A 72,089-nucleotide genomic window follows, 5' to 3' on the forward strand; every position below is an offset into this window, starting at 1 on the left:
AGTAAGTGAGGGGGGGGGGCTACATTACTGTAGTCATTAGTGAGGGAGTGAGTAAGTGAGGGGGGCTACATTACTGTAGTCATTAGTGAGGGAGTGAGTAAGTGAGGGGGGCTACATTACTGTAGTCATTAGTGAGGGAGTGAGTAAGTGAGGGGGGCTACATTACTGTAGTCATTAGTGAGGGAGTGAGTAAGTGAGGGGGGCTACATTACTGTAGTCATTAGTGAGGGAGGGAGTAAGTGAGGGGGGCTACATTACTGTTGTCATTAGTGAGTGAGTGAGTTAGTGAGGGGGGCTACATTACTGCAGTCATTAGTGAGGGAGTGAGTAAGTGAGGGGGGGGGGCTACATTACTGTAGTCATTAGTGAGTGAGTGAGTAAGTGAGGGGGGCTACATTACTGTTGTCATTAGTGAGGGAGTGAGTTAGTGAGGGGGGCTACATTACTGTTGTCATTAGTGAGGGAGTGAGTAAGTGAGGGGGGCTACATTACTGTTGTCATTAGTGAGGGAGGGAGTAAGTGAGGGGGGCTACATTACTGTAGTCATTAGTGAGTGAGTGAGTAAGTGAGGGGGGCTACATTACTGTTGTCATTAGTGAGGGAGTGAGTTAGTGAGGGGCGCTACATTACTGTTGTCATTAGTGAGGGAGGGAGTAAGTGAGGGGGGCTACATTACTGTAGTCATTAGTGAGGGAGGGAGTAAGTGAGGGGGGCTACATTACTGTAGTCATTAGTGAGGGAGTGAGTAAGTGAGGGGGGCTACATTACTGTAGTCATTAGTGAGGGAGGGAGTAAGTGAGGGGGGCTACATTACTGTAGTCATTAGTGAGGGAGTGAGTAAGTGAGGGGGGCTACATTACTGTAGTCATTAGTGAGAGAGGGAGTAAGTGAGGGGGGCTACATTACTGTTGTCATTAGTGAGTGAGTGAGTAAGTGAGGGGGGCTACATTACTGTTGTCATTAGTGAGTGAGTGAGTAAGTGAGGGGGGCTACATTACTGTAGTCATTAGTGAGTGAGTGAGTAAGTGAGGGAGGCTACATTACTGTTGTCATTAGTGAGGGAGTGAGTAAGTGAGGGAGTGAGTGAGGGGGCCTACATTACTGTTGTCATTAGTGAGGGAGTGAGTAAGTGAGGGAGTGAGTGAGGGGGGCTACATTACTGTAGTCATTAGTGAGGGAGTGAGTGAGGGGGGCTACATTACTGTAGTCATTAGTGAGGGAGTGAGTGAGTGAGGGGGGCTACATTACTGTAGTCATTAGTCAGTAAGTAAGTGAGGGGGCCTACATTACTTCAGCCATTAGTGAGTGAGTGAGTGAGTGAGTGAGTAAGGGGGCCTACATTACTGTAGTCATTAGTGAGGGAGTGAGTAAGTGAGGGGAGCTGCATTACTGTAGTCATTAGTGAGTGAGTGAGTGAGTGGGCTACGTTACTGTAGTCATTAGTGAGTGAGTGTTAGTGTTACCATTGTCGGCTCCTTCTTGTTACGTCCAGGCCAATCACTAGACCTTCACTGTAATTGGCTTCACTCCTGTAAACATCATTGGCGTCGTCATTATGTTGTTATTTGTGTACATTTATCCCACCTTGTGTGAATGTATCGTCATGTATATATATTAACTCCATGTAGTTACTCAGCATTCACCTGATGAAGGGACAAGACGTAGCTCTGAAACGTCGTCACAAAGAATAATGTTATCCATAAAAGGTCTCCTGTGTTCGTATTCTTTCAACTTCAAACAACTTCAAAACTTCCCCGATGTCCTGGACTCCTTTAGTGCTGCACTTATTGAAGTAGCCACATGGCAGATTGGATATGTACATAGGCCTCAAGTATGTAATGCCACTTTGACCAACGCCTGCACTGTTTCTTGTACAGTAAACTACGGTTATAACGAACTCAAAGGGACCACACATTTTAGTTCGTTATAACCGTAGTTCGTTATAAGCATATATACAGCAAATGTACGGGACCCAAAAAACAGTTCGTTATATCCGCCGGTTCGTTATAAGCGTGTTCGTTATAAATGTAGTTAACTGTATGTAGATTTTGTACCAACTAACACCGGCAGTATCATGGGTCAACCAATCTTCTGTACCAAGTTGAGAAATGCAAAAAATCTAACCAAAGTTAGATTTAAACACCAGCCCACACATGGCTAATGCATATGAATATCTGACCAATAACCAGAAAGCCGTTTCCCTTTGGTTTCAACTAAGCCCCTATGTATATATTTCTGTATACGACCCCCAGTGTATTATTCAAGTCTCAATGTGTCATGTGACCGGATGTGGACAGAGTGACTCGTGCAACATACATCTGTCATTCACAGACAAACATTCTGTACATCATTGTTTACACCCAAGGAAACTCTCGTCAAGTCACTTGTAAAACATTGCTTCAGAAACACTGAATTATCCTAGCTGCTTTGAAGAACAAAGCAGTGCAATATCTTCAGCTTCTGAATCCTGCATTGTCTCTACACACCTACCTCAGCACTAAGTGGCTACGTACACGTGACATCACAGACATGTAAAAAACATTTCAGGAGAAAATGTATACCCGTTATCGTACTTGGTCCGAATTAATAACAGTTATATTTTCCCTATGTGAACTAAGTGGGGTACATGGAATGTTTTAGTCTGACTTGGGTGTTGGTATATTGTGGCACAAATAGGGTGTTGCCCTTTCTTTAGCTGTAATACGGAAAACACAACACAGACATGCTCATATGCAAAATGACTTGATGGCATTATCAATTGTACAACTACAATTTTGTTGAGGATGATGATTTGATGATATAACAAAACATCCAACAAATAAAGTGTGTTTGGACTTTCTGGTCTGTTTAACGCCGACTCAGAATATTCCAGCTATATGAGGGTGGTTTGTAAATAATCGAGTCTGGACCAGACAGTCCAGTGATTGACATCATGAACATCTCTCTACTCAACTGGGATAAGATGTCCTGCGGACCTTGTGACTGTAACATGAACACGTGCAGCTATTAATACAACTAGTGTGTGATAAGCAACATAACGCCTTTTCTTATGACATTGTTATTGCTGTTGTAAATCATACTTTACAGGAAAGGGGCATGAGTGACGTATTGACAGGTCATAATTTCAGAAAGGGAGGAGCTAGTGTGGTGTTTGAAATAGGGTTTAGCGGGCGGCAGATCCAAGATGTTAGATTCAGGAGGAGTAATGTATATCGTCGTTATATTCAAAGGTGTAGCAAACGCAAGCTATTGGCAATGGAAGCATGTGGAGCTTCTCTGCCAAAGGATTAGATTCCTGTTAATATTCGGTGTATGGTACCTTTTATAGATGGGCTTCTTTCCTATGGTATGTTATCATATTACTATAGGTATGTTATCCTATTCCAATGGGTATGAAAGAGGCGACTAAGGGGATCGGGTGGTCAGGCTCGCTGACTTGATTCGTTGTTGTTGAATAAGCCCTGGGATGTTGAGAGATTTCAATATTTGTTTGTGAAACTTCTTCCCGCAGTACATTAAGACGGGCTTTGGTCTTACACAAGGTGTGATACAGCTGTATGTGTATTAAACCGATGATCTCTTCAACGGGTGATCTGGCAAGTAATAAAGATTAGTACGCACTCATGAGGTCAATCTTTGCGAGGAAAATGCCTGGGGTGATCAACTTTTAGTGTCCCTCAAGTTGGCAAGACATCATCTGCAACACAGAAATCAACTTAGCCAGAGCTCCTGCACATTCTTCGACTGAACTGTACACAATCAGTCTCTATGTGGGCTATAAACCCTCATGTTATGACGCACTTTCGTCAGGCAACACACTGCCGAACTGAAGGTTTGAAATATCTTAGGGCTCTTTGCTGCAGCCAAAGGTAGCTTTTTATGCTACAAGTATAGGTAGTACAGCACAACACTGATCATGGTTACTTGGGTGCAGTCGTATTGATCTGAACCGCCCTTCAGGTCAACCTTTGCGAGGAAACTACCTGGGTGATCCACTTTTTACCGTCCTTTAAGTCCAAGTATGAGCACTCACACTTTACCATGTAATAATTCATATCTTTTCCCATATCTCCCCATACGTATTTTTATGCAAGGTGACTGACATCTAGCATGTATTTCAGACAGTCAAGTATCCCAGATATATCCCCTCCTTTGTCAGTAATCATCTTTCAAGACGCCTACACTGGCGTATGTCCACATCTCTGACGTGAAGTTATCACCGTACCCTTTTGAACTACCAAGGTCAAGTTTGTACCATCCCCGGAATCGAGAAACTTTGCCTCCAGGTCTTGTGCTAACGATTCTATCCACTCATAATTTTCAGCTTTCTAACGTTTGCCTCACCTTGGACAGCACAAGTCTTTTCTTTGATAGGCAATTTGGGAAGCGATTTCCCCGGGAGCCTTCTGGCTACAAATCATCATCAATCGCACTCTTCCTCAACGCATATATGATTTCAGGCATCTTTGTCCCTGCCGCCTTCTCTCTGATTTTGTTTCAGCTCCCCTGACATCTTAGAGTCCTTTTCATATTCCGCGGCCATATTACTTGTTAAATGTAAATTGTTTGTTTGTTGTTTAACGCCGCACTCGGCAATAATCCAGCTATATGACGGCGGTCTGTAAATAAGCGTCACACATTATACCCATGTTGGGAATCTTTGACGTGACGAGCGAACGCTTTTATCTCTTATATCTCTTTTATCCAGTGATTGACATTATGAGCACCGATCTACGCAATTGGGATACGATGACATGCATCAACCAAGTCACCGAGCCAGACCACCCGATCCCGTTAGTCGCAAGCATGGGTTTCTGAACACCTATTCTAACAAAACCCGGATATTGAGTGAGTATGGTTTTACACTGCTTTTGTAATATTCCATCAATATCACGGCGGGGGACACCAGAAATGATTTGTGTTTGTTTGTTGTATATCGCTGCACTCAGCAATATTCCATTATATGACGGCGGTCTGTAAATAAGCGTCACACATTATACCCATGTTGGGAATCTTTGACGTGACGAGCGAACGCTTTTACCACCAGACTACCCCACCGCCCTAAAACGGAAAAACCTCCGAAGGGTCATGAGCGGCAACCAAGTTCAATTTGCAATATTATGGTCTAAGGGGGACAACTCCTACCTGTGTTACAATACATTATCTCGAAAACTACACCTAGTATCAGTTCACGTTTGATTGAAATAACAAAAGAGATTGCACACATTATTTCAGATAAATGACTAATGGTCAAACTGAGAAAGAATCTCTTGCATCCTGGAGTGTTGGCTTGATGGTACAGATCTGAAGAGAGTCGTACAAAGTTGCTTCTAATGAGATACAAGTACATACCTGCACACATCAGATCACGTGATCCACTAACACGACAGGCGATGAGCGGGTTGTAGTTATTCTAGGAACCAGGAAGAGAGACGACTTCAGAGAAGAGAGCTCCACGTTGTAAAAGAGGTAAGTCACATATTTAGACGCCATTGCACATACACACGTATAGATTTTATATTATGTGACAGTTCATGATTGTGTTACCCATGTTTTACTCTATACACGCGAGGGCAAAGGTTTGACTTTAACACAGCACGTATCCACCATGATTACATTCATATATGGTCTGGAAGGTAATTTAAGGTACGGACGTTTACTACAATGTCTGAAAAACTATCGGACCTACTGCAGTCAAAGTTGGTAAGAGATTATTAAACAGTCATACATAACTGGATATTACATTTTTAAGAAAATCGGTGCATGAATAAAAAATCTGTCTATTTAGCTATCACTATATTTTATCAACAATTAGACCTGTTCGTCACGGGTGGAACGAGCATTCATTGAAACAGCTATCTGCATAATGCTACCCCTGCGTCACAGGGCCATATGACACAGTTGAACCAATCAGCTCAACTCGAAAGGGTGCACGGGAACCACGCACGTTGAGACGCCCAACGCTAACACCGTGTGGAACAGGTCTGGTTGTTGATGAAATATTGTAGCAGGTGTATATATTTGTATTTTAGCTTTGTTTGTAAATAAAACTATTTCAAGTTTTATTTCTGTTGAACTATATTCAACAGAGGTGTGTTTGTTTTTATCCCATCATTCTAAGTCCAGCCCTCAGTGATCAATCACAACCCAAGCTCTACTACATTCTTTGTCCAGCCTCTACTGATCAATGACATCCCAAGCGACCCTGTGATTGGCCAAATTCAAACTTTACCTTCTTTCTCTGACTAACTCCATATTGCCACCTTCACTATGCACTGCACTGGGAGTATTCATAGATCACAACAAAAGGGTGTCTATCCTGATTATAAATAAACATAATCCTCACACCCCGTAGCCGTCTTGGTGTCATCTGTTTAAAATAATGGATAAAGCCAAGGAAACCCGGTTACAATATTGATGATAGCTAAATAAGACAGATTTTTTATTCATGCACCGATTGTCTTTAAATGTAATATCCAGTTATGGCGATGTACACGATTTGACCAGAGTTATGACCCATGACAGTATATGCCTGTACGATTTTGTCTGTTGTGTGTGTGATGTGTGTGTATTTTTTTAGTGTGCGTGCGTGCGTGCGTGCGTGCGTGCGTGCGTGCGTGCGTGCGTGCGTGCGTGCGTGCGTGCGTGCGTGCGTGCGTGCGTGTGTGTTGACAATCCGTATCCGGTCATGAAGACAGTCACTCCACTTCATGAAATGTATACAGAATATAAAACAGCTCCCGTGTAATACCAATTTTATGAAACTCGTGAATAGTTGTGGTATCTGACGAGGGAAAGCGAGTCAGACACCACAACTATTCACTCGTGTCATAAAATTGGTTTTACACGGGGCGAATTTAGTATTTTATTTATTACTTGCCATTTATAACGTTTTTAGAATTATACTGTCGAGTGTGAATGGGATGACACTTACACGATCCACGGCATAATACAATTGAGTTTAACAGAATAATACTTCAAACACGTCAAAAGTTGAAACGTATGAATTTAAAACCATACAACGGTCCATCTTTAGAATTCAGGCGTGCGTTCCACAAAATTATCGTAGCGTTAAGGTTATCGCAACTCAAATACTTAACTTAGACCAACGACTGTCGTTGCGCTACAGTACGATCGCCTTGTGGAACGGGGCCTTGCACCTAAAAGTTTACAATCACGTCACAATAACCGATGACGTAATTTCATCGAGTGTGCATAAGCTCCTCTCAGTGATGTTTCATCTCCACACGCAATGTCGTTGAATAAGCCAAGGGATGTTGAGAGCTTTCAATATTTTTAGTGAAACGTGTTCCGAGAGTACATAAGCACGCGTTTTGGTATTACACAATGTGCAATACAACAGTATGTTTCTTAAACCGATGATCTCTTCACGGGCAAGTAATAAACATATTGATTACTTAGGGGGCGAACGTGAAATGGTATCATGATACTGCGTGGTATTTGAGGTTTAGGGCGACTTCCGTAAAACATAATTAACAAGAGTCGTGATGTTCCACAGATATACATGCAATGGGGCGCCGTGTTGTAACCTAAACTCCTGTCTCGCTGTCTTGTAATGATGTCACGTCCTGGGACGTTGGGGATGATGCATTCATGTACATGTTGTATGATTCTGTCTATAACATGTGCCTATATACTTCACTAAACTATCGGTTTGGCTTCAGTTTGGCTAAGAAGCCGACAGAGAACGACCTCACTTGTGTCATCTGTACAGAGGTGTTCACAGACCCAGCCACACTTCAGTATCATCATACATTCTGTAAGTCCTGTCTGCTGAAATACACATACACACAGCCGGAAGCAGTACAAGCCAAGTCCATCCCATGTCCCTCCTGTAGACAACAGACGAATGTGACCAACCCTGACAGTCCAGTAGAGGAGTGGGTCAGTCAGCTGAAACCAAGCCACGTCATACAGGGGCTGATGGACGACTTTGGACCCGGCACAAAGGGTAATCACCTTATTATTGTACTGCCTGACTAATATACCTTTTTAAAGGGTTTTTTAACAGCCACACATGTGTGCATTGACGAGCATTCACTAATAGAATTGCTTATTTTGACTTCATGTTAATCGATTTTGATGCAGGATAAATATATATTTCCTGCAAAGGGAAATATATTACATTCTGTTTGCGTCAAAGAGCTTCCGGTGAACTCAAATACCTATTACCATAATTTTATGAAATCGACATGAATTTTATGTCCTACCCCTACCAAGTCGTCATTCCTTTTTGTTATATTATTGTCAGTTATTAATACAATCTGTATGACATGCTAGCATATAAATGTCACAATTTGTGTCTGCTTATCCTGATTGGGGGCTGCAATATATGCCACAGCTAGGACGGGATGTGTTGACAGAACTGTGGGGTTGATCTTAGTCGCCCTCCACTGTGACATGCCACAGCTAGCACAGAGATGTGTTGACAGAACTGTGGGGTTGATCTTAGTCGCCCTCCACTGTGACATGCCACAGCTAGCACAGAGATGTGTTGACAGAACTGTGGGGTTGATCTTAGTCGCCCTCCACTGTGACATGCCACAGCTAGCACAGGGATGTGTTGACAGAACTGTGGGGTTGATCTTTGTCTCCCTCCACTGTGACATGACACAGCTAGGACGGGTTGTGTTGACAGAACTGTGGGGTTGATCTTAGTCGCCCCCCACTGTGACATGCCACAGCTAGCACAGGGATGTGTTGACAGAACTGTGGGGTTGATCTTTGTCTCCCCCCACTGTGACCTTCGACAGCTAGGACGGGTTGTGTTGACAGAACTGTGGGGTTGATCTTAGTCGCCCCCCACTGTGACATGCCACAGCTAACACAGGGATGCGTTGACAGAACTGTGGGGTTGATCTTTGTCTCCCCCCACTGTGACCTTCGACAGCTAGGACGGGTTGTGTTGACAGAACTGTGGGGTTGATCTTAGTCGCCCCCCACTGTGACATGCCACAGCTAGGACGGGTTGTGTTGACAGAACTGTGGGGTTGATCTTAGTCGCCCTCCACTGTGACATGCCACAGTTAGGACGGGATGTGTTGACAGAACTGTGGGGTTGATCTTAGTCGCCCTTCATTGTGACCTTCCACAGCTAGCACAGGGATGTGTTGACAGAACTGTGGGGTTGATCTAAGTCGCCCTCCACTGTGACATGCCACAGCTAGCACAGGGATGTGTTGACAGAACTGTGGGGTTGATCTTAGTCGCCCTCCACTGTGACATGCCACAGTTAGGACGGGATGTGTTGACAGAACTGTGGGGTTGATCTTAGTCGCCTTCCACTGTGACATGACACAGCTAGGACGGGTTTAGTTGACAGAACTGTGGGGTTGATCTTAGTCGCCTTCCACTGTGACATGACACAGCTAGGACGGGTTGTGTTGACAGAACTGTGGGGTTGATCTTAGTCGCCTTCCACTGTGACATGCCACAGCTAGCACAGGGGTGTGTTGACAGAACTGTGAGGTTGATCTTTAGTTGCAGGTACATCTTACAGGTTATGCCATGGCCCAACATTGTAACAAAGCATGTTAAATGAAAACGTGTATGTTAAGTTCTCTGTCAGTTCAGTCTCCCATCTAAAAAGACGCTAACCCTGACGCTGTAACCCCCGAGGGGTTTTAATATCCATCTGTTATTGTATATCTAGTCAGCAAATAATAATCTTGTGATTATGATTACCTGTAGGTCATGATTGACTAGGGAGTCCTACATTGTGAGACAGCATCATTGTTTCATTACAACCTGTGTCATATGATATGTTCATCTCCAGAAAGGGCGTGGCCGTTTATGACATACTAATGTGTTATATGTTATTATTTCTTTAGATGGTGTGCGATTCTTATCATGTTTTTGACAAATGAAAAAAAAAACACTTGTCTTTTTAGCTGTGGAGGAACATGTGTGCAGTGTTTGTACGAAACAAGGAAAGACAACTCCCGCCACTTCTTGGTGCTCTGTCTGCGATGTTGTGTACTGTGAAGCATGTCTCCAGTTGCACAACATGATGCCAGTGTTGTGTGACCATGAAGTGGTTCACTTGTCTGATCACACCAAGACAAAGGTCAAGCGTCGCTTCATGTGTCAAGTCCACAGAGACAAACAGATAGAGTTGTTCTGTAAAGACTGCAAGCAGGCAATATGCACGATATGCTGCAGTATAAAACACAGGACATGTAAGGATGTTGATACAATAGAGAGTATGACCCCTCTTGTGAAGGAACAACTGACAAACAAAAAAGAGACACTCGGAATCAACATTGCAGCTGCGAATAATATCCTAACCCGGAGAAAATCTAAAATTCAAGATGTGAAGAGTAATTCACAAACCTTCAAAGATCAAGTCATGAAGACACGGGGTACAGTGATGCGTGCTATTTTAAGAAAAGAGAAGCAACTCCTTGGTGTCATCGATAAAGCTACTGATGAACAATTACATGAGTTACAAGCAGATCTACAATCCCAGGAGATCGATCTACAGATGTACCAGCAGCAGTATGATTTCACAGCCAATGCTGTGACGTCCAACTGTGAGATGGACATGTATGCCATCTATGAGTCGATGGGTGAGACTTTTACAGACAACAGAGACACGGACAACAGACCAGAACAAGGAATGGTTGTGTTCACACACGACCTGGACAAGCTGAGTAAAGCAGTTGATGAGCTACAGCTGGGAGAGGTTCAAGTCGTCCATGGAGTGAGTGATCCCGAGTCTTCTCCCGTTCTACATCACACCCTTGACTGCAAGGAAGATGGGGACGGGGAGGATCCTTACTTGTATGACGTCACAGTGTTGACTGGTGATAGTTCAGTGAAAATGATGGTAGTTGCAGATTATGATAACAAGAGACTCCAAACATATTACACACAAAACTTCAATTCATTCCAATATCAGCTCCTGTGTTCTAATGGTCCTTGGCAAATAGCCAAGTTAAGTGAGAGTCAGATTGCTGTCAGTGTTCCAGACAGTAAGGAAATAGTTACAATGAATGTTACCCCAGATCCTGAATTACTGTCAATTATCAAAACAAGCAAGCAGTACTACGCCCTGGCCTGTCTGAGTCCTTCACAGCTGGCGGCAGGTACATGGAGACAGTCTCACTCTGTGGACATACTGGACCTGACAGGGAGGATACTGAGGTCTATCAACACGGGAGTGATAGGGAATCCAGACTTCATCCACGTCACCAGAAACAACAACTTGATAGTCAGTGAAAGAGACGCAAAATCCCTTGTATGTGTGACCAGTGAAGGGGACGCTGTTTTCACCTACACACCCACAGGAGACAGAGCTCTGTCATATCCTCTAGGTATCACAACAACCAGCACAGGAGATATCCTGCTTGTAGACTATCACTCCCACAAGGTGATTCAGCTGACAGAGTCGGGACAGTTTGTCAGAGATGTCCTCACACAACAGGATGGTCTTATATGTCCTCGTGGTGTCTGTCTTGATGCTGACGGCCTGCTGTATGTTACGTCTGGGAGATATGTAAACGTATTCAAATTCTGCCCACGCTGAATATGGCAACAGAGATAATTTTGATCTCCATACACAGTTGAATATTTCAAAAGTTGACTCCTGCTTTAGGATCGGATCCAGTTCTTCACTTACACACGTAGTCCATCATGTCATTGGTTAACTACAGGGCGACCTAACAGTAGTAGAAGTCTGACCTGATAGAAGTACTTCTAAAGTAGACCTAGCACCAGTAGAAGTCTGACCTGATAGAAGTACTTCTCAAGTAGACCTAACACCAGTAGTAGTCTGACCTGATAGAAGTACTTCTCAAGTAGACCTAGCACCAGTAGAAGTCTGACCAGACAGAAGTACTTCTCAACTAGACCTAGCACCAGTAGTACTCTGACCTGATAGAAGTACTTCTCAAGTAGACCTAGCACCAGTAGTAGTCTGACCTGATAGAAGTACTTCTCAAGTAGGCCTAGCACCAGTAGAAGTCTGACCTGATAGAAGTACTTCTCAAGTAGACCTAGCACCAGTAGAAGTCTGACCTGATAGAAATACTTCTCAAGTAGACCTAACACCATTAGTAGTCTGACCTGATAGAAGTATTTCTCAAGTAGACCTAGCACCAGTATAACTCTGACCTGATAGAAGTACTTCTCAAGTAGACCTGGCACCAGTAGTAGTCTGACCTGATAGAAGTACTTCTCAAGTAGACCTTGCACCAGTAGTAGTCTGACCTGAGAGAAGTAATTCTCAAGAAGTCCTAGCACCAGTAGAAGTCTGACCTGACAGAAGTACTTCTCAAGTAGACCTAGCACCAGTAGTAGTCTGACCTGATAGAAGTACTTCTCAAGTAGACCTAGCACCAGTGGTAGTCTGACCTGATAGAAGTACTCCTCAAGTAGATCTAGCACCAGTAGTAGTACTTCTCAAAGTATACTTAGCACCAGTAGTAGTCTGACCTGTTAGAAGTACTTCTCAAGTAGACCTAGCACCAGTAGTGAGGTGAGGTGAAATTGGGTTTAACGTCGCGTCCAAGATTATTGCACTTATATAGCGACGTAGCACCAGTAGTAGTCTGACCTGATCTAAGTACTTCTCAAGTAGACCTAGCACCAGTAGTAGTCTGACCTGATAGAAGTACTTCTCAAGTAGACCTAGCACCAGTAGAAGTCTGACCTGATAGAAGTACTTCTCAAGTAGACCTAGCACCAGTATAAGTCTGAACTGATAGAAGTACTTCTCAAGTAGACCTAGCACCAGTAGTAGTCTGACCTGATAGAAGTACTTCTAAAGTAGATCTAGCACCAGTAGTAGTACTTCTCAAAGTAGATCTAGCACCAGTAGTAGTCTGACCTGATAGAAGTACTTCTCAAGGAGATCTAGCACCAGTAGTAGTACTTCTCAAAGTATACCTAGCACCAGTAGTAGTCTGACCTGATAGAAGTACTTCTCAAGTAGACCTAGCACCAGTAGTAGTCTGACCTGATATAAGTACTTCTCAAGTAGACCTAGCACCAGTAGTAGTCTGACCTGATCTAAGTACTTCTCAAGTAGACCTAGTACCAGTAGAAGTCTGACCTGATAGAAGTACTTCTCAAGTAGACCTAGCACCAGTAGTAGTCTGACCTGATAGAAGTACTTCTCAAGTAGATCTAGCACCAGTAGTAGTACTTCTCAAAGTAGACCTAGCACCAGTAGTAGTCTGACCTGATAGAAGTACTTCTCAAGGAGATCTAGCACCAGTAGTAGTCTGACCTGATAGAAGTACTTCTCAAGTAGACCTAGCACCAGTAGTAGTCTAACCTGATAGAAGTACTTCTCAAGTAGACCTAGCACCAGTAGAAGTCTGATCTGATAGAAGTACTTCTCAAGTAGACCTAGCACCAGTAGAAATCTGACCTGATAGAAGTACTTCTCAAGTAGACCTAGCACCAGTAGAAGTCTGACCTGATAGAAATACTTCTCAAGTAGACCTGGCACCAGTAGAAGTCTGACCTGATAGAAGTACTTCTCAAGTAGACCTAGCTCCAGTAGTAGTCTGACCTGATAGAAGTACTCCTCAAGTAGACCTAACACCAGTAGAAATCTGACCTGATAGAAGTACTTCTCAAGTAGACCTTGCACTAGTAGAAGTACTTCTCAATGTAGACCTAGCACCAGTAGTAGTCTGACCTGATAGAAGTACTTCTCAAGTAGACCTAGCACCAGTAGTAGTCTGACCTGATAGAAGTACTTCTCAAGTAGACCTAGCACCAGTAGTAGTCTGACCTGATAGAAGTACTTCTCAAGTAGACCTAGCACCAGTAGAAGTGTAACCTGATAGAAGTACTTCTCAAGTAGACCTAGCACCAGTAGTAGTCTGACCTGATAGAAGTACTTCTCAAGTAGACCTAACACCAGTAGTAGTCTGACCTGATAGAAGTACTTCTCAAGTAGACCTTGCACTAGTAGAAGTACTTCTCAAAGTAGACCTAGCACCAGTAGTAGTCTGACCTGATAGAAGTACTTCTCAAGTAGACCTTGCACCAGTAGTAGTCTGACCTGATAGAAGTACTCCTCAAGTAGACCTAACACCAGTAGAAATCTGACCTGATAGAAGTACTTCTCAAGTAGACCTTGCACTAGTAGAAGTACTTCTCAAAGTAGACCTAGCACCAGTAGTAGTCTGACCTGATAGAAGTACTTCTCAAGTAGACCTAGCACCAGTAGTAGTCTGACCTGATAGAAGTACTTCTCAAGTAGACCTAGCACCAGTAGTAGTCTTACCTGATAGAAGTACTTCTCAAGTAGATCTAGCACCAGTAGAAGTCTGACCTGATAGAAGTACTTCTCAAGTAGACCTAGCACCAGTAGTAGTCTGACCTGATAGAAGTACTTCTCAAGTAGACCTAGCACCAGTAGAAATCTGACCTGATAGAAGTACTTCTCAAGTAGACCTAACACCAGTAGTAGTCTGACCTGATAGAAGTACTTCTCAAGTAGACCTTTTACCAGTAGAAATCTGACCTGATAGAAGTACTTCTCAAGTAGACCTAGCACCAGTAGTAGTCTGACCTGATAGAAGTACTTCTCAAGTAGACCTAGCACCAGTAGTAGTCTGACCTGATAGAAGTACTTCTCAAGTAGATCTAGCACCAGTAGTAGTCTGACCCGATAGAAGTACTTCTCAAGTAGACCTAGCACCAGTAGTAGTCTGACCTGATTGAAGTACTTCTCAAGTAGATCTAGCACCAGTAGAAGTCTGACCTGATAGAAGTACTTCTCAAGTAGACCTAACACCAGTAGTAGTCTGACCTGATAGAAGTACTTCTCAAGTAGATCTAGCACCAGTAGAAGTCTGACCTGATAGAAGTACTTCTCAAGTAGACCTAGCACCAGTAGTAGTCTGACCTGATTGAAGTACTTCTCAAGTTGACCTAGCACCAATAGAAGTCTGACCTGATAGAAGTACTTCTCAAATAGACCTAGCACATGTAGTAGCCTGACCTGATAGAAGTACTTTTCAAGTAGATCTAGCACCAGTAGTAGTCTGACCTGATAGAAATACTTCTCAAGTAGACCTAGCACCAGAACATTTGTGAAAGGAACGCACAATGACAGCACTGAATGAAGACAACACAACACGAGAGATCACGTGACACAACCAGATGATATTGGAGAGTACTGTTGTTATATGTTGTTCATAGAACAGTAATGTTGTGTTGTGTTGTGTAATATATATCTGACGTGTGTTGTCATGGAGTAACATGTTCACATAATTGCGCATGCTATCTGTCTTCAGATTATCAATTTCGACAACCCATCTCCTAATGTTTTAAAGGGGCGTTTAACTCTTATAAAATACCACCAGCGTTCGGTGATCTACAGCGGATATAATAATGTGTGGATGCTGTGAGAACTGGTTCAATTCTGTAAATGTACTAATCTGTATCTGTTATTTCCACAATCTGTGGTATTGAGTAGAGTATAATAGTAACAAGATTCCACTCAATTCGGACAATACGCTCTCTCAGTCATATCCCAGACACATAGGAGATAAGGAAATCTTTGCCGTAGCGATGTTCAAGGAAAACAATGCTGTACACCCATGCAGGTGAATTTGTATTCATAGTTTACAAGGGACAGGGTGTGGTTTGACAGGTGATCAAAGGGACGCAACTCTGTGCAGAAATATGTATCTCTTTATGCTCTTAATATCCTCTTCCGGAGCCTGGGAATATTCATTAGTCTACAATTTGTCCTGAGGTTTTACAAAAGCAATTATTTGCTCACTGGACATGTTTGATCTTCTGAATAAAATGCGTCATAAAAAGTTATTATTTTTGACTGCTACTTTCATACAAACAAGTTTGGTGTTCTATAGCAATGACTGAAAACATATCCTGTCTGGAACAGAAATCCCATGTGTAAAGTGTAAACGTTGTTTATTCTGGCAAACAGTTTCTGCTTGAACTCTCTCACCTAAGTTAATCACGTTAATACGTGGCATCACAACTACTAAATGATTATGCATACATGTTTATATAGTCTTTACATATACTAGTATATAATCAATTTGCCTTTATTGCATATGCAGGAAACTAGGATATCAGCTAAGTAAGGATGGATGAACAACTTCTATATTACTTCGTACTCCAACTTCTAAATGCCTCGCAAAGACGTCATGATATCAGCTGACGATTTTGCATTTTGTCAGAAACAAGTGTGAGCAAGTAGTCACAAGAGCGGAGTTAACAGCACACACAACAAAATGCAAGCAAGAGTATGTCATCAACTTATATTTTTTTCATTTAATCTTTATATTTCTAATAACATGACATGTTATAGGTATGGAGATAGTAATGTTTTTCACACTATGAATGAGTGACATATTTCATCCATCATTGTGTATTCCAATAGTTCGTGATACATTTTAATTGATAAACGTGTTGAGATCTGTATATAATAGTCTAATGCAAAGTAAAACATTTTCAAGGGTAGAAGTTGGAAATTATTTGTCATTTCACACTTTTTTGACTTGTTGTCAATCATGTTGTTAGATTGACAGGTGGCGATAGGTTAATTGATAGAGATACTTTTATCACTTCTGTGGCTAATTCAATTGATTGGATAATTTGCCTTGATCTATATCCGTATATCATTTTTATTAATGAAACTACTTTACTTTTCTGGAGACAAGAATAGTTCAGTGTTTGAAACAGAATGTATCAATAAAAACACAGATGCTTTTATCAAAGCTCTAAGGTATATTCATGTTTTACTCATTCAGTGTACAGACAAATAGCTCTCATACCATGCCACTTGCCAGTCTACGACACCGGCATCGATATGACAAAGTCAGAAGTCACCAAGATTGCCTTATCATGCATGGCACTTTGTCCTTCCCGGGTAATGAGTTGTATGATATTAACAAGCAACTGTATGGATCTTTACCCCACTGTGACAGCATCTGTATCCACCATTTTGCTTACATCTTCATCAAAGTATACTTTAAGAGGTCGCCATCTATTTAGCTGCTTGTTTGATTTCATCAATAGTCAACCCTGTCCATCCAAAAACCATCCTATGATGTGTCCGAAGAAAAGTAGAGATGCATGATTCAGGAGTGGTCGTTGTTTGTGTGAGTGAGTTGTTTACATTACTGTAGTCATTAGTGAGCGAGTGAGTGAGTGAGCCTTTAGTGAGTGAGTGAAGGGCCTACATTACATTACCCATTAGTGAGTGAGTGAGTGAGGGGGGGCTACATTACTTTACCCATTAGTGAGTGAGTGAGTGAGTGAGGGGGCCTATATTACTGTTGCCATTAGTGAGTGAGTGAGGGGGCTACATTACTGAAGCCCTTAGTGAGTGAGTGAGTGAGGGAGGGGCCTACGTTACTGTAGCCATTAGTGAGTGAGTGAGTGGGTGAGTGGGTGAGGGGCCTATATTACTGTAGCCATTAGTGAGTAAGTGAGTGAGGGGGGCTACATTATTGTAGCCATTAGTGAGTGAACGAGTGAGTGAGGGGCCTATATTACTGTAGCTATTAGTGAGTGAGTGTGTGAGTGAGGGGCCAATATTACTGTAGCCATTAGTGAGTGAGTGAGGCTACATTTCTGTAGTCATTAGTGAGTGATTGAGTGAGGGGGGGCTACATTACTGTAGCCATTAGTGCGTGAGTGAGGGGTGAGGGGCCTATATTACTGTATCCATTAGTGAGTGAGTGGTTGAGTGGTTGAGGGGTCAACATTACTGTAGCCATAGTGAGTGAACGAGTGAGTGAGTGAGTGAGTGAGTGAGTGTGGATGCCTACATTACTGAAGCCCTTACTGAGTGAGTGAGTGGCCTATATTACTGAAGACATTAGTGAGTGAGTGAGGGGGGCTACATTACTGTAGCCCTTAGTGAGTGAGTTGGTCAGTGAGGGGCCTACATTACTGTAGCCATTAGTGAGTAATTGAGGGGACTACATTACTGTAGCCATTAAACAGGTTCAGACTCCCGACCTTGTCTGGACCACCTGAGGTATTGTGCTACCCCGTTTCGTACCTACTACGCCACGAGGAAACTCAAACTGAAACAAGGTGGGTCTTGTTCCATGCAGTTCCAAGTTGATTCGCCTGCTCTTGTGAAAATGGATATTTTAACCACACTGACAAGAAAATGCCAACTTGCAACATGAATATTTAGATGTTGTCCTAAAACGAATTCAATTCTATGAAACAGACAAATGATGAATCAGCTCTTCAGTAAAACACAAACTTAAATTATCCTTGATAATGGTACCTGTGAAAGGTACGAGTCAAGAAGTCCATTTGTGACATCATCAACTACAAATGTACATCTTGATTGCCACACTGTTAGTGTTACCATTGTGGGCTCCTTCTTGTTACGTCCAGGCCAATCACTAGACCTTCACTGTAATTGGCTTCTCTCCTGTATTAGTGAGTGAGTGTTAGTGTTACCATTGTCGGCTCCTTCTTGTTACGTCCAGGCCAATCACTAGACCTTCACTGTAATTGGCTTCTCTCCTGTATTAGTGAGTGAGTGTTAGTGTTACCATTGTCGGCTCCTTCTTGTTACGTCCAGGCCAATCACTAGACCTTCACTGTAATTGGCTTCTCTCCTGTATTAGTGAGTGAGTGTTAGTGTTACCATTGTCGGCTCCTTCTTGTTACGTCCAGGCCAATCACTAGACCTTCACTGTAATTGGGTTTTCTCCTGTATTAGTGAGTGAGTGTTAGTGTTACCATTGTGGGCTCCTTCTTGTTACGTCCAGGCCAATCACTAGACCTTCACTGTAATTGGCTTCTCTCCTGTATTAGTGAGTGAGTGTTAGTGTTACCATTGTCGGCTCCGTCTTGTTACGTCCAGGCCAATCACTAGACCTTCACTGTAATTGGCTTCTCTCCTGTATTAGTGAGTGAGTGTTAGTGTTACCATTGTGGGATCCTTCTTGTTACGTCCAGGCCAATCACTAGACCTTCACTGTAATTGGCTTCTCTCCTGTAAACATCATTGGCGTCGTCATTATGTTGTTATTTGTGTACATTTATCCCACCTTGTGTAAACGTATTGTCATATATATATATATATATTAACTCCATGTAGTTACTCAGCATTCACCTGATGAAGGGACAAGAAGCTCTGAAACGTCGTCACAAAGAATAATGTTATCCATAAAAAGTCTCCTGTGTTCGTATTCTTTCAACTTCAAACAACTTCAAAACTTCCCCGATGTCCTGGACTCCTTTAGTGCTGCACTTATTGAAGTAGCCACATGGCAGATTGGATATGTACATAGGCCTCAAGTATGTAATGCCACTTTGACCAACGCCTGCATTGTTTCTTGTACAGTAAACTATGGTTATAACTCAAAGCGACCACCAGTTTTAGTTCGTTATAACCATAGTTTGTTATAAGCATATATAAAGCATATATACAGCAACTGTACGGGACCCAAAAAAACAGTTCGTTATATCCGCCGGTTCGCTATAAGCGTGTTCGTTATAAACGTAGTTAACTGTATGTAGATTTTGTACCAACTTACACTGGCAGTATCATGGGTCAATCAATCTTCTGTACCAAGTTTAAAAATGCAAAATGTCTAACCAAAGTAAGATTTAAACACCAGCCCACACATGGCTAATACATATAAATATCTAACCAATGACCAGAAAGCCGTTTCCCTTTGGTTTCAACTAAGCCCCTATGTATATATTTCTGTATACGACCCCCAGTGTATTGTTCAAGTCTCAATGTGTCATGTGACCGGGTGTGGACAGAGTGAGTCGTGTAACATACATCTGTCATTCACAGACAAACATTCTGTACATCATTGTTTACACCCAAGGAAACTCTCGTCAAGTCACTTGTAAAACATTGCTTCAGAAACACTGAATTATCCTAGCTGGTTTGAAGAACAAAGCAGTGCAATATCTTCAGCTTCTGAATCCTGCTTTCTCTCTACACACCTACCTCAGCACTAAGAGGCTACGTACACGTGACATCACAGACATGTAAAAACATTTATCGTACTTGGTCCGAATTAATAACAGTTATATTTTCACTCTGTGAACTAAGTGGGGTACATGGATTGTTTTAGTCTGACTTGGGTGTTGGCATATTGTGGCACAAATAGGGTGTTGCCCTTTCTTTAGCTGTAATACGGAAAACACAACACGGACATGCTCATATGCAAAATGACTTGATGGCATTATCCATTGTACAACTACAATTTTGCTGAGGATGAAGATTTGATGATATAACAAAACATCCAACAAATAAAGTGTGTTTTGAGTTTGCTGTTTAACGCCGCACTGATAATTTCCAGCTATATGAGGGTGGTTTGTAATTAATCGAGTCTGGACCAGACAGTCCAGTGATTGACATCATGAACATCTATCTACTCAACTGGGATAAGGCGTCATGCGGACCTTGTTACTGTAACACGTGTGTGTAACTAGTGTGTGATAAGCAACATAGCGCCTTGTCTTATGACATTTGTATTGGAGTTGTAAATCATATTTTACAGGAAAGGGACGTGAGTGACGTATTGACGGGTCATACTTTCAGAAAGGGGGGAGTTAGTTGGGTGTTTGAAATAGGGTTTACCGGGCGGCAGATACAAGATGTTAGATTCAGGAGAAGTAATGTATATCGTTGTTATATTCAAATGTGTAGCAAACGCAAGCTATTGGCAATGGAAGCATGTGGAGCTTCTCTGCCGAAGGATTAGATTCCTGTTAATATTAGGTGTATGGTACCTTTTATAGATGGACTTCTTTCCTATGGTATGTTATAATATCACTATGGGTATGTTATCATATTCCAATGGGTATGAAAGAGACGACTAATGGGATCGGGTGGTCAGGCTCGCTGACTTGATTCGTTATCGTTGAATAAGCCCTGGGATGTTGAGAGATTTCAATATTTGTTTGTGAAACTTATTCCCCAGTACATTAACACAGTACTTTGGTCTTACACAATGTGTGATACAGCTGTATGTTTATTAAACCAGCGATCTCTTCAACGGGTGATCTGGCAAGTAATAAAGATCAGTACGCACTCATGAGGTCAACCTTTGCGAGGAAACTGCCTTGGGTGATCAACTTTTAGTGTCCCTCAAGTCCGCAAGACATCATCTGCAACACAGATATCAACTTAGCCAGAGCTCCTGCACATTCTTCCGCTGAACTGTACACAATCAGTCTCTATGTGGGCTATAAACCCTCACGTTATACCGCACTTTCGTTAGGCAACACACTGCCGAACTGAAGGTTTGAAATATCTCAGGGCTTTTTGCTGCAGCAAAAGGTAGCTTTTTATGCTACAAGTATAGGTAGTACAGCACAACTCTGATCATGGTTACTTGGGTGCAGTCGTATTGATCTGAACCACCCTTGAGGTCAACCTTTGCGAGGAAACTACCTTGGTGATCCACTTTTTACCGTCCCTTAAGTCCAAGTATGAGCACTCACACTTTACCATGTAATAATTCATATCTTTTCCCATATCTCCCCATACGTATTTTTATGCAAGGTGACTGACATCTAGCATGTATTTCAGACAGTCAAGTATCCCAGATATATCCCCTCCTTTGTCAGTAATCATCTTTCAAGACGCCTACACTGGCGTATGTCCACATCTTTTCCCGCGGAAACACTTATCGTGGATAAGTCTTATCTTGCTGTCAGTCTTCGGGATAGCAACAAACACACTAGCAACTCTAGGTTTAGGTGTGGCAATCCCATAATTCCCTAACATTAATTCTTCCTTTATCTGCAGTTCTGTTTGCTTCCGGTTTAAACATGCCGACCTATGATTCTTAGTTTCTCTGTACTCCTGTCATAGGCCAGTATATCTCCCCATACGTATTTCTATGCAAGGTGACTGACATCTAGCATGTATTTCAGACAGTCAAGTATCCCAGATATATCCCCTCCTTTGTCAGTAATCATCTTTCAAGACGCCTCTACTGGCGTATGTCCACATCTCTGATGTGAAGTTATCACCGTCCCCTTTTGAACTACCAAGGTCAAGTTTATACCATCCCCGGAATCGAGAAACTTCGCCTCCAGGTCTTGTGCTAACGATTCTATCCACTCATAATTTTCAGCTTTCTAACGTTTGCCTTACCTTGGACAGCACAAGTCAACACACACGGAGATGGTGAGCCAATTTGGGCGGCGTTTTTCATCATCAATCGCACTCTTCCTCAACGCATCCATGATTTCAGGCATCTTTGTCCCTGCCGCCTTCTCTCTGATTTTGTTTCAGCTCCCCTGACACCTTAGAGTCCTTCTCATATTCCGCGGCCATACTACTTGTAAAATGGATATTGTTTGTTTGTTTTTTGTTTAACGCCGCACTCGGCATTATTCCAGCTATATGACGGCGGTCTGTAAATAATGGAGTCTGGAACAGACAATCCAGTGATTGACATTATGAGCATCGATCCACGCAATGTGGATACGATGACATGCATCAACAAAGTCAGCGAGCCTGACCACCCGATCCCGTTAGTCGCCTACGGCAAGCATGGGTTTCTGAACACCTATTCTAAAAAAACAACGGATATTGAGTGAGTATGGTTTTACACTGCTTTTTGTAATATTCCATCAATATCACGGAGGGGGACACCAGAAATTGTTTTTGTTTGTTTGTTGTTTAATGCCGCACTCGGCAATATTCCAGTTATATGACGGCGGTCTGTAAATAAGCGTCACACATTATACCCATGTTGGGAATCTTGACTTGACGAGCGAACGCTTTTATCTCTAGACTACCCCACCGCCCTAAAACGGAAAAAAACTCCTAAGGGTCATGAGCGGCAACCAAGCTCAATATGCAATATTATGGTCTAAGGGGGACAACTCCTCCCTGTGTTACAATACATTCTCTCGAAAACTACACCTTGTATCAGTTCACGTTTGATTGAAATAACAAAAGAGATTGCACACATTATTTCAGATAAATGCCTAATGGTCAAACTGAGAAAGAATCTCTTGCATCCTGGAGTGTTGGCTTGATTGTACAGATCTGAAGAGAGTCGTACAAAGTTGTATCCCGGGCTGTTACGTTTGGGATATCTGTCCTGCAAACACAGAAGTCCATCCGTGGGTCCACAGCACTTTATTTGTGATATGATAGTTACAGCATCTGTATGATTACGATTGTGGTGAAGGGACAGACATGGCCAGGCATATCAGAGGCGTCAGAGCCGCTGTCCGAGGGTCAAGTCCCACTCACAGAAAGCGTACTACCTTTAACCCTCACTGTCAGACTGTCATGTATCGTGTTACGTTACATACATGGTCAGCCTGCAGTATTCCGCACCTCATCCACAATGTCAAGCTTCAGTGGCCAACCGGCCATTCTCTGGCACTAATTAGGAACCACTGACCGGTAACCTCCCAAAACCCCTACATCCCATTTCCCCTACAGCTTAAGACAACAAAGTTCACGGTCCATGGTACTGCTAATCCCTAGTCTGTTACCTATTTCATACAATGGAACAACCCAAGAAACACGAATAGATTGAGATAAATATTTAATTACGATTACGAAATTATTCATAATTCATAATACATTATAATAAAATGTTCATTTTTCATAATTCATAATACATTATAATAAAATGTTCATTTTTCAAAATTATGATAAATTTCATCTCAAATGTTCAGTGCACTCTTTATCCCAGCCTGAGTAGATGGCCAACCGCATCTAAAAACTGCATTGGGGATTTCACCTCTCTATTCAACTCGTCCTTCGGGCGGCAGAGACGCTTCTCCACCTCTCTATACACTCTCTTCCTGCCTCTTGGAGCTGCTCCAAAGTCGAGCTGTAGAATCTTAGCTCGTTCTGCCTGTTCCACCTTCCCGACTACCTACACAAATCGGTAGATGTTGGGATGTCGGTGAGGGAGACCTCGGTTGAGTCGGTTATGAAAGCCTTCCAGGTTGTATTTCGTCCTGGGACCTGTTGTACCGTGATGGTTCCACAGTGGTAGGGGGAATCGTGCTCCGTGGTCGACCAAGGTAGTGACGATGTAGTCGTTGAAGGCGATAGCTCTTGGTACATCTGGTGTGTTGTCCATTGCGTCAACCCACGTGTCCTGCATCTTGTTCTGGGGGAGTAGGGGTAGGCCAGCTGCTCTTCTTATCCACTTGCAGACTTCAGGATCTTCTCGATACGCGACAGCTAGTCCCAGATCCTGGACCTTCCTCCATATCGCCTGGCTGTAATGGAAGAAACAAGTGTAATAATTGTTTCTTCCTATTGTTATTTTTGTAATTTCTAAAAATTGTCTTCTCGTCATACAGACATCTTTCATTACACTACCATTAATTCTTTTCTTTTTTAAACTTTCCTTTAAGTCCCCTTATCCCCTAAAGCTCTACCCCTTTCATATTACTACCTCTACTTCAGACCTTAATCTCTCCTTCAGGTGAGTTCATAATACCAGACAGGTAAATGCCGTGTGTTGTTTTAACTTATTGTAGGGGAACTGGGTTGTAGGGGATATGGGATGTAGGGGTTTGGGGAGATAACCCACTGACCTGCACATGACTCCGTGCTGTTTGCCATAGTAATAATAGCCCAGCTGGTGTTATACTTAGGGCAACGATGTGAATATTTATCTATATATATATTTAACTAATTCAACTCAAGGAATATATAAGACATATATATATTCCCTGTTAAAACCTATACTCTGCCAAACTGCCTCCGATAGTTGCTTCTAATGTGATACAAGTACATACCTGTAGGCATTGCCTAAAAGTCGGGCCGGTCCGACTTGGCCCGTGCTGTCAAAATCAACTTTAACCTCACAGTGTATTATCAAATGGATTCATATGTTTAGATTTGTATCATATCTACCTAACTACCACTTTATTATGTCACAGTCCATCGTTTTTAAAGAAAACAAGGTGCTCAAAGTGAAACATTTTTACAATATTTTCTTAAGAAAATCTATGTCAGAAGTGTTCAGTCCGACTTGGCCTGGGCAGTCAAAATCACTTTAAACTTCACAGATGTATCATCAAATGGATTCACATCTTTAGATTAGTATTATATCTACCTAAATACCACTTTATAGTGTCTCAGATCGCTATACTTAAAGTAAACAAGGGGCTCAAAGTGAAGCCCTTTTCCCGCTACATTCTCAACATAGTCTCTATCAGAAGTGTTCTGCTTGTGTTGGGTCCGACTTGCCCCGGGCAGTCAAAATCAACTGAAACCTCACAGATGTATCATCAAATGGATTCACATCTTTAGATTAGTATTATATCTACCTAAATACCACTTTATAGTGTCTCAGATTGCTGTACTTAAAGAAAACAAGGGGCTCAAAGTGAAGCCCTTTTCCCTCTACATTCTCAACATTGTCTCTATCAGAAGTGTTTGGCTTGTGTTGGGTCCGACTTGGCCAGGGCAGTCAATATCAACTTTAAACACACAGAAGTATCTTCAAATGTGTTTACATCTTTAGATTATTGTTATATCTACCTATATACTACTTCATAATGTCACGGTACATCGTATTTAAAGAAAACAAGGGGCTAAAAGTGAAGCCTTTTTCCCTCTACATTCTCAACATAGTCTCTATCAGAAGTGTTTGGCTTGTGTTGGGTCCGACTTGGCCCGGGCAGTCAATATCAACTTTAAACACACAGAAGTATCTTCAAATGTGTTTACATCTTTAGATTATTGTTATATCTACCTATATACCACTTTATAATGTCACGGTACATCGTATTTAAAGAAAACAAGGTGCTCAAAGTGAAGCATTTTTACAATATTTTCTTAAGAAAATCTATGTCAGAAGTGTTCGGTCCGACTTGGCCCGGGCTGTCAAAATCAACTGAAACTTCACAGATGTATCATCAAATGGATTCACATCTATAGATTAGTATTATATCTACCTAAATACCACTTTATAGTGTCACAGAACGCTATACTTAAAGTAAACAAGGGGCTCAAAGTGAAGCCCTTTTCCCTCTACATTCTCAACATAGTCTCTATCAGAAGTGTTCTGCTTGTCTTGAGTCCGACTTGGCCAGGGCAGTCAATATCAACTTAAAACACACAAATGTATCTTCAAATGTGTTTACATCTATAAATTAGTGTTATATCTACCTATATACCACTTTATAATGTCACGGTACATCGTATTTAAAGATAAGAAGGTGCTCAAAGTCAAGCATTTTTACAATATTTTCTTAAGAAATTCTATGTCAGAAGTGTTCGCGTATTTGTGCTTTAAGTCACTTTGACATTGTTTAGCTTCATAAACTGTTCATAAGAAACATGTCAGACAACTTTGACATCATTGATGACTTAGGGGAAATGAGTTCAAGTAAATACAGAAAGAGAGGGTCTAAAATTGCCACAGTGTTAGGCCCGAAAGTCTATTTAGGATTTAAATTGTGATTAAGGAAGTAGAGGATAGAGAGAGAACAAGATAACAAATCTTAACAAAACCTACCTGCCAAACAAGTGCTAGTTCGTTCGTATCCGTAATCCGTCACAAACTCTGAAGAACGCATAGTGTGTTCGATGAAGGAAATACAGCCCTTCAGATCTTTGTTTACTGAATACACCTTGACCTATAATTTATAAGATATTGAAGGTACATGGCCGCCCATAGTTTCGAGGAAATGTCCTGGCTACACTTCAAGGTTTCGTGCTCAACAAATATATATGAATGTATATGATGTCTCATCTTGATGTACTTTAATAATGCAATTCGACAAAGAAGATGTACAGATGCCTCGACAGCATTTTTGGCAGTCAACTACAAGTACAGGTAAACATGGCTATTAATGTTCGTGTGTGTCAGGTTGCCCTTACCTCGCCGTCACATCTGTACACAAAGCAAGTGCATAGTCTAAACTAGGCTACATTTGCATTTCTTTAGCCGTTAACAGATGCCCCGACAACATTTTTCACACATGAATGACTTCAACCTTGGCTCTCAACTATTACAGGTTAACACGGCTATTAATGCTCATGTGAGTCAGGTTGCCCCAACCTCACCGTCGTATCTGTACACAAAACAAGTGCATAGTCTAAACTAGGCTACATTTGCATTTCTTCAGCCGTTTCAATAATGCAGTGCGCTGTCACAGGTCTGTACAGCACAATGTATTTTATTAGTAATTGGTCGATCCTTTATAAATCATATTTTTCCATTCATTTCACATATGCCTCGGTAGAATTGAGGTAGGGGAAGGACTTCCGGACATCCTTTTAGAAAAAGCAATTGTCCGGATAAGCGAGGTTCGACTGTATAGCGCGTGATACATGACAAAACAGATGTGTTAGGACCTGATTCGCACTTGCTGAAGGGATACCAATGGACCCTGATCATAATACATTGGTTGCTTATTATTATTATTAAACATATCGTATTGTCCAAAAAGACAAAGGGATTGGGCACAAGTGCAGCACTTATTACCACCTTCTCCCTATATACAGTTATACATAATATTGCATAATGAAAATTAAAAATTGACAGTTGAAGCATCACATTGTGGAAACATAGTGCACAATATAAATTTATATACAGTGCTCATATGAAGGATATGTACAATGTGCTGGAAAGTGAAGACAGTGTGCATCTCATACATATGCTAATATTATACATTTTAGTGTTGTATATATATTTAACAATATTAATGATTAACAGTTTGGAAACAATAATATGCTAGCTACTTAATCTCTTAGTCGTTTCTATAAATTTGTGTACAGACAAGAATATTTTTGTATTCAGGAAAACATCTAAGTTTGGATCACAAAAAAGAATACTATTTAGAGTTTTTTGTCCTCCAAGATTATCGATAGCTGTCAGTAATGTCTCCCTAATATCATCATATAAGGTACATTGGAAGAAGAAATAGAATGAATTTTCACAAGGAGCTCCGCATTTACAGGAAATAGTATCAGATAATTAACACGAAACAGGTTGGAATTTAGTGTGCTACAATTGTGTCTCAATCTAATGTGCAATATGTTTGTAGAACCGCAATTATAGTGCATAGGTGGTGACGTAGGCTGCTTAGATGCGACAGCTTTAAAATAAGATATTGACGGACTATCCCTGATTCCTGATGATAGATTATTCCATTGGCCTAATGTATCTATAATATAAGACCTTTTAAACGTAGTTGTCCGTGCACATGGAACTACAAAATCATGGCGGTTTCTGAGATTATAACTGACCTTCTGTGACACAGCTGGTGGTATAAGATCAGTTACATATGAAGGACATGGCTTATTTATTATTTTATACATAGTTACAAGTTTGTTGACGTTTCTTCTATACGCTTATATATATATATATGTATCCACGTTACCCACACCTAGAACAAGTACACTTATTTGAATATTACTAATATTACATGAATGTTACTGAGCAGTCAGTTAGAGTTTATAATTATTTTTTTTAAATTTGCGCTTAATCAGCAACATTAAGCCTTTCACGTATATTACAACTTTGTAAGTTAACTTTCCTTTCCAGAAATACCATAGCATGGTGACAGAGATGAACTTCTACACCAAGAGATGTGTCATTATTTTAAAATCTGCTTTGTTAATTTGATTTCAAGAGATAGCCTTCACCTGGAAGGAATTTATATTTGTATTATTTCAATTTTTCTTTTCATATATATCCCTCTGAGTTTTGGGTTTTGAAATAGCATGTCGCAGAAATAGCTCCTGTTGGACCCTTAGACTTGCAAGAATACTCTTGTGCTTCTTGCTTTGTCAGACCAAACCCATACTGTTGAATTTCTCAAAAGCTTTAAAAGGGTTAAAGCTATTTTTGGAAGTATAAATGGGTTGATTGGTGACTACCACAGAAGTAGCGAATGGAGTTATGTCCGATGAAATTCTCTGTTTTGACTTGTGCTAATCGTTTCCGTGTTTTTCAGGTTTAACAACTAACTTGCCTTTGTGTGTGTTTGTTCCACCGGTGGTGCAGGATACGCTCACCTCTATGCAAACACCTGTTATCCTCACTGTTTGATAGTAGTTTATACACGTAAGTATGTATAAGTTGTATGTCATCTTAATACATCACTTGTGTTATCCCTCTTCTTGGGGTGTACTGGCCTAAAATGCGTCACGAAAGTAATGCGATTAACTTTGCTTTTGACCTGTAAAAGCTAACCAGCAAACGAAAACACGGCGTTGTTTACAATGAACACATGTCTAAACAAACATCCTTTTTTATATACTTAAGTAGAAGTATCACGATGGACAGTGCATACAACTGTTTGGCAAACAATATCAAGCAATATTTTAGATTCAGAATCAACATACCATGACATAACAGAAACATATATATTAAATTGTATATATTCATATTTGCCGCTATTCAAGATAAATTTATTTTACCGTCACTGTTTAAAACTACTCTGAACTACTTGTATGTATAGATCATCTTATTTGTAAACAGTAGGCGGACGTATTATATATCTAACAGTTACAAAAGTCTGCTGAAATCTTCTATTTCTTTATTATGTAAAATGCTGTCAACATGAATAAATGCCAATTATTTTATAACACTCAAAATATAGTTGTCATAATGAACAAAGTTTTAAAGTATATTTGTCACATGCAATAATACTGTCCGGTATTATTAGTAATATGTTCAATATCAACCACATATTGTGAGAATCCAGTAAAAAGGAACTGAGTAAAGCAGTGGTAAAATCTATCCATATATACAAAATTGTATATTTTTGGATATACCATATATACAAAATTGTATATTTTTGGATATACCATATATACAAATTGTATATTTTGTATATATTGGAATTTTCCCTTGTGATACTTTCACTGGCCACTGACAAAGATTAGCAGTATTAGAATAAGAAACTAAATTAAATCCAGTATGACGTGATGATGTGTAAGCATACAGAAAACTAAGAGAGCCCAACTTACTTCAGTTTCTGTACCGTACTTGCGCTTACCTCCTTTTGCATCCTGCGTATCATTCAACCTGTCGGATCGATGTCTTAAACATCACGACTGTAAAACAAAGTTGCTTACTTACTTACTTACTTTGGAAATTTAACGTGCGCTTTCCGGCTGATGCGTATTTCGCACACGGCCTGGCCAGGCCAAGCAAGGGATTTTCCGACCAGTCACATACCATGAAAAAAGGGCTTCACTTTAAAGAGTATACTTCACTCCAACACTCCCTTAGTTCCCTCCTCCACCCACCTCGGCATTTATTCCAAATTTAAAAATTTCAAAAATTAAATATAAGCAACCCCTAAAATCCCCCTCTTGGGTTGCACACACCACTTTCATCCTTTTCGGAATACACTAAATGGTCCGGACAGGCCCGTGTGCGAAATACGCTACAGTCGGAAAGCGCACATTAAATCTCCTATATCAGTCAGTCAGTCAGTCCAACACATTTGGTGAATTTTTCTTGAGAAGATACAGTGAAAGTGCTCGACTTTAACAGACCACTTTTCTTTGAGTTATCGTGCGACATTATTAAGTATTATGTAGGTAGATATAATACTAGTCATGTTGAGAATGGAGAGGAAAAAGGGCTACACTTTGAACTCATGGTTTTCTTTAAATGCGATAAACTGTGACATTATCTGTGAGGTTTAAGATGATTTTGACAGCCCGGGCTAAATCGGACCGAACACTTCTGACATAGATTTTCTTAAGAAAATATTGTAAAAATACTTCCCTTTGAGCACCTTGTTTTCTTTAAATACGATGTACCGTGACATTATAAAGTGGTATATAGGAAGATATAACACTAATCTATAGATGTTAACACATTTGAAGATACATATGTGTGCTAAAGTTGATTTTGTAGAACCGCAATTATAGTGCATAGGTGGTGACGTAGGCTGCTTAGATGCGACAGCTTTAAAATAAGATATTGACGGACTATCCCTGATTCCTGATGATAGATTATTCCATTGGCCTAATGTATCTATAATATAAGACCTTTTAAACGTAGTTGTCCGTGCACATGGAACTACAAAATCATGGCGGTTTCTGAGATTATAACTGACCTTCTGTGACACAGCTGGTGGTATAAGATCAGTTACATATGAAGGACATGGCTTATTTATTATTTTATACATAGTTACAAGTTTGTTGACGTTTCTTCTATACGCTTATATATATATATATGTATCCACGTTACCCACACCTAGAACAAGTACACTTATTTGAATATTACTAATATTACATGAATGTTACTGAGCAGTCAGTTAGAGTTTATAATTATTTTTTTTAAATTTGCGCTTAATCAGCAACATTAAGCCTTTCACGTATATTACAACTTTGTAAGTTAACTTTCCTTTCCAGAAATACCATAGCATGGTGACAGAGATGAACTTCTACACCAAGAGATGTGTCATTATTTTAAAATCTGCTTTGTTAATTTGATTTCAAGAGATAGCCTTCACCTGGAAGGAATTTATATTTGTATTATTTCAATTTTTCTTTTCATATATATCCCTCTGAGTTTTGGGTTTTGAAATAGCATGTCGCAGAAATAGCTCCTGTTGGACCCTTAGACTTGCAAGAATACTCTTGTGCTTCTTGCTTTGTCAGACCAAACCCATACTGTTGAATTTCTCAAAAGCTTTAAAAGGGTTAAAGCTATTTTTGGAAGTATAAATGGGTTGATTGGTGACTACCACAGAAGTAGCGAATGGAGTTATGTCCGATGAAATTCTCTGTTTTGACTTGTGCTAATCGTTTCCGTGTTTTTCAGGTTTAACAACTAACTTGCCTTTGTGTGTGTTTGTTCCACCGGTGGTGCAGGATACGCTCACCTCTATGCAAACACCTGTTATCCTCACTGTTTGATAGTAGTTTATACACGTAAGTATGTATAAGTTGTATGTCATCTTAATACATCACTTGTGTTATCCCTCTTCTTGGGGTGTACTGGCCTAAAATGCGTCACGAAAGTAATGCGATTAACTTTGCTTTTGACCTGTAAAAGCTAACCAGCAAACGAAAACACGGCGTTGTTTACAATGAACACATGTCTAAACAAACATCCTTTTTTATATACTTAAGTAGAAGTATCACGATGGACAGTGCATACAACTGTTTGGCAAACAATATCAAGCAATATTTTAGATTCAGAATCAACATACCATGACATAACAGAAACATATATATTAAATTGTATATATTCATATTTGCCGCTTGAACACTTCTGACATAGATTTTCTTAAGAAAATATTGTAAAAATACTTCCCTTTGAGCACCTTGTTTTCTTTAAATACGATGTACCGTTACATTATAAAGTGGTATATAGGAAGATATAACACTAATCTATAGATGTTAACACATTTGAAGATACATATGTGTGCTAAAGTTGATTTTGACCGCCCGGGCCAAGTCGGACCCAACACAAGCCAAACACTTCTGATAGAGGGAATGTAGAGGGAAAAGGGCTTCACTTTTGAGCATTGTGTTTGCTACTGCAATATGAGACACTAAAGTGTTATATGGGTAGATATGATATAATTAGTCTATAGATGTAAAGTATGTGTTATTAACACGTGTCGTGTCAGTCCTATGACATTCGCGAATATCCACTTGCAGAAAACATCCTGTGTTGGTTTAACATGAATTAGTAAAGGTTAATTAGGTATGCCAAACACTAATTAATGAAAGAAGAGTAGTCAAAACACTGTCATTTCGAATTCCTGCCCAGGACATCACACCCCTGCACGCTAAGGTCGGTGAGAAACCTTCTCATCAAAGTAAAGACGCAGTCAAGAAACTGACTTTTCGGTATGAACTCTAGTACGTAGCTATAATTATCAGTTTATTACATCGCTGAAGATACATTTTGATTCAAACTCAATTAAATGAGCAAAACTATCCGTTTCTGGACATTTGAGATCTGCCTAGATATGCACGTTTCGTTTTATTATTCTGCAATCCGTTTTTAGTATTACCCGCTGGCCCGGCCCGGCCCGACTTTTCTTGGCCCGACTTTTAGGCAATCCAATACCTGCACATACTAGATCACGTAATGTACTTAACACGACAGGCGACGAGCGGGTTGTAATTATTCTAGGAACCAGGAAGAGAGGCGACTTCAGAGAAGAGAGCTCCACGTTGTAAAAGAGGTATGTCACATATTTAGACGACATTTCACATACACACGTATAGATTTTACATTATGTGACAGTTCATGATTGTGTTACCTATGTTTTACTATATACACGCAAGGGCAGAGGCTTGACTTTAACACAGAAAGTAGACTTGACATTGACATATCCAGCAGGTGTCCACCATGATTACATCCATATATGGTCTTGAAGGTAATTTAAGGTACGGACGTTTACTACAATGTCTGAAAAACTATCGGACCTACTGCAGTCAAAGTTGGTAAGAGATTATTGAACAGTCATACATAACTGGACATTACATTTAAAGACATGAATAAACAATCTGTCTGTTTAGCTGTCACTATATTTCATCAACAACCAGACCTGTTCGTCATGGGTGGAACGAGCATTCATTGTAACAGCCATCTGCATTATGCTACCCCTGCGTCACAGGGCCATATGACACAGTTAAACCAATCAACTCAACTCGAAAGGGTGGACGGGGATCACGCAAGTTGAGAAGCCCAACGCTAACACCGTATTTGTCCGTGTGTGATTCCCGGGCACCCTTTCGAGTTGAGTTGATTGGTTCAACTGTGGAACACGGAGCTAGGGAGACAGATTATGGTCTGCCTTTATAACACAAGCTGTTACAAGTTATAACGAAAGTAGAAATGAGCTTAAACGTCCATCCATATAGTTCTGTAGGATGTCAGTTAGCAGCTGAATCGTCATCGCTGATGACAGGCTACACACTCAAGATTACTGTTTTCAAAATCAATTAACATGGAGCTAACACGGACGTTTCCAGTTATCTATTCACGTAATTTTCGCAAGAAACAACACCAAAGAAAACGAATACACACCCGAGGAGGACATAATCGAAATAACCCACTCTGCCCTTAAAAAAAACAGGAACTTTAAACGTAAACCCCAAACACCTAACAACAACAAATTAATGCACAACATTACTGTCCTTCTAGCATACATGCTTAAAGAAATAAACCCAAACGCCAGCACTAAAGCCCTATACTCCGTAGCGCACAAACTCAAACTAACGACCCAAACATACGAAATCTTCATCATTACCCTACAATCAGTAACCTCAAAGTAAAACCAAACCCTAAAAACTTAATCTCCAACCAATAAAAAAATAAATAATGACAGGACTAAACATATTCCAGTGGAACGCCAACGGTCTTAACTCCAACGGCCATGAACTTAAAGATAAATTTAAACTAAACAAAGGAACGCACATTGCTTGCATCCAGGAAACCAAATTCTCCAAAAAATCTAAACTTACCCTGGCAAACTACAACTCAGTAAGAACAGACCGAACCAAAACCAAAACCACTAGAGCAGCAGGAGGGTTAATCATACTAATCAGAGAAGATATAAGCTATGAAGAAATTAAAATTAACACACCAAACCTAGAAGCAAACGGCATTCAAATCACAATAAACAACCAAAAAATAAACATCATTAATATCTATCACTGGTCAGAACAAAAAGTCCAACCCGAGGACCTAAACAAACTAATACAAATAGGCACAAAATCCACAATAATTCTAGGAGATTTTAATGCCCACCACCTATCGTGGGGAATAAATGACAAACTAGACAGTCAAGGCAAATTAATCGCTGAATGGATAGAAACAAACAATCTCGTACTGCTAAATAATAACCATCCCACTAGATATGACAAGGGAAATAAAACAATGTCGGCTATCGACCTAACCATCAGTACTGCAGATCTTGCACAAAGTACCAAATGGGAAATTCACGACGCCCCACTAGGTAGTGACCACTTCCCAATAAACATAACCATAGGCAATACCAACGTCCCTACCCAAACAGAAAACTCATAACCTAAATTTAGCTATAACCAGGCTTACTGGGACAAAATTCAAGAGATCTGCAACCAAGCTAACCTAAAGGAACTAGAAAATAGCGATCCAGAAATCTACTGTCAAAACCTTACAGAATACATAATTAACGCAGCTAAAAACTCAATTCACTATAAAACAAATAGAATAGGCAAACCCTCTTTACCATGGTGGAACGAGGAGATAGAAGAAGCTAGACGCAAACGCAAAACAGCCTTTAATAAAGCCAAACGAGACTATAACCACATTAAAAGAGCCCACGAATTAAACCACAAAGTACAAAGCTTAGTTAAAATAGCTAAAACTAGAGATTGGAAAAAATTCTGTGAGGGAGTGAACAACCGAACGGATGCCAGAACAGTCTGGCGTAAAATACACGCCATTAGAGGCATTAAACGTCACTCCAAAACCCCAAATATACATAATTCAACAAATTCCACACAAAAGGCAAATAATCCTGCAAACCACTTCTCGGCCATAAGCAGTAATAAAAACTTCAGCCCAAAATTCCAAGATTTAAACGGAAGAGCAACCTAGCAGAGAACCAAACAACAATAACCTTGAAATTAACCAACCCTACTCAATGGAAGAACTAACTCACGTACTTCAAAATAGGAAAAAGGGCACAGCCCAAGGACTAGACCTAACATCATACCAAATAATCAAAAAGCTCCCCCCTAAACTACTCCAGGCACTACTTAATCTCTATAACATTATCTATCAAAACGGACAGGCACCTACTCCCTGGAAACAGGCACTAGTCATCCCGATACCTAAACCCGGTAAACCAACTAATCAGGCTAACTCGTACAGACCAATTTCCTTAACCTCAAACTTATGTAAAGTAATGGAATCTATGGCCAAAAACAGATTACAACACTACCTTACTCAAAATAACATCATAAATCAAGACCAAAGTGGTTTCACTCCTGGCCGCTCAACCTTAGATAACCTCGCCCGACTAGAGCAGGTTATTAAAACAGGTCAGCTAAACAAACAATATACAACAGGCATCTTTCTAGACTTCTTAAAAGCATTCGACATGGTTTGGCACAACGGGCTAATACAAAAACTCAAGAAAAAAGGATTAAAAGGACAAATACTAAACTATATCCAGGACTTTCTAAACGATCGTAAAATAACAGTAGGAATAGACCAAACACTATCGGACCAGTGTCCCTTAGAAAATGGCACCCCCCAAGGCAGTATCCTAAGCCCCATTCTCTTCAACATAATGATAAACGACTTATTCGCGGGCCTATCCCCTAAAATAAACACATCCAAATTCGCGGATAACGGAGCCATCTGGATCCGCACTAAAAGTATCAATATGTCCCAAACTCTACTCTAAAAGTCCTTTTACCAAATACAACACTGGGCTGATAAATGGGGCTTCTCCCTAAACTCGGAAAAAACAACAGGAATAGTTTTCAAACATAAAAATATGAAACCTGCTACTCCAACCCTCCAGCTAAAGAACAAACCAATAAAATTCCAAAAACAAACTAAATTCCTAGGGCTAATCTTCGATGAACACCTCACATTGGGGGCTCATGTTAATCACCTAACCACTAAATGCAACAAAGACTTAAACACATTAAAATGCCTCATGAGCTCCAACTTGGGGGCCTGTAAAGAAACTCTCCTCTCACTCTATATCTCACTAATTAGATCTAAACTAGGCTACGGCTGTGCAATCTACAACACCTTAAACCAAACTCTCTCCCAAAAACTAGACTCAATACAATGTCAAGCCCTTAGACTGGTCACTCGTACCCAATATGGCACTTCCCTCACTTCACTTCAGGCCCTTACAGGAGAAATGCCACTAAATCTCCGAAGGGAACACCTCACCTTAAACTTCTGGGCCGCGTCCCAATCCAACCCCCTAATCAATAACTTAATAAACCAAAACATCCGACCCCCAAATCAAGCTCTAACTAGGAAACACCCACTACTCTCACCAATATCTCAACGAATAAATAACTATCTAAAAGAACACAAAATTACCAACCTAAAGTTAAACTGCAAACCATCAAAAATCTTCACACCAACGCTCCAAACTCCCAAAATAGATATATCACTAGCCAATACAATCAACAAACAAACCGACCCAAACATAGCTAAAACTACCTCCCTAGCATACATAAACGAAAATTGGCCGAATTGGTGCAACATCTACACAGACGGATCCTCTGATCCGATATCCAACCACACAGGTTTCGGAATCCACATCGCACAACCTACTAAAAGCACACAATCCTTTCGACTCCCAAACAATCAATCTATCTTCACAGCAGAGCTAATGGGCATGGCCTCAGCTCTCCATAACCAACAAACTAAAAAACACCAAAATATCCTAATCCTCACAGATTCCCTCAGCGGTTTACAGGCCCTCCAAAACAAAAACACTAAAAACCGCCAAAAACTTATAAACCAAATATTAAAAAGCTCTAACGAACTAGCCAAAGCAGGTAAACAAATAGTATTCATTTGGATCCCTGCACACTTAGGAATCTACGGCAACGAACACGACGATAAAGCTGCTAAACAATCACTCAAAATACCAGAAATAAGCCTAAACCTACCAATCTCAAAATCAGAAATCAAAAGTATCAACAAACGCAACCTCACCAAAAAATGGCATTCCCAATATCAAAATTCAAGTAGTCAAATTAAAAAAATCCTAAAATAACCACTTACCAAACCTAAAACCCTCCATCCTTCCAAAAGAATCGACAGAGTAATCACAAAACTCCAAACCGGACACACTAACCTAAACACCCACTTAAATAAAATTTAAAAAACACGCAACAGGAAACTGCCCACACCGCAAACAACTAGAAACTCCAGAACACGCACTCATACACCGCACCCACTACCAGACACATAGAGTTACTCTACAAACCAAACTAAATAAGGCTCTTACGTTACCAACTATCCTTAACCCTAAAAATAAGTCAGAAGAATTCAAAGCCTTAGGCGTATTCCTAATTAAAACCGACCTAATCAAGCGCATCTAAACCCAACCTCCTAAACACACCAACCACATAAACCACTAACCACACCATAACCTGCTCCCTTAGTACGCCCACCATTCCCTCTTAGCATTTATTCCAAATCTAAAAATTTAAAAAATCCTTTTCTAAGCAACCACTTAACTCCTCCTCCGGGTTGCATAATCCTTCAACCCTTTCGGAAACTCACTAAATGGTCTGGCCGGGCCCGTGTGCGAAATACGCTAGAGTCGGAAAGCGCACGTACAATCTCCAATGTAAGTAAGTACACACGTATAGATTTTACATTATGTGACAGTTCATGATTGTGTTACCTATGTTTTTTATTGATACACGTGAGGGCAGAGGTTTGACTTTAACACAGAAAGTAGACTAGACATTGACATATCCAGCAGGTGTCCACCATGATTACATCCATATATAGTCTGGAAGGTTATTTAAGGTACGGACGTTTACTACAATGTCTGAAAAACTATCGGACCTACTGCAGTCAAAGTTGGTAAGAGATTATTAAACAGTCATACATAACTGGACATTACATTTAACGACAATCGGTGCATGAATAAAAAATCTGTCTGTTTAGCTGTCACTATATTTCATCAACAACCAGACCTGTTCGTCACGGGTGGAACGAGCATTCATTGTAACAGCCATCTGCATTATGCTACCCCTGCGTCACAGGGCCATATGACACAGTTGAACCAATCAACTCAACTCGAAAGGGTGGACGGGAATCACGCAAGTTGAGAAGCCCAACGCTAACACCGTATTTGTCCGTGTGTGATTCCCGGGCACCCTTTCGAGTTGAGTTGATTGGTTCAACTGTGGAACACGGAGCTAGGGAGACAGATTATGGTCTGCCTTTATAACACAAGCAGTTACAAGTTATAACGAAAGTAGAAATGAGCTTAAACGTCCATCCATATAGTTCTGTAGGATGTCAGTTAGCAGCTGAATCGTCATCGCTGATGACAGGCTACACACTCAAGATTACTGTTATCAAAATCAATTAACATGGAGCTGGAAAGACAGATTATCGTCTGCTTTTATCTGCGGTCGTGGTACCAGTAGTTACGGGTTATAACGAAAGTAGAAATTAGCTGAAACGTCTGCTGGTGTCCACCCACCTACCCCGCACATTAGCATACTCGGGTCATTTGATTTGCTGCCTAAGTGAAGATTCCGTTTTATGTACATTAACATGCGTGCTGGAAACACCACATGAACGATAGGTAAGTTCTTCGGGTCGGGGGAGGTGTTGTGGCGATAACAAGATTGGATCAGAGTTATGTCCCTTTAAGCATCATCGGCTTGCATGTATGTTTAATATCAGTCATATGACAGTATATGCCTGTATGATTTTGTCTGTCGTGTGTGTGTGTGATGTGTGTGTATTTGAGTGTGCGTGCGCGCATGCGTGTGCATGTGTGTGGACAATCTGTATCCGGTCATGAAAACAATGAAGACTTTAAGTTTTTACTCATCCATACACCCGGTGTCGTCACTGATTCCCAGTTATCTATTCATAACATTTTCACCACTGTTTTGCCTTAGATGACGCCCAATGGAATGCTTTTCGGCAGATGCTGGTTATTCTTTGGCGTTGTCGATTTTTATAAAATCTTAACGTAGTACTTCATAGAGGAGAGTGCGTATCCCAAACACGCCAATATTTGACGACGGTTTAATACACGTGTCTACTCGCCGTCTTGACCTGGTAAGGTCACGTGAGAAAGTTGTGGGGTGACAGGCAACCAGGAAATAAAGTATTGAAGTACGTGCAGTACTCGGGGGAGGTGTGGTGTGTGTTTCAAACCTGATTTACCTTTCACTACAAGAAGCTGAAACATCAACCTGTGTTTATGGAAATGGGTCCATGGCTTAAACGACTGTTGTTCTTGTTTCGGTTTGAAATTAGTCTACTGTTAGATTGTTGAATTAAGATCGTTTTATGGAACTAATTTTAATATCCATGTGCATTAATTCTGTGTCATGTGTTTGAAAAACATGGCATACATTCCACCCAGTCTCTCCACTTCATGGAATGTACATATTCATTACTTAGGGGAAAAGGTGAAATAGTATCATGATACTGCGGGGTATTTGAGGTTTAGGGCGACTTACGTAAAACATATTTAACAAGAGTCATAATGTTCCACAGATATACATGGAATGGGCGCCGTGTTGTCATGTAAACTCCTGTCTCAGTGTCTTGTAATGATGTCACGTCTTGGGACGTTGGGGATGATGCATTCATGTACATGTTGTATGATTCTGTCTATAACATGTGCATATATATTTCACTAAACTATCGGTTTGGCTTCAGATGGCGACCGCGAAGAACCTGACAGAGAACCACCTCACCTGTGTCATCTGTTCTGAGGTGTTCACAGACCCAGCCACACTTCAGTGTCATCATACATTCTGTAAGTCCTGTCTGCTGAAATACACCTACACACAACCGGAAGCAGTACAAGCCAAGTCCATCCGATGTCCCTCCTGTAGACAACAGATGAAGGTGACTAACCCTGGCAGTCCAGTAGAGGAGTGGGTCAGTCAGCTGAAACCACGCCACATCATACAGGGGCTAATGGACGACTTTGGACCCAGCACAAAGGGTAATCAGCTCATTATTGTACTGCCTGACTAATATACCCTTTTAAAAGATATGTAAACAACCACAAACGTGTACATATACAAGCATTCACTCATTTGAGTTCTTATTGTGACTTCATGTTAATAGATTTTGATGCAGGATACTCATTTCTTTCTTGCAAAAGCAAATAAATTAGATTCCGTTTGCGATTAAGAGTTTCCGATAATTTTATGAAATCAACATGAATTTCATGTCCTACCCCTACCACGTCGTAATTCCTTTTTGTTATATTATTGTCAGTTAATATTAGAATTTGTATGACAAGCTAGCATATAAATGTCACAATTTGTGTCTGCTTATCCTGATTAGGGACTACAATACATGTCACAGCTAGGACGGGTTGTGTTGACAGAACTATGGGGTTTATCTTAGTCGCCCTCCACTGTGACATGCCACAGCTAGAACGGGTTGTGTTGACAGAACTGTGGGGTTGATTTTAGTTGCCCTCCACTGTGACATGACACAGCTAGCACAGGGATGTGTTGACAGAACTGTGGGGTTGATCTTTAGTTGCAGGTACATCTTACTGTCTGTGCCATGGCCCTACATTGTAACAAAGCATGTTAAATGAAAACGTGTATGTTAAGTTCCCTGTCAGTTCAGTCTCCCATCTATAAAGACGCTATAACGCCCGCAGGTTTTAATATGCATCTGTTATTGCATATCTAGTCAGCAGATAATGATCTTGTGGTTATGATTACCTGTAGGTCATGATTGACTAGGAAGTGCTACATTGTGAGACAGCATCATTGTTTCGTTACAACCTGTGTCATATGATATGTTCATCTCAAAAAAGGGCGTGGCCGTTTATAACAAAACTAATGTGTTACCTGTTATTATTTCTTTAGATGGTGAGCGATTCTTATCATGTTTTTGACAAATGAGTAAAACACACTTGTCTTTTTAGCTGTGGAGGAACATGTGTGCAGTGTTTGTACAAAACAAGGAAAGACAACTGGTGCTCTGTCAGCGATGTTGTGTACTGTGAAGGATGTCTCCAGTTGCACAACATGATGCCAGGGTTGTGTGACCATGAAGTAGCTCACTTGTCTGATCACACCAAAACAAAGGTCAAGCGTTGCTTCATGTGTCAAGTCCACAGAGACAAACCGATAGAGTTGTTCTGTAAAGACTGCAAGCAGGCAATATGCACGATATGTTGCAGTATAAAACGCAGGGCATGTAAGGATGTTGATACAATAGAGAGTACCACCCCTCTTGTGAAGGAACAACTGACAAGCAAAATAGAGCGGCTCAGAATCAACATTGCAGCTGCGAATAATATCATAACCCAGATAAAATCTACAATTCAAGATGTGAAGAGTAATTCACAAACCCTCAAAGATCAAGTCACAAAGACACGGGAAACAGTGATGTGTGCTATTTTAAGAAAAGAGAAGCAACTCCTTGGTGACATCGACAAAGCTACTGATGACCAATTACGTGAGTTACAAGCAGATATAAAAATCCAGGAGATCGAGCTACAGATGTACCAGCAGCAGTATGAGTTCACAGCCAATGCTGTGACGTCCAACTGTGAGATGGACATGTATGCCGTCTATGAGTCGGTGGATGAGACGTCTACAGACAACAGAGACACGGGCAACAGACCAGCACCAAGATGGGTTGTATTGACACACGACCTGGACAAGCTGAGTAAAGCAGTTGATGAGCTACAGCTGGGGGAGGTTGAAGTTGTCCATGATGTGAGTGACCCCGGGTCTTCTCCTGTTCTACATCACAACATTAACTGCAAGGAAGCTGGGGACGGGAGGGATCCTTCGTTCGTTGACGTCACAGTGTTGACTGTTGATGGCATCAAAGTGGTGGTAGTTGCAGATTATAATGACAAGAGCCTCAAAACATATTACACCTCAAACCTCAAATCCTTTCATAATAAGCTTCTGCTTTCTAATTTTCCTTGGCAAATAGCCAAGTTAAGTGAGAGTCAGATAGCTGTCAGTGTTTGAGGCAGTAAGGAAATAGTTACAGTGAATGTTACCCCAGGTCCTGTATTATTGTCAACTATCACAACAAGCAAGCAGTACCGGTCTCTAGCCTCTCTGAGTCCTTCACAGCTGGCGGCAGGTACATGGAGACAGCCTCACTCTGTGGACATACTGGACATGGCAGGGAGGATACTGAGGTCTATCAACACGGGGGTAATAGAGAGTCCAGACTACATCCACGTCACCAGGAACTACAACTTAATAGTCAGTGCAGGAGACGTAAAATCCCTTGTATGTGTGACCAGTGAAGGGGACGCTGTTTTCACCTACGATTCAACAGGAGACAGAGCTCTGACATGTCCTCTAGGTATCACAACAACCAGCACAGGAGATATCCTGCTTGTAGACTATGACTCCCACAAGGTTATTCAGCTGACACAATCGGGGCAGTTTGTCAGAGATGTCCTCACACAACAGGATGGTCTGGAATATCCTCGTGGTGTCCGTCTTGATGCTGACGGCCTGCTGTATGTTACGTCTGACAGATATGTGAAAGTATTCAAATTCTGCCGGCGCTGAATGTGGAATTAGAGATAACTTTGATACATACACAGTTGAATCTTTCAAAAGTTGAATGCTGCTTTAGGTCCAGATCGGATCCAGTTCTTCCCTTACACACGTAGTCCATCATGTCATTGATTAAATAAAGGGCGACCTAACACCAGTAGTAGTCTGACCTGATAGAAGTACTTCTCAAGTACCTTGCGAAAGGAACGCACAATGACAGCACTGAATGAGGGCAACACTGTACGAGAGATCACGTGACCTAGACAGATGGTATTGGACAGTATTGTTGTTTTATATTGTTCATAGAACAGTAATGTTGTGTTGTGTAGTGTACTATACATCTGACGTGTGTTGTCATGGAGTAACATGTTCACACAATTGCGCATGCTATCGGTCTTTAGATTATCAGTTCGACAACCCATCACCTAATGTTTTAAAGGGGCGTTTAACTCTTATAAAACACCACAAGCGTTCTGTGATCTACAGCGGATATAATGTGTTGATGCTGTGAGAACTGGTTGAGTTCTGTAAATGTACTAATTTGTATCAGTTATTTCCACAATCTGTCGTATTGAGTAGAGTATAATAGTAACAACATTCCACTCAATTCGTACAATACACTCTCAATCAGTCAAGGAAATCTTTGCCGTAGCGATGTTCAAGGAAAACAATGCTATACACCCATGCAGGTGAATTTGTATTCATTGTTTACAAGGGACAGGGTGTGGTTTGACAGGTGATCAAAGGGACACAACTCTGTGCAGAAATATGTATCTCTTTATGCTCTTAATATGCTCTTCCGGAGCCTCGGAATATTCATAAATCTATAATTTGTCCTGAGGTTTTACAAAAGCAATTTATTGCTCACTGGACATGTTTGATCTTCTGAACAAAATGCGTCATAAAAAGATATTGATCGGCTGCTACTTTCATAAAACAAGTTTGGTGTTCTATAGCAATGACTGAAAACATATCCTGTCTGGAACAGAAATCCCATGTGTAAAGTGTAAACGTTGTTTATTCTGGCGAACAGTTATTGCTTGACCGCTCACCCAAGTTAATCACGTTAATACGTGGCATCACAACTACTAAATGATTATACATATATGTTTAAATAGTCCGTACATATACTAGTATATAATCAATTAGCCTTTATTGCATATGCAGGAAACTAGGATATCAGCTAAGTAAGGATGGATGAACAACTTCTATATTACTTCGTACTTCAACTTCTAAATGCCTCTCAAAGTAGTCATGATATCAGCTGACGATTTTGCATTTTGTCAGAAACAAGTGTGAGCAAGTAGCATTGAACCTGTCACAAGAGCGGAGTTAACAGCACACACAACAAAATGCAAGCAAGAGTATGTCATCAACTTATATTTTGTCATTTAATCTTTATATTTCTAATAACCTGACATGTTATAGGTAAGGAGATAGTAATGTTTTTCACACTATGAATGAGTGACATATTTCATCCATCATTGTGTATTCCAATGGTTCGTGATACATTTTAATTGCTTAACGTGTTGGATCTGTATATAATAGTCTAATGTACAGTCAAACATTTTTAAGGGTAGAAGTTGGAAATTATTTGTCATTTCACACTTTTTTGATTGGTTGTCAATCATGTTGTTAGATTGACAGGTGGCGATAGGTTAATTGATAGATATACTAATATCACTTCTGTGGCTAATTTAATTGATTGGCTAATTTGCCTTGATCTATATCCGTATATCATTCTTATTAATAAAACTACTTAACTTTAATTTTCTGGAGACAAGAATAGTTCAGTGTTTGAAACAGAATGTATCAATAAAAACACAGATGCTTTTATCAAAGCTCTAAGGTATATTCATGTTTTACTCATTCAGTGTACCAACGAATAGCCCTCATACCATGCCACTTGCCAGTCTACGACACCGGCATCGATATGACAAAGTCAGAAGTTGCCAAAAACCATCCTATGATGTGTCCGAAGAAAAGTAGATATGCATGATTCAGGAGTGGTCGTTGTTTGTGTGAGTGAGGGGCCTACATAACTGTAGTCATTAGTGAGTGAGTGAGTGCGTGAGTGAGTGAGTGAGGGGGACTACATTACTGTAGCCATTAGTGAGTGAATGAGCGAGGGGGACTGCATTACTGTAGCCATTAGTGAGTGAATGAGTGAGTGAGGGGGTCTACATTACTGTAGTCATAAGTGAGTGCGTGAGTGAGTGAGTGAAGGGGACTACATTACTGTAGCCATCAGTGAGTGAATGAGTGAGGGGGACTACATTACTGTAGCCATTAGTGAGTGAATGAGTGAGGGGGACCACATTACTGTAGCCATTAGTGAGTGAATGAGTGAGGGGGACTACATTACTTTAGACATTAGTGAGTGAATGAGTGAGTGAGGGGCGTACATTACTGTAGTCATTATTGAGTGAATGAGTGAGGGGGACTACATTACTGTATCCATTAGTGAGTGATTGAGTGAGTGAGGGGCGTACATTACTGTAGCCATTAGTGAGTGAATGAGTGAGGGGGACTACATTACTGTAGCCATAAGTGAGTGCGTGAGTGAGTGAGTGAGGGGGACTACATTACTGTAGCCATTAGTGAGTGAATGAGTGAGTGAGTGAGTGAGGGGGTCTACATTACTGTAGTCATTAGTGAGTGAGTGGGTCTACATTACTGTAGCCATTAGTGAGTGAGAGTGAGTGAGTGAAGGGGACTACGTTACTGTAGCCATTAGTGAGTGAATGAGTAAGTGAATGAGTGAGGGGGTCCACATTACTGTAGCCATTAGTGAGTGAATGAGTGAGTGAGTGAGTGAGGGGGTCTACATTACTGTAGTCATTAGTGAGTGAGTGAGTGAGTGAGTGAGGGGGTCTACATTACTGTAGCCATTAGTGAGTGTGTGAGTGAGTGAGGGAGTCTACATTACTGTAGTCATTAGTTAGTGAGTGAGAGGTCTACATTACTGAAATGATTTGTGAGTGAATGAGAGGGCCTACATTACTGTAGCCATTAGTAAGTGAGTGACCTACATTACTGTAGCCATTAGTGAGTGTGTGCGGGGTCTACATTACTGAAATCATTTGTGAGTGAGTGAGGGGCCTACAACAATATAGCAATTAGTTAGTGTGTGAGGGGTCTACATTACTTAAATCATTTGTGAGTGAGTGAGGGGCCTACATTACTATAGCTATGAGTAAGTGAGTGAGGGGTCTACATTACTGAAATCATTTGTGAGTGAGTGAGGGCCTACATTACTATGGCTATTAGTTAGTGTGTGAGGGGTCTACATTACTGAAATTATTTGTGAGTGAGTGAGGGGCCTACATTACTATAGCTATTAGTTAGTGAGTGAGGGGTCTACATTACTGAAATCATTTCTGAGTGAGTGAGGGGCCTACATTACTATAGCTATTACTTAGTGAGTGAGGGGTCTACATTACTGAAATCATTTGTGAGTGAGTGAGGGGCCTACATTACTGTAGTTATTAGTTAGTGAGCGAGGGGTCTCCGTTACTGTGAACATAGGTGAGTGATTGAGTGAGTGAGAGGGCCTACATTACTGTAGCCATTATTGAGTGAGTGAGAGGCCTATATTACTGTAGCCATTAGTGAGTGAGTGAGGGGCCAACATTACTGTAGCCATTAGTGAGTGAGTGAGGGGCCTACATTACTTTAAACATTGAGTGAGTGAGGGGCCAACATTACTGTAGCCATTAGTGGGTGAATGAGGGGCCTACATTACTGTAGCCATTAGTGAGTAATTGAGGGGACTACATTACTGTAGCCATTAAACAGGTTCAGACTCCCGACCTTGTGTGGACCACCTGAGGTATTGTGCTACCCCGTTTCGTACGTACTACGCCACGAGGCAACTCAAAGTGAAACAAGGTGGGTCTTGTTTCCATGCAGTTCCAAGTTGATTCGCCGGCTCTTGTGAAAATTGATATATTTTAAGAAAATGCCAACTTGCAACATGAATATTTAGATCTTGTCCTATAACGAATTCAATTCTATGAAACAGAAAAATGATGGATCAGCTCTTCAGTAAAACAAAAACTTAAATTTTCCTTGATAAGGGTACCTGTGAAAGGTTTGAGTCAAGAAGTCCATTTGTGACATCATCAACTACAAATGTTCATCTTGATTGCCACACTGTTAGTGTTACCATTGTCGGCTCCGTCTTGTTACGTCCAGGCCAATCACTAGACCTTCACTGTAATTGGCTTCTCTCCTGTATTAGTGAGTGAGTGTTAGTGTTACCATTGTCGGCTCCTTCTTGTTACCTCAAGGCCAATCACTAGACCTTCACTGTAATTGGCTTCTCTCCTGTATTAGTGAGTGAGTGTTAGTGTTACCATTGTCGGCTCCTTCTTGTTACGTCCAGGCCAATCACTAAACCTTCACTTTAATTGGCTTCTCTCCTGTATTAGTGAGTGAGTGTTAGTGTTACCATTGTCGACTCCTTCTTGTTACGTCCAGGCCAATCACTAGACCTTCACTGTAATTGGCTTCTCTCCTGTATTAGTGAGTGAGTGTTAGTGTTACCATTGTGGGCTCCTTCTTGTTACGTCCAGGCCAATCACTAGACCTTCACTGTAATTGGCTTCTCTCCTGTAAACATCATTGGCGTCGTCATTATGTTGTTATTTGTGTACATTTATCCCACCTTGTGTAAACGTATCGTCATGTATATATATTAACTCCATGTAGTTACTCAGCATTCATCTGATGAAGGGACAAGAAGTAGCTCTGAAACGTTGTCACAAAGAATAATGTTATCCATAAAAAGTCTCCTGTGTTCGTATTCTTTCAACTTCAAACAACTTCAAAACTTCCCCGATGTCCTGGACTCCTTTACTGCTGCACTTATTGAAGTAGCCACATGGCAGATTGGATATGTACATAGGCCTCAAGTATGTAATGCCACTTTGACCAAAACCTGCACTGTTTCTTGTACAGTAAACTACGGTTATAACGAACTCAAAGGGACCACACATTTTAGTTCGTTATAACCATATTTCGTTATAAGCTTATATACAGCATATATACAGCAAATGTACGGGACCCAGAAAAACAGTTCGTTATATCCGCCGGTTCGTTATAAGCGTGTTCGTTATAAACGTAGTTTACTGTATGTAGATTTTGTACCAACTTACACTGGAAGTATCATGGGTCAACCAATCTTCTGTACCAAGTTTAGAAATGCAAAATGTCTAACCAAAGTTAGATTTAAACACCAGCCCACACATGGCTAATACATATGAATATCTAACCAATGACCAGAAAGCCGTTTCCCTTTGGTTTCAACTAAGCCCCTATGTATATATTTCTGTATACGACCCCCAGTGTATTATTCAAATCTCAATGTACCATGTGACCGGATGTGGACAGAGTGACTCGTGCAACATACATCTGTCATTCACAGACAAACATTCTGTACATCATTGTTTACACCCAAGGAAACTCTCGTCAAGTCAAACATTGCTTCAGAAACACTGAATTATCCTAGCTGGTTTGAAGAACAAAGCAGTGCAATATCTTCAGCTCCTGAATCCTGCTTTGTCTCTACACACCTACCTCAGCACTAAGAGGCTACGTACACGTGACATCACAGACATGTAAGAAACATTTCAGGAGAAAATGTATACCCGTTCATCGTACTTGGTCCGAATTAATAACAGTTATATTTTCACTCTGTGAACTAAGTGGGGTACATGGAATGTTTTAGTCTGACTTGGGTGTTGGTATATTGTGGCAAAAATAGGGTGTTGCCCTTTTTTTAGCTGTAATACGGAAAACACAACACAGACAAGCTCATATGCAAAATGACTTGATAGCATTATCCATTGTACAACTCTAATTTTGCTGAGGATGAAGATTTGATGATATAAGAAAACATCCAACAAATAAAATGTGTTTTGAGTTTGCTGTTTATCGCCACACTCAGAATATTCCAGTTATATGAGGGTGGTTTGTAATTAATCGAGTCTGGACCAGACAGTCCAGTGATTGACATCATGAACATCTATCTACTCAAATGGGATAAGACGTCATGAAGACCTTGTTACTGTAACATGAACATGTGCAGCTAATAATACAACTAGTGTGTGATAAGCAACATAACGCCTTGTCTTATGACATTTTTATTGGAGTTGTAAATCATATTTTACAGGAAAGGGGCGTGAGTGACGTGTTGACAGGTCATAATTTCAGAAAGGGGGGAGCTAGTTGGGTGTTTGAAATAGGGTTTACCGGGCGGCAGATCCAAGATGTTAGATTCAGGAGGAGTAATGTATATCGTCGTTGTATTCAAAGGTGTAGCAAATGCAAGCTAATGGCAATGGAAGCATTAGGAGCTTCTCTGCCGAAGGATTAGATTCCTGTTAATATTCGGTGTATGGTACCTTTTATAGATGGGCTTCTTTCTTATGGTATGTTATCATATTACTATGGGTATGTTATCATATTACTATGGGTATGAAAGAGGCGACTAAGGGGATCGGGTGGTCAGGCTCGCTGACATGGTTCGTTGTCGTTGAATAAGCCCTGGGATGTTCAGAGATTTCAATATTTGTTTGTGAAACTTGTTCCCGCAGTACATTATTACGCGCTTTGGTCTTACACAATGTATGATACAGCTGTATGTTTATTAAACCGATGATCTCTTCAACGTGTGATCTGGCAAGTAATAAAGATCAGTACGCACTCATGAGGTCAACCTTTGCGAGGAAACTGCCTGGGGTGATCAACATTTAGTGTCCCTCAAGTCCGCAAGACATCATCTGCAACACAGAAATCAACTTAGCCAGAGCTCCTGCACATTCTTCGACTGAACTGTACACAATCAGTCTCTATGTGGGCTATAAACCCTCACGTTATACCGCACTTTCGTTAGGCAACACACTGCCGAACTGAAGGTATGAAATATCTTAGGGCTCTTTGCTGCAGCCAAAGGTAGCTTTTTATGCTACAAGTACAGGCAGTACAGCACAACTCTGATCATGGTTACTTGGGTGCAGTCGTATTGATCTGAACCACCCTTGAGGTCAACCTTTGCGAGGAAACTACCTGGGTGATCCACTTTTTACCGTCCTTTAAGTCCAAGTATGAGCACTCACACTTTACCATGTAATAATTCATATCTTTTCCCGCGGAAACTCTCATCGTGGATAAGTCTTATCTCGCTGTCAGTCTTCGGGATAGCAACAAACACACTAGCAACTCTAGGTTTAGATGTGGCAATCGCATAATTCCCTAACATTAATTCTTCCTTTATCTGCAGTTGTGTTTGCTTCCGGTTTAAACATGCCGACCTATGATTCTTAGTCTCTCTGTACTCCTGTCATAGGCCAGTATATCTCCCCATACGTATTTCTATGCAAGGCGCCTTACATCTAGGATGTCATTCAGACAGTCCAGTATTCCAGATATATCCCCTCCTTTGTCAGTAATCATCTTTCAAGACGCCTATACTGGCGTATGTCCACATCTCTGGCGTGAAGTTATCACCGTCCCCTTTTGAACTACCAAGGTCAAGTTTATACCATCCCCGGAATCAAGAAACTTCGCCTCCAGGTCTTGTGCTAACCATTCTATCCACTCATAATCTCTTTGCTTTCTAACGTTTGCCTAGCAAAAGTCAACGCACACGGAGAGTCCTTTTCATATTCCGCAGCCATATTACTTGTAAAACGGATATTGTTTGTTTGTTTGTTGTTTACCGCCGCACTCAGCAATATTCCAGCTATATGACGGCGGTCTGTAAATAATCGAGTTTGGACCAGACAATTCAGTTATTGACCTCATCTGCATCGATCCATGCAATTTGGATCGATGACATGCTTCAACCAAGTCAGTGAGCCTGACCACCCGATCCCGTGAGTCGCCTCTTACGACAAGAATACTAGCCTTTTACGGCAAGCATGGGGTGCTGAGGACCTATTCTACAAAAAAAACAAACTGATATTGAGTGAGTGAGTATGGTTTTAGACTGCTCCTAATCTAATATTCCATCAAAATCTGGCAGGGGACACCAGAAATGGTCGTCACACATTATACCCACCCATGTTAGGCATCACTAGACTACCCCACCACCCTAAAACGGAAAGACCTCCTCAGGATCATGAGCGGCAACCAAGCTCAATATGCAATATTATGGTCTAAGGGGGACAACTCCTCCCTGTGTTACAATACATTCTCTCGAAATTTACACCTTGTAGAAGTTCACGTTTGATTGAAATAACAAAAGAGATTGCACACATTATTTCAGATACATGACTAATGGTCAAACTGAGATAGAATGGCTTGCATCCTGGAGTGTTGGCTTGATGGTACAGATCTGAAGAGAGTCGCACAAAGTTGCTTCTAATGATATACAAGTACATACCTGCACATACCAGATCACGTGATCTACCTAACACGACAGGCGACGAGCGGGTTGTAGTTATTCCAGGAACCAGAAAGAGTGGCGACTTCAGAGAAGAGAGCTCCACGTTGTAATAGAGGTATGTCACATATTTAGACGCCATTGCACATACACACGTATAGATTTTATATTATGTGACAGTACATGGTTGTGTTGCCTATGTTTTACTCTATACACGTCAGGGCAGAGGTTTGACTTGACATTGACATATCCAGCAGGTGTCCACCATGATTACATCCATATATAGTCTGGAAGGTAATTTAAGGTACGGACGTTTACTACAATGTCTGAAAAACTATCGGACCTACTCCAGTCAAAGTTGGTAAGAGATTATTAAACAGTCATACATAACTGATTATTACATTTAACGACAATCGGTGCGTGAATACAAAATCGGTCTGTTTAGCTATCACTATTTTTCATCAACAACCAGACCTGTTCGTCACGGGTGGAACGAGCATTCATTGTAACAGCCATCTGCTTAATGCTACCCCTGCTTCAAAGGGCCATTTGATTTGCACGGGAATCACGCACGTTGAGAAGCCCAACGCTAACACGTATTCGGATGTGCATGATTCCCGTGCACCCTTCCGAGTTGAGTTTATTGGTTCAACTGTGGAACACGGAGCTAGGGAGACAGATTATCGTCTGTCTTTATAACACAAGCAGTTGCAAGTTATAATGAAAGTGGAAATGAGCTTAAACGTCCATCCATATAGTTCTGCAGGATGTCAGTTAGCAGCTGAATCGTCATCGCTGATGAAAGGCAACAAACACAAGATTACTGTTTTCAAAATCAATTAATACGGAGCTGGGCAGACAGATTTTCAACTGCGCTTATCTGAGGTCGTGGTACCAGTAGTTACCGGTTATAACGAAAGTAGAAATTGGCTGAAACGTCTGCTGGTGTCCACCCACCTACCCCGCACATTAGCATACTCGGGTCATTTGATTTGCTGACTAAAATGAAGATTGCGTTTTATGTACATTAACATGCGTGCTGAAAACACCACATGAACGATAGGTAAGTTCTTCGGGTCGGGGGAGGTGTTGTGGCGAAAAACACGATTTGATCAGAGTTATGTCCCTTTAAGCATCATCGACTTGCATGTATGTTTTATATCAGTCATGTGACAGTAGATGCCTGTATGATTTTGTCTGTTGTGTGTGTGTGTGAAGTGTGTGTATTTGAGTGTGCGTGGATGCGTGGGTGCGTGGGTGCGTGCGTGCATGCGTGTGCGTGTGTGTGGACAATCCGATTCGGTCATGAAGACAACGAAGAATTTAAGTTTTTACTCATCCATGAAGTAAACGTTTGTTGCCAGCGAACACCTGGTGTCGACACTGATTTCCAGTTATCTATTCACATAATTTTCACCACTGGTTTGCCTTAAATGGAACGCGCTTCGGCAGATATTGGTTATTCTTTGGCGTTGTCGATTTTTATTAAATCTTAATGTAGTACTTCTCAGAGGAGAGTGTGTATCCCCAAACACGCCAATATTTGACGACGGTTTAAACCACGCTTCTACTCGCCGTCTTGACCTGGTAAGGTCACGTGAGGGGTGTGGGGTGACAGGCAACCAGGAAGTAAAGTATTGAAGTACGTGCAGTACTCGGGGGAGGTGTGGTGTGTGTTTCAAACCTGATTTACCTTTCACTACAAGAAGCTGAAACATCAACCTGTGTTTATGGAAATGGGTCCATGGCTTAAACGACTGTTGTTCTTGTTTCGGCTTGAAATTAATCTACTGTAAGATTGTTGAATTAATATCGTTGTATGGAACTAATTTTAATATCCATTTGCATTAATTGTGTGTCATGTGTTTGAAAAACATGGCATACAATCCACACAGTCTCTCCACTTCATGGAATGTACATATTCATTACTTAGGGGAAAACGTGAAATGGTATCATGATACTGTGTGGTATTTGAGGTTTAGGGCGACTTACGTAAGACATAATTAACAAGAGTGATGTTCCACAAATATAATATACATGGAATGGGGCGCCGTGTTGTCATGTAAACTCCTGTCTCACTGTCTTGTAATGATGTCACGTCTTTGGACGTTGGGGATGATGCATTCATGTACATGTTGTATGATTCTGTCTATAACCATGTGCAACTTTAATTCACTAAACTATCGGTTTGGCTTCAGATGGCGACCGCTAAGAAGCCGACAGAGAACCACCTCACTTGTGTCATCTGTACAGAGGTGTTCACAGACCCAGCCACACTTCAGTGTCATCATACATTCTGTAAGTCTTGTCTGCTGAAATACACCAACACACAGCCGGAAGCAGTACAAGCCAAGTCCATCCGATGTCCCTCCTGTAGACAACAGACGAATGTGACCAACCCTGACAATCCAGTACGGGAGTGGGTCAGTCAGCTGAAACCAAGCCACGTCATACAGGGGCTGATGGACGACTTTGGACCCGGCATAAAGGGTAATCAGCGTATAATACTACTGCCTGACTACTAATATACCTTTTAAAAGGTTTGTAAACAACCACTCATGTGTGCATAGACGAGCATTCAGTCATAGAATTGCTTATTTTTCTTCATGTTAATAGATTTTGATGCAGGATACACATTTCTTTCTTGCAAAGGCAAATAAATTACATTCCGTTTGCGATAAAGAGTTTCCGATGAACCAAAATACCTATCGCGATAATTTTATGAAATCAATATAAATTTCATGTCGTCATTCCTTTTTGTTATATTATTATCAGTTATTAATAGAATTTGTAGGACAAGCTAGCATATAAATGTCACAATTTGTGACTGCTTATCCTGAATAGGGACTACAATATATGTCACAGCTAGGACGGGATCTGTTGACAGAACTGTGGGGTTGATCTTAGTCGCCCTCCACTGTGACATGCCACAGCTAGGACGGGATGTGTTGACAGAACTGTGGGGTTGATCTTAGTCGCCCTCCACTGTGACATGCCACAGCTAGGACGGGATTTGTTGACAGAACTGTGGGGTTGATCTTAGTCGCCCTCCACTGTGACATGCCACAGCTAGCACAGGGATGACAGAACTGTGGGGTTGATCTTTGTCGCCTTCCATTGTGACATGCAACAGCTAGGACAGGGATGTGTTGACAGAACTGTGGGGTTGATCTTTAGTTGCAGGTACATTTTACTGGCTGTGCCATGGCCCTACATTGTAACAAAGCATGTTCAATGAAAACGTGTATGTTAAGTTTTCTGTCAGTTAAGGCTCCAATCTATAAAGACGCTGTAACCCCCGCAGTTTCTTATATGCATCTGTTATTGTATATCTTGTCAGCAAATAATACACTTGTGATTATGATTACCTGTAGGTCATGATTGACAGGGGAGTGCTAAATTGTGAGACAGCATCATTGTTTCATTACAACCTGTGCCATATGATATGTTTATCTCCAGAAAGGGCGTGGCAGTTTGTTACAAAATTAATGTGTTACCTGTTATTATTTCTTTAGATAATGTGTGATTCTTATCATGTTTCTGACAAATGAAATAAAACACACTGGTTTGTTTTAGCTGTGGAGGAAAACTTGTGCGGTGTTTGTACAAAACAAGGAAAGACAACTCCCGCCACTTCTTGGTGCTCTGTCTGCGATGTTGTGTACTGTGAAGGATGTCTCCAGTTGCACAACATGATGCCAGTGTTGTGTGACCATGAAGTAGCTCACTTGTCTGATCACACCAAGACAAAGGTCAAGCGTCGCTTCATGTGTGAAGTCCACAGAGACAAACCGATAGAGTTGTTCTGTAAAGACTGCAAGCGGGCAATATGCACGATATGCTGCAGTATAAAACACAGGACGTGTAAGGATGTTGATACAATAGAGAGCACCACCCCTCTTGTGAAGGAACAACTGACAAACAAAATAGAGGAACTCAGAATCAACATGGCGGCTACGAATAATAACATAACCAGGGGGAAATCTACAATTCAAGATGTGAAGAGTAATTCACAGGACGTTAAAGATCAAGTTATAAAGACACGGGAAACAGTGATGCGTGTTATTTTAAGAAAAGAGAAGCAACTCCTTGGAGACATAGACAAAGCTACTGATGAACAATTACATGAGTTACAAGCAGATATACAATCCCAGGAGATCGAGCTACAGATGTACCAGCAGCAGTATGAGTTCACAGCCAATGCTGTGACGTCCAACTGTGAGATGGACATGTATGCCGTCTATGAGTCGATGGGTGAGACGTCTACAGACAACAGAGACACGGACAACAGACCAGCAGCAGGAAGGGTTGTATTCACACACGACCTGGACAAGCTGAGTGAAGCAGTTGGTGAGCTACAGCTGGGGGAGGTTCAAGTCGTCCATGGAGTGAGTGACCCAAGGTCTTCCCCTGTTCTACATCACACCATTGACAGCGAGGAAGATGGGGACGGGAAGGATCCTTGGTTGTGGGACGTCACAGTGTTGACTGTTGATGACATCAAAGTGGTGGTAGTTGCACATTACAATAACAACAGACTCCTAACATACTACACATCAAACTTAAAATCCTTTGATAATCAGCTTCTGCTTTCTAATAGGCCTTGGCAAATAGCCAAGTTAAGTGAGAGTCAGATAGTGGTCAGTGTTCCACACAGTCAGGAAATAGTTACAGTGAATGTTACCCCAGATCCTGTATTGCTGTCAACTATCAAAACAAGAAAGAAGTACTGCGCTCTGGCCACTCTGAGTCTTTCACAGCTGGCGGCAGGCACATTTGAACAGTCTCACTCTGTGGACATACTGGACATGACAGGGAGGAGACTGAGGTCTATCAACACGGGGGTGGTAGGGACTCCAGAATATATCCATGTCACCAGAAACAACAACTTGCTAGTCAGTGAAACTGCAGTAAATTCCCTTGTGTGTGTGACCAGTGAAGGAGGCGCTGTTTTCACCTCCACTCCCACAGGAGTCAGAGCTCTGTCATATCCTTGGGGTATCACAACAGCCAGCACAGGAGATATTCTGCTTGTGGACAAATACTCCCACAAGGTGATTCAGCTGACAGAGTTGGGGCAGTTTGTCAGAGATGTCCTCACACAACAGGATGGTCTGGAATATCCTGAAGGTGTCTGTCTTGATGCTGACGGCCTGCTGTATGTTACGTCTGCAAGATATGTAAAAGTATTCAAATTCTGCAGGCGCTGAATATGGAAATAGAGATAACTTTGATCTCCATACACAGTTGAATCTTTCAAAAGTTGACTGCTGTTTTAGTTCCAGATCGGATCCAGTTCTTCCCTTACACGCGTAGTTCATCATTTCATTGGTTAAAGACAGGACAACCTAGCACCAGTAGAAATCTGACCTGATAGAAGTACTTCTCAAGTAGACCTAGCACCAGTAGTAGTCTGACCTGATAGAAGTACTTCTCAAGTAGACCTAGCACCAGTAGTAGTCTGACCCGAAAGAAGTACTCCTCAAGTAGACCTAGCACCTGTAGTAGTCTGACCTGATAGAAATACTTCTCAAATAGACCTAGCACCAGTAGTGGTCTGACCTGATAGAAGTACTTCTCAAGTAGACCTAGCACCAGTAGGAGTTTGACCTGATAGAAGTACTTCTCAAGTAGACCTAGCACCAGTAGTAGTCTGACCCGATAGAAGTACTCCTCACGTAGGCCTAGCACCAGTAGTAGCCTGACCTGATAGAAATACTTCTCAAGTAGACCTAGCACCAGTAGAAGTCTGACCTGATAGAAGTACTTCTCAAGTAGACCTAGCACCAGTAGTAGTCTGACCTGATAGAAGTACTTCTCAAGTAGACCTAGCACCAGTAGTAGTCTGACCTGATAGAAGTACTTCTCAAGTAGACCTAGCACCAGTAGTAGTCTGACCTGATAGAAGTACTTCTCAAGTAGACCTAGCATCAGTAGAAGTCTGACCTGATAGAAGTACTTCTCAAGTAGACCTAGCACCAGTAGTAGTCTGACCTGATAGAAGTACTTCTCAAGTACATTTGTGAAAGGAACGCACAATGACAGCACTGAATGAGGACAACACTACACGAGAGATCACGTGACCTAGACAGATGATATTGGACAGTATTGTTGTTTTATGTTGTTCATAGAACAGTAATGTTGTGTTGTGTAGTGTACTATATATCTGACGTGTGTTGTCATGGAGAAACCTGTTCAGATAATTGTGCATGCTATCGGTCTTCAGATTATCAGTTCGACAACCAATCTCCTAATGTTTTAAAGGGGCGTTTAACTCTTATAAAATACCACCAGCGTTCGGTGATCTACAGTGGATATAATAATGTGTGGATTCTGTGAGAACTGGTTGAGTTCAGTAAATGTACTAATTTGTATCTGTTATTTCCACAATCTGTGGTATTGAGTTGAGTATGATAGTAACAAGATTCAACTCAATTCTCACAATACACTCTCTATCAGTCATATCCCAGACACATAGGAGATAAGGAAATCTTTGCCGTAGCGATGTTCAAGGAAAACAATGCTGTACACCCATGCAGGTGAAATTGTATTCATAGTTTACAAGGGACAGGGTGTGGTTTGACAGGTGATCAAAGGGACACAACTCTGTGCAGAAATATGTATCTCTTTATGCTCTTAATATGCTCTTCCGGAGCCTGGGAATATTCATAAATCTACAATTTGTCCTGAGGTTTTACAAAAGCAATTTATTGCTCACTGGACATGTTTGATCTTCTGAACAAAATGCGTCATAAAATTTATTGTTCGGCTGCTACTTTCATACAAACAAGTTTGGTGTTCTACAGCAATGACTGAAAACATATCCTGTCTGGAACAGAAATCCCATGTGTAAAGTGTAAACGTTGTTTATTCTGGCGAACAGTTACTGCTTGATCGCTCACCCAAATTAATCACGTTAATACGTGGCATCAAACTACTAAATGATTATACATATATGTTTAAATAGTCTTTACATATACTAGTATATAATCAATTTGCCTTTATTGCATATGCAGGAAACTAGGGTATCAGCTGAATAAGGATGGTTGGACAACTTCTATATTACTTCGTACTTCAACTTCTCAAAGAAGTCATGATATCAGCTGACGATTTTGCATTTTGTCAGACAATAGTTCCTCCTACGGCAGTGTACGCCCCCAAACCCGATCTGCACTCTTTCCGGGACATTAATTACATCATTACTCGAGACAGCGTGACGCACCATTGCAAGACGGGGTTGGCACTAAGGGCATAATCTTCTAACCACACTTCTATTCAGTTTGGCAGTTTTTATGTGAAGGAGACTCGCATAATTCTTGGTAAATTCGATTCGAACATTTATGCAATTGATTTCCGGTCTATTCTGACCGAACGGAGCAATGAATGTAATTTCGATTCGGCTTCAAATAGAAATAAAATCGGGGGGAGACAGCCTCTGAACATCCCGGGACGGTTGCCTCATCAGGAATTTGTTTTGCTTTATATCTACATTCCACCTACATACATTGTTGTATGTATGTAGTTTTAGTATCACTATTAACAATAAAATGTAAAATATTTGTAGTAATTATCAGTGGCAGCCAATGATTGAACTGATTGTAAAAAAATATCAATTGCTGTCGTGATCAGATTTGAACAGCTTCGGTGGCAGGTATTGGAATTTAGAGTTACCTCCCCTGGTAGTTTACAAACATGAGAGGCTCGATCGTTCGAGACGTTTCGGGATGGGGAGTTTCAAGGCTTGCTGGACCTTATGGGAGTAACAAGAGAGCAATTCTAGGCCTGTTTCTAACCAGGCATCCATTCACACATTCCAACTATCACATTCCAGAATCGAACCAAAGTCTTCGCAACAACCACTAGACTTCCTACAACCCTGATCGTGAGGTTTTTTTTACGACATCACAAATGGTCTGTACCCTCAAGGTCATATCAATAAGGAATACGAAACTGTATCGTAACACACCAATGATTGTGAATATGTACGAATCCCCTTGAGGAAAATGAAAGAAAAACATGTTGACGCATTGCAAATGATTCCATATAAACACTACAGGAATATATTTATTACTCTTTGACACAGTCATGCAACTGTAACACTATAGGTCATACTTCCCGGTACCCATCATACGACTAACTAAACCGAAACTAAAGCGTTTGGAATAAACCTTACATACAATACAATCTCAGAGAGGATAACTATCTAAATTACGTCGAGCTATCCACACTTCTAGATAAGAGATGTATTTTAAGGTCATAGAGTCGGTAAGGAATTAACCGTGGCCATAAAGTGCCATTGTCCTAAAAAGTATTTCCAGATCCCGAAGACAATGAAGTCTGAATTCAAATGGTAAAGTTATCAATCGGTATGATCTTGTTAAGCAAACATATTGCAACTTAACACGTATGCAGGCGATTATTACATGTATACTACTCAAACGAAGATAAGGACCGCTCGATTATTTGAGAGCATGACAGATGAAAGACTATGAAAGAATTAACTTCTATTGAGTAGTATATTTTTGTCCTGCGAGAATACATTGCAGTGACACGCCCGTAATATTTTAAGCTGGGATACCGGATAACGAGTATTAGACATCGGAATTCAGCGTTATTGAAATATTTCAAAAATTTAACTCGCATATTAGCGTGTTCCTACCTCGAGGACAGTCATGGCTTCTTGGTGTTGACAGATGACGTTGTGTGTGTTCATGTGGTGAGTACAGGGTCCGCCATGACAGAGAAGTGTTTCGTGGGCTAGGCGGTTGATGTGCCGGGTGGAAACATCTGATCCATGTCGTGGTTTCAGCGTTTGAAATGTCATTGTGCTATTGTCATAGTTAATGATAACATGTGAAACTCGGTTTTCTGTATGAGTCATTCAAGCTTAACGCCAAGCCACGTAGTTATGCAACAATACCCACGACGGTGATAAGTATAGAATTACATACATGCCGGGAGACACAATCTTATCGAGTTATCTACTGAAATAAATAGGGCGGGCCGACATGGCGATGTTCATTGTGCCAAGTAGAATATTTAATGTTCGTACAAAGTATTTTGCGTTGATGCTGTGGCACACAATGTAGGTAAACAAAACAAAATGTTTTTGTGAAAGAGCGAACAATAATGAGTTAAATAGTGTGCAGGAGAGTTTTGTTTGTTGTTTAACGCCGCATTCAGCGATATTTCAGCTATATAGACTTGCAACAAAATTTTGCAAATTACGTGATAGGATGTGGCATGTTTGTGAAATTTCTGGTGCTGAATTCTAAAGTAGGTCGTGATGTGACTTTAAATTTATACGTGTTAAATTTAAATTTAATCACAACAAAAAAATACTGCACAGTGCATGTTCGTGGTACATTGTTGTGAAAATATGCTTGTTTGTTTGTTTGTTGTTTAATGCTGCTCTCAGCAATATTCCAGCTATATGACGGCGGTAAATAATTGAGTCTGGACCAGACAATCTAGTGACTGACATCATGAACATCGATCTACGTAATTGGGACACGATGACATGCATCAACCAAGTCAGCGAGCCTGACCACCCAATACTATCAGTGATCTCACAAATATGGATGCTGAAGACTAATGCTAGCCCGAATCTTCATCAATATTATTAAAATCAGATCTTAGTTCTTGCTACCGCTAAACAAAGATCTGAGTGAGTGAGTGAGCGAGTGAGTGGATGGGTGGTAGGGTGGGTGGTTGGGTGAGTGAGTGAGTGAGTGAGTACGAACCCTGTTGCCTATACTTGTGCGAAATTGCGTGCCTGTGATAGTGGGTGATAGTGGGTGGTTCGCCAATATTATGTTTCTAGGTTTGTTACCACTATGCCAGTGTTCGTGGATTTCACCAAAGGGGTAAACGTGTAAGACCTGCAGCACTTCCGGCTTGCCCCACATCACGTTACTTCTCCGAAATATACCTGGAGAGGTGTTCAAAGCGGCGTTGAACCACACTCACTCACATGCCGTGAAGGTCATGGAACAGTAATATTAAAGTCGCTATCCCGCTACAGTGGGTGAGTGAGTGAGTGAGTGTATGGCGAAATCGCCGGCAATACCCAAGCTGTACCACGTGTCATGACACAAACGTTTACATTGATTCTGGACCTGACAAACCAACACTGAATATAGAAGCTGCTATCAACGTCATCGGTGCACAAAACAACATGCATTCATGACCGAGAAAGACACTCGATGACCGTTGTAGCCGTTATTTCGACAAGTATCAGGTATTGGGTACCTACCCTGACACACAATCCTCAAAGAATCAGCAGTCAGGGGCTGCGAGTGGTTATATTTAGCAGTGAACTTATAGCGCATTCGTGACCAACTCGTGTTATTCCGGGACAAGCAGAATAGCGACTCGTGCCCCTCTCGTGGGCATCTTTGCGACTGGGTTCCGTCTAAGCGCAAACGGGCATAGCTAAAAGAATTCACGTATATTTCCTCCATATATCATATATATTCCTGATGCTATTCGGAGTAAAACACATCGGGACTTACATTATTATACAGTATTGTTGAACACCTTTAAATGTATCATGGATATATTTTTAAATGCAAGACATATGTAAAATCAAATATTGTTCTAAAGGGATTCTTTGACCGAAGTACTTTAAGTCATACGCGCATTCTAATTGGTTTGTCGTATTTTCGCACATAACATTCATCGATAAGGGGACGAGTCTTCTTGCAGGTTACGGAAAGGGGCGAGTGGTGACGAATGCTCATAGCGCTTATGAGTGGTGAGGTAGCTTAATGGTTAAAGCGTTCGCTCGTCACGCCGAAGATCCGAGTTCGATTACCCACAATGGTTCAATGTGTGAAGCCCATTTCTGATGTCCCCCGCCGTGATATTGCTGGAATGTTGCTAAAAGCGGCATAAAACCATACTCACTCATTCACTTACAGCGCTTTGCAAATACTATATCCACATGACACGGACTGGTAATGAATGTCAGCCGGATGCGTTGCTAAATATAGCCTCAATATAGTCACATGACTGCCGAGGCTTACCCAGATAGTAATCACGTGATCAAATGTTTGTCGCCAGCAAAATGGCTGTTTCTTGAAAAGCGCCTTTTGATTTTTTTTACATCACTGTAAGTAATATTTTTTACGGGGGATTGGCTTGTTTTCTCTTTATAAGTATTAACACACATGCAGATAATAATCGCGATATTTCGTGATTTAATTTCAAAGACGAGGGAAATCCCAGTTTCCCATAGTCAACATTTATATATAAATAGCTGTATATGAGCGAAGAATTGTATCATTTGTAAGTTACATCTCACGGTCTTTTTATGCCTATGCCGCACAACCAAATGACGAAGTAATTGAGCTTGAAATGACCCAATAGTGTGGTCAGGCTGCCAAATGTGATACATCTTTCCTTTGAAGTTGCGGCTGTTGTCCACAAGGCGGAAATATACGCCTTCAACCGCCTTACCTAAGGATGGATGGACAACTTCTATATTACTTCGTACTCCAACTTCTAAATGCCTCTCAAAGACGTCATGATATCAGCTGACGATGTTGCATTTTATCAGAAACAAGTGTGAGCAAGTAGTATTGAACCTGTCACAAGAGCGGAGTTAACAGCACACACAACAAAATGCAAGCAAGAGAATGTCATCAACTTATATTTTGTCATTTAATCTTTATATTTCTAATAACATGCCATGTTACAGGTATGGAGATAGTAATGTTTTTCACACTGTGAATGAGTGACATATTTCATCCATCATTGTGTATGCCAAAAGTTAGTGATACATTTGTAATTGCTAAACGTGTTGAGATCTGTATATAATAGTCAAATGCACAGTAAAACATTTTGCAAATGATTTGTCATTTCACACTTTTTGACTTGTTGTCAATCATGTTGTTATATTGACAGGTGGTGATAGGTTAATTGATATAAATACTAATATCACTTCTGTGGCTAATTTAATTGATTGGATAATTTGCCTTGATCTATTTCCGTATGTCATTTTTATTAATAAAACTACTCTACTTTACTTTTCTGGAGACAAGAATAGTTCAGTGTTTGAAACAGAATGTATCAATAAAAACATAGATGCTTTTATCAAAGCTCTAAGGTTTATTCATGTTTCACTCATTCAGTGTACCAACAAATAGCCCTCATACCATGCCACTTGCCAGTCTACGACACCGGCATCGATATGACAAAGTCAGAAGTCGCCAAGATTGCCTTATTTTGTATGGCACGTTGTCCTTCCCGGGTAATGAGTTGTATGATATTAACAAGCAACTGTATTGATCTTTACCCAACTGTGACAGCTTCTGTATCCACCATTTTGCTTATATCTTCATCAAAGTATACTTTAAGAGGTCGCCATCTATTTAGTTGCTTGTTTGATTTCATCAATAGTCAACCCTGTCCATCCAAAAACCATCCTATGATGTGTCCGAAGAAAAGTAGATATGCATGATTCAGGAGTGGTCGTTGTTTGTGTGAGTGAGTTGTCTACATTACTGTAGTCATTAGTGAGTGAGTGAGTGAGTGAGTGAGTTGGTGAGTGAGTGAGCCTTTAGTGAGTGAGTGAGGGGGGCTACATTACTGAAGCCCTTACTGAGTGAGTGAGTGAGTGGCCTATATTACTGAAGACATTAGTGAGTGAGTGAGGGGGGCTACATTACTGTAGCCCTTAGTGAGTGAGTTAGTCAGTGAGGGGCCTATATTACTGTAGCCAACAGTGAGTGAGTGAGTGAGGCACCTACATTACTGTAGCCATTAAACAGGTTCAGACTCCCGACCTTGTGTGGACCACCGGAGGTATTGTGCTATCCCGTTTCGTACGTACTACGCCACGGGGCAACTCAAAGTGGAACAAGGTGGGTCTTGTTCCATGCAGTTCCAAGTTAATTCGCCGGCTCTTGTGAAATTGGATATTTTAACCACACTGAGAAGAAAATGCCAACTTGCAACATGAATATTTAGATGTTGTCATAAAACGAATACAATTCTATGAAACAGACAAATGATGAATCAGCTCTTCAGTAAAACACAAACTTAAATGTTCCTTGATAATGGTACCTGTGAAAGGTATGAGTCAAAAAGTCCATTTGTGACATCATCAACTACAAATGTACATCTTGATTGCCACACTGTTAGTGTTACCATTGTAGGCTCCTTCTTGTTACGTCCAGGCCAATCACTAGACCTTCACTGTAATTGGCTTCTCTCCTGTATTAGCGAGTGTTAGTGTTACCATTGTCGACTCCGTCTTGTTACGTCCAGGCCAATCACTAGACCTTCACTGTAATTGGCTTCTCTCCTGTATTAGCGAGTGAGTGTTAGTGTTACCATTGTCGACTCCTTCTTGTTACGTCCAGGCCAATCACTAGACCTTCACTGTAATTGGCTTCTCTCCTGTATTAGTGAGAGAGTGTTAGTGTTACCATTGTCGGCTCCGTCTTGTTACGTCCAGGCCAATCACTAGACCTTCACTGTAATTGGCTTCTCTCCTGTATTAGTGAGTGAGTGTTAGTGTTACCATTGTCGGCTCCGTCTTGTTACGTCCAGGCCAATCACTAGACCTTCACTGTAATTGGCTTCTCTCCTGTACTAGTGAGAGAGTGTTAGTGTTACCATTGTCGGCTCCTTCTTGTTACGTCCAGGCCAATCACTAAACCTTCACTGTAATTGGCTTCTCTCCTGTATTAGTGAGTGAGTGTTAGTGTTACCATTGTCGGCTCCTTCTTGTTACGTCCAGGCCAATCACTAGACCTTCACTGTTATTGGCTTCTCTCCTGTATTAGTGAGTGAGTGTTAGTGTTACCATTGTCGGCTCCTTCTTGTTACGTCCAGGCCAATCACTAGACCTTCACTGTAATTGGCTTCTCTCCTGTATTAGTGAGTGAGTGTTAGTGTTACCATAGTCGGCTCCTTCTTGTTACGTCCAGGCCAATCACTAGACCTTCACTGTAATTAGCTTCTCTCCTGTATTAGTGAGTGAGTGTTAGTGTTACCATTGTCGGCTCCGTCTTGTTACGTCCAGGCCAATCACTAGACCTTCACTGTAATTGGCTTCTCTCCTGTATTAGTGAGTGAGTGTTAGTGTTACCATTGTCGGCTCCGTCTTGTTACGTCCAGGCCAATCACTAGACCTTCACTGTAATTGGCTTCTCTCCTGTATTAGTGAGTGAGTGTTAGTGGTACCATTGTCGGCTCCTTCTTGTTACGTCCAGGCCAATCACTAGACCTTCACTGTAATTGGCTTCTCTCCTGTATTAGTGAGTGTTAGTGTTACCATTGTCGGCTCCTTCTTGTTACGTCCAGGCCAATCACTAGACCTTCACTGTAATTGGCTTCTCTCCTGTATTAGTGAGTGTTAGTGTTACCATTGTCGGCTCCTTCTTGTTACGTCCAGGCCAATCACTAGACCTTCACTGTAATTGGCTTCTCTCCTGTATTAGTGAGTGAGTGTTAGTGTTACCATTGTGGGCTCCTTCTTGTTACGTCCAGGCCAATCACTAGACCTTCACTGTAATTGGCTTCTCTCCTGTATTAGTGAGTGTTAGTGTTACCATTGTCGACTCCTTCTTGTTACGTCCAGGCCAATCACTAGACCTTCACTGTAATTGGCTTCTCTCCTGTATTAGTGAGTGTTAGTGTTACCATTGTCGGCTCCTTCTTGTTACGTCCAGGCCAATCACTAGACCTTCGCTGTAATTGGCTTCTCTCCTGTATTAGTGAGTGAGTGTTAGTGTTACCATTGTGGGCTCCTTCTTGTTACGTCCAGGCCAATCACTAGACCTTCACTGTAATTGGCTTCTCTCCTGTATTAGTGAGTGAGTGTTAGTGTTACCATTGTCGGCTCCTTCTTGTTACGTCCAGGCCAATCACTAGACCTTCACTGTAACTGGCTTCTCTCCTGTAAACATCATTGGCGTCGTCATTATATTGTTATTTTTGTACATTTATTCCACCTTGTGTAAAAGTATCGTCATACATATGTATATTAACTCCATGTAGTTACTCAGCATTCACCTGATGAAGGGACAAGAAGTAGCTCTGAAACGTCGTCACAAAGAATAATTTTATCCATAAAAAGTCCCCTGTGTTCGTATTCTTTCAACTTCAAACAACTTCAAAACTTCCCCGATGTCCTCCACTCCTTTAGTGCTGCACTTATTGAAGTAGCCACATGGCAGATTGGATATGTACATAGGCCTCAAGTATGTAATGCCACTTTGACCAACGCCTGCACTGTTTCTTGTACAGTAAACTACGGTTATAACGGACTCAAGGGGACCACAAATTTTAGTTCGATATAACCGTAGTTCATTATTAGCATATATACAGCATATATACAGCAACTGTACGGGACCTAAAAAACAGTTCGTTATATCCGCTGGTTCGTTACAAACTTACTTTACTGTATGTAGATTTTGTACCAACTTAGACTGACAGTATCATGGTTCAACTGATCGTCTGTACCAAGTTAAGAAATGCAAAATGTCTAACCAAAGTTAGATTTAAACACCAGCCCACACATGGCTAATACATGTGAATATCTAACCAATGACCAGAAAGCTGTTTCCCTTTGGTTTCAACTAATTCCCTATGTATATATTTCTGTATACGACCCCCAGTGTATTATTCAAGTCTCAATGTACCATGTGACCGGGTGTGGACAGAGTGACTCGTGCAACATACATCTGTCATTCACAGACAAACATTCTGTACATCATTGTTTACACCCAAGGAAACTCTCGTCAAGTCACTTGTAAAACATTGCTTCAGAAACACTGAATTATCCTAGCTGGTTTGAAGAACATAGCAGTGCAATATCTTCAGTTCCTGAATCCTGCATTGTCTCTACACACCTACCTCAGCACTAAGAGGCTACGTACACGTGACATCACAGACATGTAAAAACATTTCAGGAGAAAATGTATACCCGTGTATCGTACTTGGTCCGAATTATTAACAGTTATATTTTCACTCTGTGAACTAAGTGGGGTACATGGAATGTTTTAGTCTGACTTGGGTGTTGGTATATTGTGACACAAATAGGGTGTTGCCCTTTCTTTAGCTGTAATACGGAAAACACAACACGGACTTGCTCATATGCAAAATGACTTGATGGCATTATCAATTGTACAACTACAAATTTCTTTGAGTGCCATTTAGAAGTTAGTGTGATGAAGAAAGACAAGTTTTATGGATGAACAACTTCTTTATTACAATTAGTGCGACGTTTCGGTGTAGATCCTAACACCTTTATCAAGCAAGTGATAGATAGGGCTTACTTACTTACTTACTTTGGAGATTTAACGTGCGCTTTCCGACTGATGCGTATTTCGCACACGGGCCCGGCCAGGCCATTTTATGTGTTTCCAAAAGGTGCGAAGGTGGTCTGTGCAACCCTAAGAGGGGGCTTTAGGGGTTGCTTAAATATAATTTGGGAATTTTGAGATTTGAAATAGATGCCAATGGGGTTGGGGAGGAGAACTAAGGGAGCTGGGTATGGTGGATGTTTGTTTGTTTATGTGATTTTGATTTGGTAGGTTATTATGTTTTTAGATGCGTTTTATTAGTTCCGTTTTGATTAAGAATACGCCTAAGGCCGATAGATAGGGCTGAACAACATAGGTATATATACACTTATTGACATCTAAGTTTATACAGTGACTAGTTGATGGACACAGAGAGGTGATTAAGATAATTATAAGCCAGTGGATGACCCAATGAACACAGAGTAAACAAGCAGAGTAAACAAGCAGACTGATGGAGATGATGGAAGCCACTGGATTAATTGGATGGACAAAGGGATTTAGCAATTAGGTGATGGTAAGCAGGCGGGATGTAATAGCCTTGGTCTCTGTGCATTGCTGGTTGGATCCTTTTGATGTAGATGGCTTCTAGGAATTTCCTGATTTTGTAGTCTGATTGGTTGTTGGCCAGGATCTTGATGTTGTTCCACTGGATGTTGTGATCGGGGTGGGTTTGGGTGTGGTCGGAGATGGCTGAGATGTCTTGTGTTCTTTTATTCTAATGGGTAGGGGCCTGGATGTTACAATTTTGCCGAGGATGAAGATTTGATGATAAAACATCCAACAAATAAAGTGTGTTTTGAGTTTGCTGTTTAACGCTGACCTAGAATATTCCAGCTATATGAGGGTGGTTGTAAATAATCGAATCTGGACCAGACAGTCCAGTGACTGACAGCATGAACAACTGTCTACTCAACTGAGATAATGTGTCATGCGGACCTTGTTACTGTGACATGAACACGTGCACCTAATAATACAACTAGTGTGTGATAAGCAACATAATGCCTTGTCTTATGACATTTTTATTGGAGTTATAAATCATATTTTACAGGAAAGGGGCGTGAGTGACGTATTGACAGGCCATACTTTCAGAAAGGGGGGAGCTAGTTGGGTGTTTGAAATAGGGTTTACCGGGCGGCAGATCCAAGATGTTAGATTCAGGAGGAGTAATGTATATCGTCGTTATATTCAAATGGGTAGCAAACGCAAGCTATTGGCAATGGAAGCAATTGGAGCTTCTCTACCGAAGGATTAGATTCCTGTTAATATTCGGTGTATGGTACCTTTTATAGATGGGCTTCTTTCCTATGGTATGTTATCATATTACTATGGGTGTGTAATCATATTCAAATGGGTATGAAAGAGGCGACTAATGGGATCGGGTGGTCAGGCTCGCTGACTTTGTTCGTTGTCGTTGAATAAGCCCTGGGATGTTCATAGATTTCAATATTTGTTCGTGAATCTTGTTTCGCAGTACATTAACACGGGCTTTGGTCTTACACAATGTGTGATACAGCTGTATGTTTATTAAACCGATGATCTCTTCAACGGGTGATCTGGCAAGTAATAAAGATCAGTACGCACTCATGAGGTCAACCTTTGCGAGGAAACTGCCTGGGGTGATCAACTTTTAGTGTCCCTCAAGTCCGCAAGACATCATCTGCAACACAGAAATCAACTTAGCCAGAGCTCCTGCACATTCTTCCACTGAACTGTACACAATCAGTCTCTATGTGGGCTACAAACCCTCACTTTATACCGCACTTTCGTTAGGCAACACGCTGCCGAACTGAAGGTTTGAAATATCTCAGGGCTCTTTGCTGCAGCAAAAGGTAGCTTTTTATGCTACAAGTATAGGTAGTACAGCACAACACTGATCATGGTTACTTGGGTGCAGTCGTATTGATCTGAACCACCCTAGAAATCAACCTTTGCGAGGAAACTACCTGGGTGATCCACTTTTTACCGTCCTTTAAGTCCAAGTATGAGCACTGACTCTTTACCATGTAATGATTCATATCTTTTCCCATATCTCCCCATACGTATTTCTATGCAAGGTGACTGACATCTAGCATGTATTTCAGACAGTCAAGTATCCCAGATATATCCCCTCCTTTGTCAGTAATCATCTTTCAAGACGCCTACACTGGCGTAGGTCCACATCTCTGACGTGAAGTTATCACCGCCCCCTTTTGAACTACAAAGGTCAAGTTTATACCATCCCCGGAATCGAGAAACTTCGCCTCCAGGTCTTGTGCTAACGATTCTATCCACTCATAATTTTCAGCTTTCTAACGTTTGCCTTACCTTGGATAGCACAAATCTTTTCTTGGTAAGGCAATTTGGACAGCGATTTTCCCGGGAGGCTACTGGCTACTAATCATCATCAATCGCAGTCTTCCTCAACGCATCCATGACATCTTAGAGTCCTTTTCATATTCCGCGGCCACATTGTTTGTTTGTTGTTTAACACCCCACCAGCATTATTCCAGCTTTTTGACGGCGGTCTAGAAATAATCGAGTCTGGATCAGACAATCCAGTGATTGACATCATGAGCATCGATCCAATTGAGATACGATGACATGCATCAACCAAGTCACCGAGCCTGACCACCCGATCCCGTTAGTCGCCTCTTACGACTAGCATAGTTGTCTTTGACGGCAAGCATGGGTTCCTGAAGACCTATTCCAAAAAAAACGGATATTGAGTGAGTGAGTATGGTTTTGCACTGCTTTTTGTAATATTCCATCAATATCACGGCGGGGGACACCAGAAATGATTTTTGTTCATTTGTTGTTTAACGCCGCACTCAGCAATATTCCAGCTATACGACGGCTGTCTGTAAATAAGCGTCACACGTGACGAGCGAACGCTTTTACCACTAGACTACCCTACAGCCCTTAAACAGAAAAAAACCTAAGGGTCATGAGCAGCAACCAAGCTCAATATGCAATATTATGGTCTAAGGGGGACAACTCCTCCCTGTGTTACAATACATTCTCTCGAAAAATACACCTTGTATCAGTTCACGTTTGATTGAAATAACAAAAGAAATTGCACAGATTATTTTAAATAAATGCCTAATGGTCAAACTGTCAAACTCTTGCATACTGGAGTGGTGGCTTGATTGTACAGATCTGAAGAGAGTCGTACAAAGCTGCTTCTAATGAGATACAAGTACATACCTGCACATACCAGATCACGTGATCTACCTCACGTGATCTACCGCACATGACAAGAGGTGGGCGGTTGCAGTTATTTCAGGAACCAGAAAGAGAGGCGACTTCAGGGAAGAGAGCTCCACGTTGTAACAGCGGTATGTCACATGTTTAGACGCCATTGCACATACACATATAAATTTTACATTATGTGACAGTACGTTGTGTTACCTATGTTTTAATCTGTACACGTCAGGGCAGAGGTTAGACTTTAACACAGAAAGTAGACTTGACATTGACATATCCAGCAGGAGGCAACCATGATTACATCCATATAGTTTTGTAGGATGTCAGTCAGCAGCTGAATCGTCATCGCTGGTGAAAGACAGTCAAGAGTATTACAATTATAAAAATCAATTAACATGGAGCTAGGCAGACAGATTATCGTCTGCCTTTAAACACAAGCAGTTACAAGTTATAACGAAAGTGGAAATGAGCTTAAACGTCCATCCATTTAGTTCTGTAGGATGTCAGTCAGCAGCTGCATCGTCATCGCTGGTGACAGGCTACACACTCAAGAATACTGTTATCAAAATCAATTAACACAGAGCTGGGCAGACAGATTTTGAACTGCACTTATCTGAGGTCATAGTACATAGAGGCTATCACACGAGTGTGTTTGTGGATGGTAAATATAATGCATTAGGAAATAAACATTGTATTTAGCTAGCCTTGGTGTCAAGTCCACAGAGATGAAAAGGTGAAGTTGTTCTGTAAGGACTGCAAGCAGGCAATATGCACGATATGCAGCAGTATAAGACACAGGGCATGTAAGGATGTTGTTACAATAGAGAGCACCACCCCTCTTGTGAAGGAACAACTGACAAGCAAAATAGAGCGGCTCAGAATCAACATTGCAGCTACGAATAATATCATAACCCAGATAAATTCTACAATTCAAGATGTGAAGAGTAATTCACAAACCCTCAAAGATCAAGTCACAAAGACACGGGAAACAGTGATGCGTGCTATTTTAAGAAAAGAGAAG

General features: G+C 41.1%; 3 protein-coding genes and 1 long non-coding RNA gene across 4 annotated transcripts; 3 read left to right on the forward strand and 1 right to left on the reverse strand.

Annotated features, from left to right (window-relative positions):
• The first annotated feature begins 5,235 nt into the window (after nucleotides 1-5,235).
• On the forward strand, nucleotides 5,236-11,767 carry LOC124111530. The gene is made up of 3 exons (XM_046471267.2): nucleotides 5,236-5,469; nucleotides 7,686-7,972; nucleotides 9,912-11,767. Exons 2-3 carry the CDS (start codon nucleotides 7,945-7,947, stop codon nucleotides 11,546-11,548), a joined length of 1,665 nt encoding a protein of 554 aa, XP_046327223.2. The 5' UTR covers nucleotides 5,236-5,469; nucleotides 7,686-7,944; the 3' UTR covers nucleotides 11,549-11,767.
• Nucleotides 11,768-13,886: 2,119 nt separating this feature from the next.
• On the reverse strand, nucleotides 13,887-15,031 carry LOC125372629. The gene is made up of 3 exons (XR_007218205.1): nucleotides 14,914-15,031; nucleotides 13,969-14,145; nucleotides 13,887-13,935 (listed from the first exon to the last, which is right to left on the reverse strand). It is a non-coding gene; the product is annotated as an uncharacterized LOC125372629 (long non-coding RNA).
• A 25,461-nt stretch (nucleotides 15,032-40,492) lies between these two features.
• LOC124111533 (tripartite motif-containing protein 54-like) lies at nucleotides 40,493-42,652 on the forward strand. Its single transcript, XM_046471272.2, has 2 exons — nucleotides 40,493-40,626; nucleotides 41,572-42,652. The coding sequence occupies exon 2, from the start codon at nucleotides 41,675-41,677 to the stop codon at nucleotides 42,632-42,634; it is 960 nt and encodes a 319-aa protein (XP_046327228.2). The 5' UTR covers nucleotides 40,493-40,626; nucleotides 41,572-41,674; the 3' UTR covers nucleotides 42,635-42,652.
• A 123-nt stretch (nucleotides 42,653-42,775) lies between these two features.
• Nucleotides 42,776-56,966, forward strand: LOC124111526. The gene is made up of 4 exons (XM_048383090.1): nucleotides 42,776-43,185; nucleotides 51,609-51,687; nucleotides 53,768-54,059; nucleotides 55,146-56,966. The coding sequence occupies exons 1-4, from the start codon at nucleotides 42,791-42,793 to the stop codon at nucleotides 56,777-56,779; spliced, it is 2,400 nt and encodes a 799-aa protein (XP_048239047.1). The 5' UTR covers nucleotides 42,776-42,790; the 3' UTR covers nucleotides 56,780-56,966.
• The last annotated feature ends 15,123 nt before the right edge of the window (nucleotides 56,967-72,089 follow it).

This window comes from Haliotis rufescens, unplaced genomic scaffold (genome assembly GCF_023055435.1).
Source record: "Haliotis rufescens isolate VD_foot unplaced genomic scaffold, xgHalRufe1.0.p SCAF_44, whole genome shotgun sequence".
Taxonomy (NCBI): Eukaryota; Metazoa; Mollusca; class Gastropoda; order Lepetellida; family Haliotidae; genus Haliotis; species Haliotis rufescens.

Excerpts from the sequence above, each read along its gene's own strand:
- LOC124111526 (XM_048383090.1), top strand. The coding sequence starts at position 42,791 with ATGGCAGGGAGGATACTGAGGTCTATCAACACGGGGGTAATAGAGAGT. Across the intron at positions 43,186-51,608 it reads AAAGTATTCAAATTCTGCCG|GCGACGAGCGGGTTGTAGTT; the intron begins GCGCTGAATGTG and ends CTAACACGACAG. Across the intron at positions 51,688-53,767 it reads AGCTCCACGTTGTAATAGAG|ATGGCGACCGCTAAGAAGCC; the intron begins GTATGTCACATA and ends GTTTGGCTTCAG.
- LOC124111530 (XM_046471267.2), top strand. The coding sequence starts at position 7,945 with ATGGACGACTTTGGACCCGGCACAAAGG. Across the intron at positions 7,973-9,911 it reads CTTTGGACCCGGCACAAAGG|CTGTGGAGGAACATGTGTGC; the intron begins GTAATCACCTTA and ends TTGTCTTTTTAG.
- LOC124111533 (XM_046471272.2), top strand. The coding sequence starts at position 41,675 with ATGATGCCAGGGTTGTGTGACCATGAAGTAGCTCACTTGTCTGATCAC.